The sequence below is a fragment of the Aythya fuligula genome, chromosome 2 (assembly GCF_009819795.1).
Source record: "Aythya fuligula isolate bAytFul2 chromosome 2, bAytFul2.pri, whole genome shotgun sequence".
NCBI lineage: Eukaryota > Metazoa > Chordata > Aves > Anseriformes > Anatidae > Aythya > Aythya fuligula.
This window is the reverse complement of record NC_045560.1, coordinates 127468091-127540179: the sequence shown is the minus strand read 5'-3', so window position 1 is coordinate 127540179 and position 72089 is coordinate 127468091.

Sequence of the window (72089 nt, the reverse complement as noted above, 5' to 3'; positions counted from 1 at the left end):
AACCTCTGGATGAAATTAATCATGTCTTACCTTACAATTCACTCAAGCCCCTAAATTTTTTCAGTGTTACTCTTCTGTGCCTATCCACCTGTCCCGTATCCTTTTCAATATTACTAGGATTATATTTTCCTATGTTAATGCACATAGATTTTTACCACTCACTTTGGTAAATTCATCAGTGAAACTATTGCTGGTCAGAGACGTAAAAGTGAATGGTACTACTTGTCGCACGGGTGTTATTAGATTACTGCCTTCTCAAGCCACTCTTCTTGATTTTCCAACATACCTGTATTAAGCTAAACAAATATTTTCACTCAATAAACTTCCAACAACTAACTGAACACAGTCATAAAATATACCAATCAGTAACCAAATCCACACACAAAATGAGCAAATTATTACAAAGCAGCACTACATCTGCAACAATAGCAACATGCAGTATCTTCTAGAAGGTACTGAAGGACAAAGGATGCAAACCTTATCAGTATCACAAAAAAAAATATACCATTTGGGATACTACTTTCAAAAAAAGCCTGTGAGGAAAGCTAGCTAAAACTGTTAGCAATAAGTACATTTAGAAAGTACATTCGAGTTTAGAAATAGAAGTAGATCTAGAACTAGGATGATCTTCAGATAATGGCTTGATGGCAAGTCTGACCAAAGATGGTCAAATTTTATATAGAAAAATTTTGCACTTTTTAATGGGACAGAAAGAAAACTCTCCCATTGTTTTGTGCCATAAGAATACTTATTAATATGTTAATAGGCTGACATTGATTTTAGCTGAAACACTCTATTAAGTATTGGAAGACATGGTATAGAAAATGTGCAAAGCAGTATCTAGTCTACAGGAAATTAAACAAAATTAAGTGAGATGAGATGAAATGAAAATATATAAAAAAGTGTGATATACTAAAATGGTTCAAAATTCTAAAGAAGCAGCCAAGAACAGAGACCTTAGACCTGCTGAGAACTCATATTCTCAGCAAAGTAAAGTATCAGTGAGCAAACTGAAATGAGAAGTATATACAATCCACAGATCATGTACCCCCATAAAAAAAAGATCCAGAGATTTTTCAAAAACATTCAGGCACCTTCTTTTGCACTGCAAAAGAACCTATGGCTCTTAAAATAATGGCTAGCCTCATCCTATTGGGAAACAGAAAGGTGAAATGCATAACTTTTAACTGAAAGACTTAAAGGACGGGATCACTAACATTAAGAAGGTGAAAAGGAGCAAGTATCTTGTGCCACACAAGACACTTCTCCACACATGCACACAGCTGCAGTATTCACTGTAACATGAAAGAGAACTACGACCCATAATTATTTATGATGGTTTCGATCATCCTGTTCCTTTTTGCTGGCAGACTAGAAGCTGAGTTTACATACAAATAATATAGATATTATCTGCTTAAGATATGGAAGCTGTATTTCACTAGATATCTATTTATACAAATCAAAAGATTCATATATATTCTAGTGCATGAGCCCCTGTGAAAATCTGATCCCAGTCCTAAGTATATTCCTTTGAGAAGTATGCTGATAAGGGCTTGTCTTCGCTAAACCATTTGTGTCTTGAGCTCATCAGTTGTCAGTTAACTGTAAATGATTAAGGCAATCATAAATGTTTGTAGGCAAGTCTTAGAGCTCAATTCCAGGTGAAAATGAGACATATTTTCAGAAACATGTTCTTGGAAAGTACAAACACCAACTGATTAACTTGAAAATGTAGTTTTTTTTGGTAAATATATCCTGAAAAAAAAAAAAAAAAAAAAAAAAGAGCTCAAGGTCTTTTCCTTGTTTTTCTTCTGCATGGATATGAATTTCATGAGCAATGTATACTACTAAATCTAAAATAAATACAGGATAAATTTTAATGTAAATGCCTCTTCATTAATTAAAATAACTGAAAAAAAAAATCTGCAATTATTAACTAAACCCCTTTTTTAAAAAATTGGTTTCCAGCAGTCCAACCGCATGGCACTGTGTATCAGTCACATTCTGCTATACTAAGACAACACAGCCAGTAGCAATTGAGAAAACACATTATACATAGCACTTAGTTCACCATGACATTCTAGATGAGCTAATGACAGATAATGGCCTACAATTCATGTGTAACTTATTTTATAGAAAATCTCACTGATACAACAATTCAAGCACATGGAATCAAGGCTGTGCTAAGTATAATCAACTGGACTTGCAGAAAAGTTGGCAAAAATCACAAAACAATAAAAAAGAAAGTGACACACTTAGAAGTTCTATGATCTTTATGTTGTCTGACTATCTTAACACTTCTGTTTTATTAGGATTTCCAGTGCAGACTTTGTGGAGAACAGATCTATGGTGTCATGCTCCTGAGTATGCTGCTCTTTACCAAAAGCTTTTCAAGTAGTTACAAAAACCTGCCCAGTATCACTGTGATGGCTGCCATAGTGACTGACACCAAAATGACATGTAGAGGGTATCTTTGCAAATCCTCTTACATCTTTTTAAGTGGGTTACCAGATCCACATCCAGTATTCAAGATTTTGGTGCAATCTGGATGCAACAGGTTTGCAGCACAAGCAACCTTTACTACATCATGAATCAACCCCTTTCAAGAAGCTCTGATGAATATATTGAATAGCAGAAATCCCAGAAGTATCTATTTATCTAGAAATAGATAAATATGATAAATATGATAAATATGATAAATAAATAAATAGATAAAATGTTAGCAATCCTTTCATTACAAAAGCCAACCATAAGCCTAATCCTAGCCCTACCCTTTGTTTTCCATCTATTAAACAATCATTAATCCAGGAAAAATCTTTCGGTTTAACCCATGATATCTTATTTTCTTTCAATGCTTTCTGGAGGAAATTTGCCAAAGACTTTTTGGAAAACTGGCTATGCTGTGATAGTGTCTAAAGTCCCAATCAGGAAGCACTTCAAAATTTCCAAGTCTTAGCCATGAATTATATTGGGATAAGGGCAGCAGACTTGTTGTTTCCCTCTCAGCATTCTTGATGATGGGACAGGAGCTATGGCATTTGCTTGCTTTCTCAGGACAGGATAGTCAGGGACCAGGAGACAGGGAACACATAGCACCAGGAGTTCCATCAAGGCACACCAAGATCAGTAATATCTTTTCCCTGTATTTACTAACTTATTGAAAGACGTAAAATCTTATGAAGTGGGTGATCCTGCTGGAAATATGCTTTCTGTTATAACTTAAACACTTTGTTTTCTATACAGAGCTTACGCTATATTTCATTGGATTTCATCTACAGACCTTTATATAGGGGGGAAAAAAAAATGTGTGGCATTTACCATTTTCCATGACATTCTGGTACTTTGATACAAAGGTATATAGTGACATAGACATGGGCTAGTGAGACAGATTAGTAATTATGGATCATGCTGTAGCAAGATAGATGAAATAATAATACCTTCAAATATCTTCCTACTTGCAAACAGCATGCTAGAATGACCATTCTTTTTACCAGGATGATGTGTAACAACTTCCTGTGGAAAGGACAAGAATGGTGGTTCTCATGCTCCTACCTTTGTTCTTCTGCATGGACAAAGAAGCACCTCACCGTTGGTAGCATAAAAGGCAGTGCTGTCAGCTTGGACTCTAGATGGCAGCTCTCTCTCTGCAACCAATGCCAACCAGATCAATGATAATGAATTTATTTAAAAATGAGAAGTCCACTCTGCAACCAGAAGTCATTGATGTTCACCCACAATAGGTGTCAAAGCGTGGTCAGTAAAAACTGGAAACATGTCTGATCCTTAACAAATGGCTGTGTTCATTTGTGGGGAAGTCCATTTTTATATGGCATGTGTTATTTCATTTTGCTGTTTTGAAAAACACTAAAAAAAAAAAGTGAAAAAAGCACATATGGAACACATTTTGCTATAAAAAAATACAAATAATCAGGAAGTACATGATCAGGCTGAAGAGACATTGGAGTAAAATTTGTCTCAATAATATTGGCAAAACTAGCCTATTTCCACAATAAAATATAGCCTGAATCATTTACTTTGTCATTATTTATTTTTCTCATCTATAATTATTTACCTAATATCAATACAAACTTGTGTAACTGTGTAGATATAAAGATCTCCTCTGTAATCATATTGTTGCCTCAATACCCAAGTATGTATTTTTAATTAATCAACTGAAGACATAATAATTATCTAAAGCTGAATTACTGGTTTTCCTTGATATTACCTGTCCATTCTCTTCAACAAAAAATAAGAAGAACAGAAATATCACTGCTCTTCTGCTACTGATTCAGTGGACATCTACAGGTTCAGAAATTTTTAGATTCACTTCTTATAATTTATATGGGGCTTGACATAATTTAGTTAATTCATAAAAAGATAGGCCCTCTTCAGCAGAAATGTCAGCTCTGGTAGCAGTGTTCACTTATGACTAGGAAGAATGTACTTTGTCCATATAAAGAGACTAAAACACAGTTCAAACTGCCTTTTTAACAACAGCTCCCCTAAGAAAATCAATACTAATACACCATTTCTTCCAAGACCAGAAATTACTCACCCCCCACCCCCAAATAAATAAATAAATAAATAATTAAAAACATAATCTCTAAGAATATGTGTAACAGTGCCCTCTGGTGAGTATGTGCCCAAGAAATATGTTTTCACTCTAAGGACAAAGACAATGATTCTGTGGCATGGTTGGTAAGTAATTTGAACAATTTTGTGAACTGCATTATGGTATCAATTCTCAAAACCAGCAGTGAAGAAATTAGGTATTTTGAGATTACAACTATTTCATACAATTGGTTTATGCCCATGTTTTTAACTGCAAACTTGCATGAAGAAAGAGACAGTAGCCTTGACTAGCTGAAGATTTATGAGTGCTATATACAGCATAGCTACTTTTATGGCTGAGAATGTAATATATCCTAAGCAAACACTGATAAGTCCTCTTTATTCTTCTAAGAAGTAACCACCCACCAAGTGTCCTGACATTGGAAAGCCCCATAGTTTTGATAAGAGTAAAGACAAGCTAGCTGTAGAAAACAACTTCATTTCTTAAGTCTAAGATCTTCATCAAATGTTTTGTGAGCAAGAGCTGTGTCTTCCTCCATTATTGGACAGTGATCACTGCATTTTCAATCCTACTGCAAGGTGTGCACATGTAAAATACATGTATATACACACATAAAATATGCATTCTATATATGTGTGTGTGTATCATAGAATTGTTAAGGTTGGAAAAGACCTCTAAGATCATCTTGTCCAACCACTTCCCTACCCACTAAACCATGTCTCTAAGGACAAGCCTTTTCTTAAACACCGCAAGGTATGGTGACTCCATAGCTTCCCTGGTCTCCGTTGGAACGCCTAACCACTCTGTCTGAGAAGAAATGTCTCCTAATTTCCAACCTAAACCTCCCCTGGCACAATTTGAGGCAATTCCCTCTTGTCTTATCACTAGTTATCTGTGAGAAGAGGCCGACCCCCAGTTCCCCACTACTTCCTTTCAGGCAGTTGTAGAGCAATAAGGTCTCTCCTGAGCTTCCTCTTCCCCAGACGAAAAAAAAAAACAGTTCCCTCAGCTGCTCCTCATAGGACTTGTATTCCAGACCCTTCACCATAGCCTTTCTCTGGACATGCTCCAGGGCCTCAATGTCCTTCTTTTAGTGAGGGGGCCGTATTTCTGAGAGTACAGGGGGAACGTCACTTCCCTATATATACATATATATATATACACACTGAAAAAAATAAGATATTGGAGAGATTTTTTTTACTGAATCAAGGAGTAAAATTCTACTTTCAAAAGTTTTAATTGTCAAATACAAGAAAAGGCACTTTAAAAAAAAAAAAAAAAAAAAAAGCTGATATTAAATTGCAGTGTTTGAAGCCTTAAAATACCATTCTGTTCTAGTTTATTACCTAGGGGTGAAAGTTTATTTCTCTAGGGGTGAAAACAAGGGTAGATTCACTGAGTGTCATAATACTTCATTAGTACCTCCCTGTAATCACATATGCTCCAGCTCTCAAGGTACTACAGCAGTAACTTCTAACCTCTATAACATAAACTAAACTGTTGCAGTGCTCCTCTAAGGGCAGGAAAAATTAGAGAAGTTATCAGAACTGTTTGTTTCTATGATGTTTGTACAGCAAAAGAATGAAAAGGGAACTTAATTAAAATATTACACTAATAAAGTTATCTCTCTCCTTTGACGACCACTTTTCTCACTCATATTAAATATGCCTCATCAGTCTCTTGCTCTGATCATGGTGACTAATTAACTTCATGTTTTTTAAGAAAGGAACTTGGCAGTCTCGCTGCTCTGTTTAACAAATAACTAGCTATCCTCAGAGGATTCAAAAGAATCACTTCCAGCCAAGTTCCTTTTGGCCAGGTACAAATATCAGCAGGTGGCAGCAAGAAGTAAGGGGGATTGTAAAATTAGATAAAAAAAAAAAAAAGACTTTTACATTATTTTGCAATGTTCAGTCAATTTATTATAGTTACTGTGATGGTTACATTGGACATTGTAGGTCTTGATTATACCATATGGCTCTTCAAAGTTATGCATTTGTCTCCCCTAACGATACCTCCAGAACATCCAGACATCAGTTTTCCCAAAACAGAGGTATTGGTACTTTTCAAAAAGGACAAGTTCATTCATTTTACACCAAATAAATGAGTGTGCTATGTTGCAAACAACAACTATAAAAGGTAGTTTCAAAGAGTTAAAAGTTCTCCCTCTTTGGCAGTGTGTCATCCTGAAAGAAAAACAAATGGAGTGAGTAAACTCTGCTTTTCCACAGGTCAAAAATGAAGCCAATTTGTTTTGGCAAATAAAGAAGGGAAGGGGCTGTGAAAGTCAAATCTGCAGTAGAAATATTAACTTTGCTGATAATACTTTTAAAAGCACTAACGGTCCTAGAGCAAAGGCTACCTTTTTATTATGCCAGCAAACAGCATTCAGTCTCTTGAGGCTAGCAAGCATTACTGCAATATATGAAAAACCTAGTGATGGTTCAGACCAGTCTGGGGTCTCCTTTGAACCTCAGGTGCATGGAAAGTTAGGAGTCAGCAGTCAATTTAAATTACTGACTTTTAAACTTTCCCATCATATATTTTTGTACAGTTCCATAAATAATTCTAAATTTAGGCAGCCATCGACAGCAGCCAACAGCAAAATGGAAGAGTGAAACTACAGTGTAAGATGTCACCACTTGCTTATGCAAGGAAGAGGAATAAGAGCAGAAGAGGAAAAAGAAAGACACTTTATGTTTAGTGTTCCTCACTGGTGATGGAACTGATAGCTCAAAGTGTTGGGATGAGAATGTAGTTATCTGGTGCCAGATTAACAATTTTGGTGAAAAAATATGATCCAGGATAGTAGTAAATAATACTGCGTGGGAATTTAGTAGATGCAATACAGAAAGTTTACATACAATACATACAAAAAAATCAAAAAGCAAATATGAAAAAACTACACTTCTGGAAAAAAAAAAAAAAAAAAAAAAAAAAAAAAAAAACTTAGCAAATTGACAAAAAGTGACAAATTTGTTACAGTTGTCCTACATTCAAAATTGATGTGATCTTACCGTAACGGACATTTGTTCCGGTGCTAAAAACAAGAGCACTAAAAAATCAGAAATACTGTCCTGCTTGGGGTTCAGTCCAGGCTTGTTCTGCTTGTTGCAAAGCTCTGCATTCCCTAAGGCATGCTCCCTTCTGTACCACCAAAAGTGGTGCTGACTTTTTCTCCCTGAGCATTTGTAGAAGAGTTAAAAGAAGCTTTACTGAAATTAAATCCTTATTAATCAAAGGCAAAATAATTCTCTCTCTTTCGGTCACATCACAGGGGGACAGTTATTTGGGACCTGGAGAACCCTGGCAGCCCTCCTGGTTCTTTTAGCTCAAAACAGTATATCTCTGCCAGCGCTGTGGCATGATTATACTGAACTGACTTTATTCTTCTGTTCACAAAAGGGTACTTCACATATCTTAGATCAGTCACATCTTGCCCGAATGATTTGAAAGAAAGAAAAGATAAAATAAAATAAAATAAAATAAAATAAAATAAAATAAAATAAAATAAAATAAAATAAAATAAATATACTATTATTCTAGATTAAAAAAAAAAAAAACACTGATTTTGTTGAGTACTACTCATTTTCCTGTGCATTTCTACATCACAAGCTGCTCAGACAGTAATGCTGCATAGTAAATAAAGTAAAAAGAAATACACTCTGATCAGATATACTTATGATTCATTTAGCTGTGTTACCTTGACAAAAATGGACTCTAGTTTGTTTCCTTTGGGCCGTGGTATCACACCATTACAGACCCTTCAATATAAAGTTACAAGAAAAAGAGGGACAAATACGTTTTTTTTCCTATTTTTATCAAGTTTTTATAATGTCTAGGTTTTCCATCTCAACTGCTCTTGTTCAAACTAAATCTAGTTCAGGAAAATATCCCCACCTCATTTCCCTGAGAACCTAGTTATTTTATCTACCTCAACAACCAAGCTACTCTACCTTGTCATTTCAATTTTCACATATTTTCTTTTTGTGTATTAGTTCTATGATTCAGTGAAATCTCATCTCTTCAGCCCACTGCCATAAACTATTGTCCGGAACAAAGCCCTCTCTCAAATTCAATCTCAAACAAAATGAAAAAGAGAAAATCACAAATGAGAAACTGGACCACGATCAATCCTATGGGTCCCGTTCTCTCAAGGTCTGCAAGTCTGCTTCATCAAGTAAACCTGAACTATGGTAAGGTGCTATCACCTCTCTCATTACCAAATGAGAATGTGTTAATAAAAACAAGACCTCCTTACAGTAACATAGGAGTGTCAATGTTAATCACTGATTTTGCTGAAATACACTTCTTGATCTTGAAAGTGATTTCCAGATGAAAGGATTGAGCAAAGACATTTATTAAGGTTCTCTATGGTGAGAAAACACTTTGTTATATAATGATGCCTCTAAGTAATTTTTGCAATCAAGAACAAGTAGTTGTCTGTATCCAAAATGTGCCATGGTTGAGGTACAAGTCATACAATTGCTTCAATGGAATTACTTGCAAAGAAGGGTATCACTGAATTCAAAAATGTTTCATACAAGGATTGTGAATTATAATAAAAACAAAATAATTCATTTTTCCTTCTGTTGCCATTATTTTAAACTGGTGTAACTCAACTAATTAAAGTATGATAAGCAGAGAAATCATCAACAGTGTGCAGAATTAGTTCTAATGATTCCCATGTGCCACATCATATCCGTATCACTGTTATGATGTGGCACATGAAACAGTAATAGCATAATCTAGCTTGATGCAGATGTTCCTAGAGCCCCCATGACAATTGAAACAGTTTCACTTTGAAAAGCAATACTTGGAATTCTTTATTCAGCATGAAATAGGAAGTGTTAATAATAATAATAATAATAATAATAATAATAAATTTTTAAAAATATTTATTTATTTATATGTTTTATTTTAATTATATATAAACATATTTATATATTTATAATATATAAAAACATTATTATCATTATTTTATTTCAGCTGAGCTTTTAAAAATCTAGGCTTCAGCTGAAAATTGCTAGCATTTCTCCATGACTCTTCAGGGAATTACATTATTCTTATCAGGTTTACTGCAGTATGATTCCGTAAGTGTGCATACGGTACAGAATAAGACCCTAATGAACTTGGGAACCTGCAACATATTAAAAGTAACCCTCTAACATGCATATGTACACACACCTTGTAATGCACACATATTTCTCTAATGCCTACAACTTTCCCATTGCTGGATGGGAATATACATCTCTTCTTACTGCTTTATCTGTGAAAAACTTGTTTTACATGCTTCAACATTTTCTTCTAAGCAGAGAATCCTTCTTTTACGTAGTCCTGCAAGGCTCAATTTTGAGCCCTCTGTTCTGTTCTCTCCCAGGTTATCACCTTACTACCTCCTAAGCATCAGACCTAAGGTCATCAGTCACCTAAATGCTAACCACTACACCATCTTCAGTGATGTTTATCTGTAGACACTTGTTATCATTCATATCTTATTCAACATTGTCCCTGCTGTTCAAGTTCTAGGCTTCCTCTTGGCTTCCTATACCAAAGCTTTAAATGAGCCCAAACAAATAATCTGCCCTTTTTCTCTGTTCTTTTTGAACTTTTTGCCTATTTCATAATCTCAGCATCAAATCGGGTCTTCTCTTACATCTTCAAATTGCTTGATGATTCCTGAAACATTCTCTTTATACAAAGATTTCCTTGGCGTGCAGATGCAGTGTTTTTCTTACCCACAAACCATGAGGCAACAGTTTACTCAGAAACCAAGACCTTGTAATGTAAAGTTTTGCAGCCTTTGTCTCTTTTCAAAGATGCCTCCAACTAGAAGTTGGAGCCTGGTTCAGTAGCTGCTAGAACTGATACCTGAACTATGGTCTTCCTGGCCATAACCACTTCAGGTGCTAGAGGCAAGCCACCTCACTTCATCCCTTCCAAACATAAGGTGGGAGGGTAGAGCCTTTGAAAATGCACTCTACATGCATCTTCACCACATTCCTCATCTTGACACTCATCTGTTTTCAATCCAGTTACACCTTCTTCTGTCCTCGAGACAAGCTCTCTAGTCCTACAGATGTACAGACTATAATCCATCCTCTAACACACAGAATGGTGCTCCTGCTCCTTCCCCACGAATAAGTTACGAAAAATAAAAAATAATACTAATAAAAAAGTCCTCCAGCATTCACCCTTTCCCTCACCAAAACATTTGCTTGGAAGAAATCTACGGCAATGGAAGCAGATCATGGTATGCCACATTTTTTTTTATGCTGCAACTACCAGCCAACCAGCTACATTTAATATGTAGCCAGCTGTTCAACTTGTGTCTTTAGCAAAAGTTGATGGGTTACTCAAAGGACAAACAAAAGAAAAAAGAAAAAGTTCAAACTCTCAAACACACACACACAAAGCATACATATATGATCAGCCTTTATACACAGAAAAAAAAAAATAATAAAAAAACACTTTTTATTAGTACTAACACTTATAAATAACACGCAAGTTTATCTTAATTCACCTAAAGGTGAATTGGCAATTCTGAAGGAAACAGACAACTACACTAAAAATAGGAGAAAGACATATAATGGTAATACAAAGTTCATATAAATAAATTATTTTGCTTAAATAAAAATGTGTGTATGTTTATTCCTTGTTTAGAGGCATCCATAGAAAAATTAAAGTTAACTCTTTGAACATAGGTATTAACACAGAATATATAAAAAGTCTTACCTCTCAATGTTGAGCACAAAGTCAACAGGATGAATGAAACACAAAGAAATACTCAGAAAACTGAAAATGTGTGGTATTTTTTTCCTTCAAGAGACACAACTCTGTTTTTTAATAGAACTTAATAAACCTTCACTTTCTATTTAAAAATAGTTTACCAGAAGATTCATGTCATGCAAAATACATGTAAGATATTATTCCAACGTGTTTTAAGTCAAATTCCTAGAAATTAAAGAATTTGATATAAGTTGCCAAAACCTGTTCAATCACTTCTTCCAATATTTTTTTTTTATTTTTATTTTTTTTACATATTATGTTAAGGATCTATTTCCTAAATAAATAATTAAATAAGCAAATCTTTGAAATATTGAGATTATTTTTTAGAATAAAATTTAGAAGAGCAAACAGCTTGCTTAATATATTCAAATAAAATTTCTAAACATTGACTGCTTGTCATAAATAAATATAAACATACATACAGTAAAAATAACTATAAAAAGTAAGAATTGTTTAATAGAGGAGCTGTCAAAAGCTTTTTTTTTTTTTTTTTTTTTCCTTCTTATAACTGTCTAATATAGCTGCATCTGTTTTGGTTTGCTACACATTTTACTACATGAAAAAGTAGGTGTTGCTGTACTTATAAGTGTAGCAAATCTTATTTCTTCAAACATGCATTACATATGACAGTTTATATTTTTATAACTCAAATAATGCCTAGCTTCAGTTTTTCTGTAGGTCATTATCACCTCCATCTCATTTATTTCATTTGGTTTGATTCCCACAGGGTTACTGCATGGAATTTCAAAGGTTCACTATAATTAAAAGTTGACAACTGTACATAAAAGTACATGACCCTTTCTCTCACCATAATCTGATCAATCAACTTCCAAAACACTCACTTAAAAGTCAACAATATTATTCTACATTGTACAGTGTCTTTCCTTTCAGAAGCTCGGTACATTTTCCTTTAAATGCCAACTGTGCTTAAGTATTGGGCCTACTTTTTAAAAAATAAAATGCCCATATCTGTTCACATTCACCACCCACCTTCTAACAGGCAGTTGCACAGAATCCTCAAGAATGCATTCAGTATCTGTTTAGTTCCTATGTAAGTAAGCCACATAGCTGACAAAAGAAGGAAGGTAGCAGTGGTTTCAAACTTCCTACAGCACACTGGGAATCATTACTACATGTTTGATGGGACTCAGTTTGAGAACCACTGTCCTGTTCAATTCTAAACAGAGGTACTTATAGACTAACAGATATATTTAGTGTCATAAACATTCCCTTTGGTTGGAAAATGTAAATGAGGCACGCCGTTTAACAGTAGGTGGCTGGCTTGTTTTCTCTTTCTTTTGTTCTTTCTTAAATTGCAAGGCTAATGAGGCATACAAAATGATTCTAAATGGGTTTAGGAAAGAATGTAAGGGTTGTTTTAAGGGAAGGTTATTGATTTTCAACAGGAATCTAACTATGTCACATACTAATAACAGCATTATTTTTGTTGTTTCAGGGCAAAAAAAAAGCAAGTAAGTTGCAGACTTGTATGACTCCCAACCACAGAAAATGTACATTCATCTAAGTGATGTATCTAAAGCATGAGATACACCATAAGTAACGCCCAGTGTTCCTAACTGGAACCCTTGTACTTACCTTTGTACGTACAAAAGCTTTTCTCACAGTTCTACTATATCTACGCTGACTGTAAGGTCAGGGTCATTTCAAACAGCCAATACTGAGTGTGACACAAAATTAGCTAGGATTTTGAATTCACTGGTATTAGGACTAGGACACCTGGATGCCTGTATGTTCTGTTCCACAACAAATACAAACTCTATAAGGAAAGAGTCTTAGCTGAAATAAAAGGATTCCTGAAAGCAGCAGCCACTAGAAAGTGGCAGATTTTCTTGCTATCTGAAAAAATATATCTTGTCTCATCCTGGATTACAGGACATGTTGGATTCTTTATCTAGCTAAGAGCAATGGAGAATCTTTAATCTTCTAGGATCACAAGCTACAGTTGTGGTGGGCATATACCCTTTGTGGTGAAGTATACCACGCTAGCCATTTTTGACATTTCTAAACTATTACTGATGCCTGTACTCCCCACAGTTTCTACCATCAGTTGTACTTGTCTGAGGTAGAAAGTGCTCTTAAACTGAGAAATAGAAATCTATTACTTTGATCACCTAAAATTACCAGACAAGGCAGACAAAGAAGCTGTTTTCATAGTGACCTCTCAGAGCACATTGTCTTTCTAGGTTTGATAATGTGTTTCATTCTAAACTGCAGCTTCCCTACAACTAACTGTGCTATTTTGCCCAACTAATGAAATACTTCTGTATCAGGATTTTTTTTTTTCCTTCATAACCTTCTTCACACAGCGGAGGTTTAACAAGCACCTTGTTGGCTTGAGCTGCTTTACAACATTGCTTTCGTTCCTGTTGTGGAAAGCAAGAGGCCAGCCTTATAAATTCAAAGCTGCTAGATGCAAAAGAACATCATAAAGGGTTAAAATGTTTTCTGCAGTCTTTTAGATATGTTCTTCAAGCCAGTAAAAGCTGTGCTCATTTTCTACCTGCCAAGGTTTTTCCTATTCATACATGTATCTTAATTTCAAAATGCTCATTTACACTTTATGATACCATAGAAACTTGGGAATGATCATTGGGAGTGTTTTTCATTTTCTACCTTCTTTCAGCCTCAAATACATATTGAGAAATAAATTACTTGGCCTAGTGGATTAAAATGAGATAAAAACTCTATTAAGTTAGATAGCAAAATTAATGATGAAATTTTTGCTAAAATTTGAATTTCTTTCTCAGCTAAAGCCTGTAAATAGTTTAGCATTTCCTTGTCCTTGAAATGTAAGCCTATTTATTTAAAGTTTCCCATATTTTATCTGTTATTAAAAAGGTCTTTACAGACTTTCTATTATAAAGATTTCTATAGCAAAGTTGCTTGTTCTCTTATTTTACACTGATCAACATGATGTTAAAAACGACAGATGAAGTGCTTTCAATCAATTTTCAAGCACGCAAATATCCCCACCATTACACATCCACCAGTACAGCTCACTCTTGGGAGCAAGAAAAGGCATAGATAATATTTCTGACATAACAATTTATGGTTATGATCTGGTTGCAGTACTCTACAACTTCAGCCTCGTCTCTTCTTAGAACCAACCATTCCACTCTATGGATAAAGCAGAGGCAAGCATGCACCCACACCTGGACACTGATGTTCATAATCCACTACATTAATGTAAGTGGCTCTGCATTCAGCAACTTAAACTACTACCTCTGTTGGAAACAAGAATATGCATTCTGTTGCCTCTGTTATGGGGACAAAGACCTTCAAGTGAGGTGGAAGATGAAGCATATAAGCAAATGGTGCTAATGCCATAAACTGCCTCAGTTATTTCAGTCAGGCCTGACTGAACTGTGTGAAATGCATCAGGAAGTATGTAGAGTTTCTTCTCTGCTTTTATTTACCTGCAAACAAATGCATTTTAATAAAGCCTGAGAAATCTGGCTGGGAAAATGGACTCCAAATCAACCCAAAGGCTCAAAGCAAACGTGCTCGTGAAGTACAGAATGCACCTCCATTTTTTAATGTAATACATATTGTTCATTCCTGGAAGCTGAAGCTCTACTACATCCCATTCATGTTTTATTCTCAATGAAAAATAACAATAGCAAAGGAGATAAATAATCTGAAAAGCACTTGTTTTTATTTATTTTCTTTTTATCTTGACTAACATTAAACCAAAATAGCCCTAAACCAATCAATCAATAAACAAATAAACAAAAAAAAATTACCTTAATCCTGTGTTTAATTTTTTTCTTTGGGGAAATTCATTTTTGCTGATGGTGTTTCATCTTTGATCTAACGTTTAGGTTTTTCAAGTAAGCTTGGGTGTCAAGCCAAACTCTTAAAGGGGATACTGTGAATCCCTGTAATTTATCTAGAAGATTCTGAAATGAAACACAGAAAGATTCTCAAGATTCTCACAATAAAACTGAGTGCCTTCCTTTGTTTGTTTTGCCTTTTTTTTTTTCCTTACTATCACAGCTAAAGTTGTTCATGTTACAGTAATTAAATCAAAAGTTCTTCTTTAAATGTCAGACCATGTTCTGGCACTTCAAAACTGAAGTGAATGAAAAAGTCACTGATGCTGAAAGAAAGAGCCACATGATAAGGGGAAAAATTAAATAAATAAATAAATAATAATAACAATAATAAACTGTTTAATACTGTTAAACATGAATGGAGACAATAAGCTCAGAAGACATTAAAGCTTCTTTAAAAATGTAAGTCCTTTAAAAATATTTTGGATTTGGACACTGGAGATGGGAATACCATTTTTCTCCCAAAAGTTAAGAAGGGTATTAAGTAATGCTTATACATACCTATTATGTAGATAGCAACTACCAACAAAGTCAGACCTAGCAGTAAAACCTATGTTTTGTTTTCAGAGTTCGTAAGAAAAAGTCAACCTCCATTTCTGTGATGACAGAAGAAGAAATATAGATCGAAGGTTAACTGCTCAGAAATCATATGAAACCACAGATGTAGCCAGCACTGTATAAGGTCTCTATCCAAACTGCCAGCGTCACTGCATGGCTACTAAATGGTCCATCAGAAAAGACTGTTTTTACCTTGTTTGGCAGTTGGGAGAAGAAAAGTAATAAACAGGTGAAGTATTTAGCAATAAGGTAAATGAAATCCTGTCAGTTCACAAAATCATAATTACTCCTGCAACTGTAGCAGCAGACAAAAACCAACACATGACTACAGCTACTGAGGACAGTGGGTGGGTATCAATGTATAATCACAGTGTAGGCACCATTTCATTTCTCTGAGTCATCTCTAGACCTCTACTGAAGGAATTTCATCTGCTAATGTAATGTCAGTCTGACATTTCCTTGCACAAGGAATAAATACTATTATCTTGAAGGGCATATCAAAAGATGCTGTCTGCAAAACACTTTGGAGCATGACTCTGAGACAAGTAATATGAACAAAAGTAATCTTTCTCATCACAGTCATCAATTAAAAAAAAAAAAAAAAAGGAAAAGGAAAAGGAAAAAGGAAAAAGGAAAAAGGAAAAAGGAAAAAGGAAAAAGGAAAAAGGAAAAGGAAAAGGAAAAAATCTCTATCTGCAAGAGACACAAAATGTGCCTGAGGCATATGAAGAAACATGGTGGTTTCAATTAAGAGTCTAAGTATGTGAGAAAGCTCTGAGAGCATTAACAGGTTCCATTCTGTGCCTGGTGCTGATACTTCAAAATAAAGTAATTAATGAACAAATGTCTTGTTCAACAAAGAAAAGGGGAAATTCTAAGGTATGCTTACCTTACTGCTAGTGAGGCCTATTTTGGTAAAGAAGTAGCTGGTAAGCATTGCTACTTTTTTTTTTTTTTTTCCAGACAAGTACAAACTAGGCTGGTACAGCAGAGCAACCCCGTACAAAAGATAGGGGGATTCTCGTTGCAACATTGCCATTGCCATAGATGCACTACAGCTGCAAGCTGAATCATATTTACCATTTCACAGAGATAGAACTTAACTTTGGGAACAGTTCAGAGTATTAATTAGTACTTCTTGAATCCCCTCTCCCATCAGAACCTGTGTTTTAACAGGTACTTTTGTACATATGCGCCAAAAAATTCCTCTTCTATCAGAGAATTAAATATAATTAAAAACAGAAGTCTTGGGGCAAAGTTTGCCATGTTAGGAATAGAGACTGTAAACAGCAATATTTATATACATCTGTTGTGTTTGGATTCCCAGATAAGCTGGAGGCAAAGAAAATTCACAGTGTCTTTTATATAGCTTACTGTAATGTATATCCTTGTAGATTGGATACTTCTAGTGAATTACCAAATAAGGGTGCTAGTCTCTTTCCTAGTTAGTATTAAAGAAAAAAATCCCAACCTACCACTCCATTATGGGTAGAAGATGAACATGGAGGCTTCATGCACCTTTGCCAGCCAAGCGTCATAAAGTGACAGATCGAGCTGTGAGAATTTTAAATCTTGTGGGTTGCCGTACCATGTTATGAACTAGATCTCATACAATTCATCACCCAAGTTGCAGAAAAATAGTTCAAGAACTCAAAATAATGAATTCTGTCATTTCCAATAGAAGTGTGAAGGGAGAATTATGAATGAACCTTTTAAAACACGTATGTGGAAGGAGATTGCCCTTCTACAAAATGAAAGCAGCAGGCTTCTATTTAAATGGCCCAATCCTGAAACCAAGACCTTTCATTTTCAATTAACTTAAATTGACAATTGAGAAAGGTTTGAAAATGTTGTTGGAGCCTTTCAGTTTGATATATCTCAGCTCTGACATTGCACACAGCATTCTGACCTGATTTTTAGGGTGTGCTATTTTAAAATTGAAAATTTGAAATGAAAAATATTTGATTCAATCAAAGCTGTTTCAAGACACTCAAACATCTTAATCTGTTAGAAATGAATTTTCCTTGTTTTCTCATCATGTTACATAATGCTTCATTCATTAAAAGACATTAAAACCTAAGAGCCGTGCCTTTCTGTAATGTTAAGTTACCTTATGCTGCAGCAATATTTTTCTTGTGAAATTAAATTCTATCACAGAACATATTACCATATACAACAGGTAACTATTTACTACAGAAATAAAATCTTTCTTTATATTCTAAAGCAGTCTATATTACCAGGCTTGAGTACCAGAACAATGCAATTACTGATGGTATATACCTCATATCAACATGGCACAGGATATTCAAATCATGCTAATTTTCAGGCTTAGCTTCAAACAGTGTGAATTGTTTCAGTCACTTTTAAACACACATAGGAATCAAGAGAGACTTCCAAACAGCCAAACCACTTCATTTAAATTAAAAAAAAAATAAAAAATAAAATAAAATAAAAATAAACAGAGAATATTTCAAAGCTTACAAGATGAAGATGGAACTTTAAAATCACTGAGATGTGAGGTAGCTAAATTCCCACACTGAAAGAGTCTGTTTGTCAGTTAATAAATGGAGTAACTTGCCCCTGCTATCTGAGAGACATAAAAGTGCAGCTGCTCAACTCAGAACCACATTATAGCAATGACTCAGTCTTAAATCAAGTTGAGAACTATTATTGTTGTTTTGTTTAAAAATCCAATTCCCAAATAAGCAAGCATAAAATTTGATGGATTTTCCAAAACCTCTGTAGCTTTAACGGTTACCAGAATCTTTTTGATATAGACCATACAAAAGTAGAATGGGTTGCTGCATTGGTACCTTTGAATTTTCTCATGAAGTCTATACTAACAATCTAGTAAAAAAGAATGAATAGTGTTTAAAGTAGTGTTTTGTTTCTTGTAGGTGACAAAAAGTCAGTGGAAACTGATCTATGTGATGAAGATTTGCAAGTAACTTTGGTGATATGTTCTGGACCTCATTTCTCCACACCAGCCCTAAAGAGCTTGAAGAGACAACAGGAACAACCTCTTGCATTAGAGTCAATCTGTTATAAATTCTGCAGCATGGTTCAAAACAGAATCCATGTGGATCAGAAGAACCAAGTTCTGTTCTTGCACTAGTGCAGTTTATAGTAAACTCAGAGGGATCAAACAGGATTTGGTTCAGAAATTCAAATGTGGCAAAGCTATACTAGGCCTTCACCTCTGGAGGAATAGGAGTAGCAAAGGTGTGTTTATACTAGAATACCTTTGTTAAGGAGCTGGCCTGAAGCTGTTTTAGTGATGCGCGCAAATTAGCAGTAAATATCACTTGACCATCCAAGGAACTAGATACTGCCAGGCCACAGGAATTCTGTTTTCCTCTCTGTATCTCCTCTGCTCTTCATTGGTTGGAGGTGGGATAGACGACAGTGTTAGCTCAATGCCAACAGACACTTTTCCCAGTATATTTTACATCGGTACTTACAAAAGCCGTCTTGAAAATCCAAACTGGATCTCTGCATTGCCTTGTTTTTACATTAATGCCACTTAATACAACGTTATGGAATATAGGTATTCCTCTAATTATATAAGTCACAGAGAAAGTGGTAAAGAATTAGTTCTGGGAAATCAGTTTTAGGCTCCAAATGCTTGAGCTAATAAAATGAAAGGCAACTTCATAAAGTTCTTTTCCAGCCTAAGTGATTCTTTGATTCCATGAGCAAGATGATGGCATCCTGATCTTGTCCTACACCTGACTGCATTCTTTTTCATATGTATGAAGTGACCCTCAGTCAGTCTGGTATGCTTTGGTAAGCAAAACAGGGACAGAGAGCTGAGCACTGGCTGATGGAAAATATAATTTAAATTATTTTTTTTTCCTCTCATTGATTCACAGACCAAGGGACAATTTGCCCAGGGAAGTGGTGGTGTCACTGTTCCTGGGGGTGTTGAAGGAAAGGTTGGACCTGGCACTTAGGGACATGGTTTAGAGGGTGACATTGGTAGTAGGGTGATGGTTGGACCAGATGATCTTGAAGGTCTCTTCCAACCTTAATGATTCAATGATTCTGTGATAATGGGAAGCATGAACTGAGTTTCAACACAGCATTGTCTTCCTTTTTCCCTTATCATATGACTAGAAAAAGGAAAGAAGAATGAAATGGCTGATTCAATTCCTAACAGTTGAAAAGCACCTGCACATATATAAATATTTAATATGCCTTGTATATAAGTTGTGAGAACTGCTATTCTTAAGGAATATGAAGAATTACATAGCACTTTGCAGTTTTCTCCAGCACATAAAAGACTCGGGGACTTGCAAATATGTGCAGCATAATCACTCTTATTCACTAACTCAGTTTTAACAAACTCAGCAGCAATAACAAAGATGTCACTTTAAACTAGACTACTGTCTTTGTAATATCGATGAGAAATCACAATAAAGTATGTGCTGCATTGTACAAGAAATGGCCTACAAAAAGGAAGGTCTGATATAACCATACATCACTATGGGATATTGCTCATTACTACAAATGTGAAAAGTTGTTTTAAAATAGTGTTATCGTTGCAATCTACTGTTTACTTCAGAAAACGTTTGACTACATCTCTTATTTCAGTGTACAGGAACAGATTAAGTGTTAACATCTGAAAGTTTGCCTTCAGCAAAGTTAAGGTAGCCCATTTCAATGCACCTGCAGCACTGTTAAAGCACTGGCACCACCGTTCTATCTCCCTGCAATACTTTTTCTTGGCTTGCTTTGCCCTTTTAATGTTTTGATTTTCTTTTTTTGTCATTATTTTTCCCCTAGAAGTATTCCGGGATTCCTTACCAAGGTGTATTGCAGCAGCCAAGAAGTTCTACTAGGAGCAGCACCACCATAACAAATCCACCTGCTGCACAGGTGACCACGAGGGCGGGGACGGAGAAAAAAAGAAGGGGGGAGGGGAAAGGGGGGGAGGCAAACAGAAAATCTTCCTAAACGCAGTCCAAAAATGTAACTTGGACTGCGAAGGCGTCCCAAATGCCTGCACAGCCCCGGGCAGTGGTAGCAGCGCTCCCGGCCGGTGGCGCCGGGACCGCAGGAGCGTGCAGCGGGGCCGCGCATCGCCGCGCTCCCACGGCCTCGGCCGGCGACCGGGCAGGACAGCACACCCCGCCCCGGGGGCCCGAGGCTGTGCCCAGCTCTGCGCGTTTCTCCGGTGCGCCCCGGGGCGCCGACAACAGAGACACGTGACCAGACGTATTTATAAAAAAAAAAAAAAAAAAGTCGTATGTATGAAACACAGAACAGCCCCCCCCCCCGGTCCTCCCCCAAAACCGGCTGCCGGGCGGTCTCACGCCAGCCGGGCCAACTTTCCCCGCTCCGCACGTTTGCCTCCTGCGGCGGGGCTGGGTCAGTGGGCGGCCGCCAGCCCCGGTGACTTACCGGCGGGGCCGCGCCGTCCTTCGGGCTCCGGCGGCGCGGTCGCAGCTCAGGGCGGCGGCGGCAGCATCCCCCGGGCCGCCTGCCTCCCCGCACCCCCCGGCTCCCCGCGGGCGTCCCGGCGCTGGGCTGCGTGACTTGTTGGGTGCCGCTGGCACCGTCTTTACCATATGCTGTAGCGGGAGGGAAGGAGGCGGAGGAGAGCGTGTGTGTGGAAAGGGGGGGGGAATTAACTTTGCTCAATGGCGACAGGGCAGCAGCCTCAGTACAAGCATCAGATCGATTTACTAAACAAACTGAAACGTGGGTGGGGATGTTAAACAGTAACCAGCAGGCTCAATGAAAACTGAAAGCTGCTGCCGACAGAGGCTGGGCCCTGCGGGCACCCTCCTGCCCCGCCCGCGGCCGCGCAAGGCGCTCCCGGCCCGGCCCGGCCCGGCCCGGCTCGGCCCGCTGGGGTTCGGGCGGGCCGCACCTGGGCTTTCCTGCGCCCTCCCTGCGGGCTGGGCTCGTTCGCCGCGGTGTTGCGGCGGGGCTTTGGCTTCATTCCCCCCACCCCCTGCAACCCCTCCCGCTGTGTGGGAACGTGAGTGGGTGCCCCTTAGTGGGGACCCTCCTGCCGTGGCACGGCAAGGGCCGGGGTCTCCTCCAAGCCCCGCGGGGCGAAGGGCACAGCACCCTGGCTTGAGGGCTCAGCCAGCGGCCGCTACGGGCCCGGTGCTCAGGGCAGAGAAAGTGCCGGAAGCAGCGGCACCAGCCCGGGCTGCAGGCGGCCCTGGGCTGGGGACACGCAAGAACAGCCCGGCACGGCTGGGCACGGCACGGCCCGCGGCGGGGGAGCCAAACCGCAGCCCTCGGGGCTCCACGGTGTTTGAAAGCTAGGGGTTTGGGGAGCAGAAATCTCAAAGGTTCCTCCCCGTGCGACGCTCCCTTTGCTCCTCTGAAGCCGTCAGGGGGAGGAAAGCAAAAATAAAGCCTCCCCTTTTTAGTTAGGCGCCTGATTGTACAAAGGAACGGGGCTAAACAGGAGGATCCACCGCAAACTCGCTGTTCACAGCACTGCAGGCACTTCGTCGGCCTCTTAGGGAGGAGGTCATGACACAAGGAAGTATTTATAAAATAATAATTGTCATTGTCCTCCGACATTGCACATTCACAGACTCGAAACAATAATTAACGCCTTGACCACGATATCACCCGCTCACGCCCTCAGAGGTATCAGGAAGAAAGAAAGTAATTCAAGGCGGTGAAGGTGTCGTCTTGTACCTCCAAACATCGTGCGGGGTGGGGGACGCGGGATACACGACGGGTGGCAGTGCAAGAGGAGGAAGAAGGTCCCATGCGAGAATGGGAAGTCCCCGCAGAAAGGGTCTGCTTTGATGCGTGAGCATGTCTGGCTCCCGTAGCCGCACACCCGTGTCAGTGATTTAACGGCACTCTCGGAGGAGAGGCACTACGCGGGCTCTGCACAGGAAGGAGATTGGAAAAAAAAATATGAAAAATGTTCTTTTCTTCTAGCCTCTGTAAGCGGCCGGTGATTGATTGGTTTCCCCAGTGAGGAGATCAGCAAGGTTGCTTTACTTTCTTACCGGTGGTACCTTGCCATGCTGTTGTATCTCGTTAAGATGGCCAATTCTTCATTTCCAGAGTTTCCCCGTGGAAACTCTGGAGCCAATTTCTAGAGGCTTTCGATTGTCACTTGGAGGGAACAAAGGGAATTTCGCTTGACAATTCCCTCCCATTACGAAACATTAATAATCACTGGAAATAATCGCCCAGATAGCCACAAGAAAGGTGTAAATACATCCAAAGTCCTCCGGTGTTATTTCAGAGGTGGTTTTTAAAAGGCCAATAAAAGTCGCCGAGGAAGACTTGTTCCTGAGGAGTTCTTGCCCATCGCCTGCCACAGATAAAATACTGCAGGCGAGGGCAGTACTGACAGTGAAATAAACGTTACTGCTGCTGGCTACAGCGCGCCTCGGAGCGATCCGCAGGAGCAAATAGCCGGTTTAAAAAGTGACTGTCACTTACATGGGGGTCGCTTTTTACCTTTCTTTTGAGAATCTCAGCTGTGTGCCGTGAGCTAATAAACAGTTTGCTTACGTGAATAAAAAGGATGGGTCCTCATCTCTTTGCTGTCTTAATTAAAATAAAATTAACATACTAAAGCCAAGTGGTCATCTGTAGCAACTGTATTTCCACACTTGAATCTGGATCGTAAACTGAGATGTGAACAGATTTTACGGGGTGAAGGGGCGGGAAGGTGGGAGGGGGGGGCTGGACGTTTTGATTCCAGTCACCTCAGCGTGTACAAACGTTATTATTATTCTTTCTGCGGAAAAGGTGCTGCTTTGTACCAAAAGCAAATAGCCTAAAGAATAGTAAATAGAATTTCTTTCCTGTGCGGGGAATATTTGTGTGTATATCTCATCACATAAGGCCACGTTTGATTTAACCTTAATCTAACTAGTGGCTTTCATTTCGACTTCAGCGTTTTCTTAAATGTTTTTTTTTTTATGATGTGGTTGCCTCTTTTAGTTATCAACAACGTTTTTGAGGAAGAGTGGGGGGCAGCATAGAGTCCCTTGACGGTCACCTCGCCGCCAGTGTTACCTCCGAAGCAGCATTTTCACGTGGCACCTCCACGACGAAATCATGAGACCGCCCTAAGAGCCGCAGTGGCTCTAAATTTCACCGGCGTCACCCCCCGGCTTCCCCCCAGCGGCAGGGGCTCCCCCAAACTTCAGTCCTGCCCCCCTCATCTGAGGAGGGAGCACCAAGCAAGCCACGGCGGCAGCGTGGATCCTCTGCCTGGGATCTCTGAAAGCACCGTCTGGGCCAGCAGGGGCAGGTGATGCCCCTTCGCTCACCACTTCTCACCCCCAACTACATCCCGGGAGGCAAGGCAGGGAGACGCTACTGAGGTTAGGGCGGCGAGCAAATACACATAGCCTTTTGCGGCGCAGTTAACGAATATTTCCAGGCGCTGACCTCGAGGGGGAAGCCCCGAACAGTAGAGTTTCCGTGGCAATTTGGACAAACCTCTCTAAGCACTCGGCCGCCGCTGGCCGTGGCTGCAGACCCCCGCTAAGCGGCTGCCCGCTGGCTCAGCCCCCTCGTCCCCCGCGGGGCGCCCGGGGCGCGCAGCCGGGCTCGCTCCCGCAGAGCAGCCACCGGCGGCCGCTGCCCTTCCCCGATCTCGCCGTCCCTCTCCGGGCACTTTATTTGGGGAGAAAACAAGGGAATCCGCTGGGGCTGTTGCCGCGGCCGGCAGGGCAGGGCAGGGCAGGGCGGCGGTGGCAGGCAGGCGGCACCCCATCGCGGCAGCTTGGCCTCCCTCCCCTCGCCTCATCCTGGTATCATTAACCTGCGGGTGAAGCAACTGTTTGTGTGCCCTCACTCCCTTTCCCGAGCTGCTTTTTCCCTGTTACTTATCTATTGCTTGTAAATCATTTATAGGGAACAGGGCACTTCTGTCCTTGCAGGAGCTTCCCTTGAAAAACTTTCCTATCTTCAGGCAAGAGCCTTTTTTCTTTGTTAACACGAATAATTGATAAAGGACCCCAACGTGCCTTCAAAAACCATCTAAACGGCTGCCGGGAACTATAGTCGCTTAGGGTCAAGGGGAGCTCCTGGCTTTACAAACGCAATACAGGAAACGATCAGGACCAAACCGGTTTAAAGAAACAGCTAGTTTTATGTGGTTACCTGAAACCATAAATGGGAAACCTGATCTAATTTTACAGGTTCTGGTTTGGGGCGTTCAAGCTGACTTCTGCAGAGCCCTACCCCCCTCACCCCTCATCAGAGAGCACCTGGTATTCTGGTACTACCTCATGTTTTTGCGTTTTCTTGCCTCGAAAAACAGAGTGTGAGAGAAAGTGCATTGTTCAAAAGAAAAAGAAAAGCTGTAAACCTCTTAAAACTGAATCGTGAGATTACGCCGGCACCACGCGGCTATGAACCGATTTCAAGGGCTGCATTAGAGGCTCTGTTTTCTTTAAAGGTTCCCTGGCTAAACTATTAATTGCCAGGGTTTCATGAAAGATTTGCAGACTTTACAATCATTTATGATCCGTGCAATAAAACCTCGGAGATATGAGCAGACTGGTTCAAGGTGTAATGCAAAGATGTATTAGGTGCCCTTGGCAACTATCTGTGGGTGCTGTTTGTATTCCCCGAACACGCCCTTCGCTGCAATGAACATTTCTGCAAACCGCGGGTTGGGTTGTTCATTTCCAGAGCTCTGAAGGCTCACACAAAAGAGCTATAGATTTCAAGCAGGGGAATCAAATGATTGGAAACTTATTCTAGTCCCCCGAAGAGTTCAAATGCAAGTGAGATAATTACCCTTGACGAAAAGTAAACTTCGAGGGAAAAATATGTGCCTTCCTCTCGTCCCCCTCCCCCCCCCCCCCCCCCCCCCCCCCCCCCCCGTAAATTAAAAGCCCTCGAGAGAGAGCAGATCCGAGCATTCAGACCCGCAATGCTCTCCTGACCCCCATCAGGGCGGAGACCACGTTATTGTCTGCCACAACAGAAGGCGGAGAGGAACCCCTCGAACCCGAAGAAAGACACCTCAAAGCGTATTGACGCTCCTCCAATGATATGGTATTTAGGAGCCTCACCAGCGAGTACCCTAGGCAGTTTAAAGATTATCCCCCTCAAGATCTTTGAAGATTATGCTAATGACTGCAGATTACAAGAGTTTATTGCAAGAGGGGAGAAACAAAACCGGCCTCGTGGCGGTTTCCCATGGTAATTTTCCGCCTCTCTTTTAACATGATTTGTGCCCCGCTCCCTCCGGCCGTTCCCCTCATTAGCCGGGAGGTGAGGAGGGGGCTCCCGGGGACGGGGGAAACGCGGGGAGCTGCAGCCCCGGGGGGGCGCACCCGGCAGCGCCGCAGGTAGCACGGGTGGAAGAGCCGGCGGCGGCGGGGCGCGGTGCGAGACCCAGCCGTGCCACCTAGCGGGCGACACGCCGAGCCGAGCCGAGCTGAGCCGAGCCGATCTGGAACGCGCTGCCGGCTGCAGTGAGCGAGGGGGGACTTGCTCTTCCACCTCATAGCAGCCGACTTGGAGTGGGAAAATCCTGCAGCGATGACAGGATCCATCTCCCCAATCTTCACTGCTTGCCGTCTCCCCCCCCCACCCCCCCCCTCCCCCATTTTCACCCTTTCGCCCATTGTGTAGAGATACATTGCTAAATGGAGTCTGAGAGCCGGGGTCTCCTGGCCTGTTTATTGCACCTGACCCATGTCAGTGATCCTATCAATTCCCTCCCTGGAGAAAGCACACCCTCTGATCATGCAAATGAAGGGTGTGGGATACCTCATCTCAGACGCTGTTATTAGCATAACGGTAGAGAATATGTGGAAGAGCAAATTGTGTTCACAGTGTTTGTTTTTCCGATCAAAAATCTTGCTAGACTAGAGCAGAAATAAGGGTTTGGGATCACAAATGCAGTTTTACTGATGTGATGTGAACAAATACAGTGAAATCAATTCCCCAAATACAATATCTGTATATTTGGAGATATTCTTTTGATCTTGTTGCTTATTCCAGGCCATGTTCAGAGTATTCTTAATGCAAATTGTGATTCTTTTTTTTTTTCCTCCCAAAATACAGTCAAGAGATACATGTATGAACAAAATATAAAATTAAGAACATTCCATAATTGTTGCAAGTAATTCAACATACCACATGTAAAAGCACTGGCCACATCTGATCATCATTCTAATGGTTTCTTGCTTCATTTACACTTGGGAAGTGTATTGCTCCATCACTATATGATGCTTTTAATATCATTTAGAATATACCTCATGCTTATCTATAAAAATGATTGAAAGGTTAATATACGTGACAGTTTCAGCATATATATGTATCTGTCAGTCTGAAAGGCTCCTTCCTCAAAGTGGAAACGTCAGTGTTTGAATATTTAGTGGTTGCCTTAGACAGCCTACCAGGAGATACAGGTCTTGGGTGATATTTTGGAAACTCTGGGATAGGTAAGTAGAGGATATTTTTGCTGAAAGAGATTAAAACAATATCAATGTGAGAACACAGCAAAACTGAAAAAGGCTAGAACAGAGATCTGAAACAGTCTAGAACAGAGATAAAGAGGATGGAAAGTGAGTATGATATAAAATTTTTACAAAAAGTAGTTCCACCTCATTGATTCAGTTAGGGATGGTTGGATTCAAAATGTAGGCAGGGCAAAAGAAAATGTTTTGCCAATAAGTGAGTGTAACTCACACTGTGTTTACTGATAAACAGTGTATATACATTGATATTGACAGTGTAGATATGGCAGATGAAAATGAATTTTTGCTGAGAATCGTGAATTATTCAATCTCCATGACATCAACTGATGAAAACTTCTGCAATGTTTTCAGTTGGGCTTCACAGGAAAAAATAGCACTCAAGAAGTCTAATGAACCATTTAAACAAATCCCTTCTGTCTGGGTTAATAATGATAGTTAAACTAATTGGTCTGTCTGGGCTTTTTTACACTCACATAGAGGCAACGATGAGATAATTCAACTTTCCACAAATTTTTAATTTACCAGTTATTTTTCATAGAATCACAGAATGTGTTGTGCTTGGTACTGTATTTACAGAAGTTTAGATAGGTTTTGAAGCCTATTTTTGGAGGTTGAATTGTTTAATAGAATGCTTTCTAATTTATTCCATTTGTAGATTCCCACCTTTTCAGCACAGGTACAGACCTACAGTGAAACACTACCTACATTCCTCCCCTTGTTCCAAGCACATCTTCCTAAACTTCCTGCCTTCTCAGATGAAAGCTACCAGTACCTGAGATCTGCCACCAACCACTCCTGACATAACCAGGTCAAAATGAACCAGTGTAACTTAAGTATATATTTATGTTAATTTGATTGCTTTTTAATTGGATGATTTTGAGAGATCTGGACTTGCATGCAGTTATGATAGCAAATCTGAGGAGGGAAAGAGCATGGCAACATTCAGAAGATATGATCAAACTCCTCTACGTTCATATTTATGTTAACAGTACAGAGCAATTTTAAATTCTAATGTCATATAAAAGTGGAGAAGAATGGCATTTTAATAAGTTTGTATTAACACTAATATTTAACACAGCTATAAATCTAAAGTCATCTTGACATTTACATTTCCAGTAAGAAACATGTGACATAACAGTCTCTCTTAAGTCTAGCTAAAGCATGCTTACAGCATAGGCATTCTGGTATTATAGATGATTAAACTTACATTGTCATTTATTTATATAATTTGCATAAAACTAATAGCTTAATAAAATGTGTAAAAGCAAACATCACTTATGATCGCTAAGAGACAATATATTTACCTATTAAATCATAAGTAAAATTCAGTCACTATACCCAGGAAATATATCAAGGTCACCATAAAATTAAGCACATTCAATAAATCATATCACACAATGTAAATTAATACTTGTTAGTTTCTCTTGTATTTTTCTCATATTGATTTGTACAAACAACTGCTTTCATTCAAGGGATAAGAAAGATTGATGCATGTTTTTGCCAGCCTGAGAGTAGGATGTTTTACTTAAGTACTCATATTTATTTATTTATTTATTTATGTATTTTCTAGGGAATTTCTGTGTGTAGCTTGATAGCATTCTAACATGAATGAATTCGAAAGCATCCACCTTTTTCTGAGAAATAACCAACAAAACAAACCAACCAACCAAACAGCAATAACAACAGCAAAACCAACAAAAAGACTTCTTAAGTTGGGTGATTTGGAGGCAGTTGGAAGAAATGGAGATGCATCAAACCCATCACAAAACAGCTGAGCTTCATTGCCTTACCAGTGTAATAAAAGTATAAAGTTAGAAAACAAAATAAACATACTGGGAAAGAGTACCTTAAAAGGAAATTTTCTTACTTATGATACATTGGAGGCTCCAAGACTGATGTCCTCGGGAAAAGTTGCTTGCCTATTTTCTATGCTACCATCATTATGGAACAGCTGATTTATATATATGTATATATACAGCTGATATATATATATAATCCTTCAGATACAAATATATATATAATTATACATTTTTATAGATGTGCTACTTCTCCTGCTTTCTTAGACTTACTGTGTGATGTTTTGCCAAGTTTCTTAGGCTCTCTTTGTTCCAGTTCCTTATTCACATACCTGGTAAAATGGTATGTTCCTGATGTTGGGAGAAACAGAAGGTCCTGGGAGAAGGCCAGACTCATACAATAAAGAGGCTCCAGGCTTCCCAGGGACAAAGCTGAATACTTGACAGCTCTAGCCTAGGAATTCAGAGTGCAGAACATGTATGCAAGTAGACCCAAGATATATTTTTTCAGGGGCTTGATTTGAACTGTGTGCATTGGAACCTACTTTTTCTGGACCTGTGTTGCATCTGAACTATCAGTGCATATCAGATTCATCTTCCGTTATCTTGTTTGGGTCTCAGGGCTGGAGATTTGTACTATGACTTGAAATTCAGACTTATTTCTCCACCAGAGCATTGATTCCTTATACAGTGTTTTCCAAAACAGGGAAGGAGGTTCAGAAATGTGAATTTTAAACAATCCCTATTACTGAAGCAAATTTTGTATGAGCCTTCTTGAGAAGTCTTGGTTTCATAAAGTCTCATATACTGATTTGTGAATGAACAAAAGAGGTCAAACCAAGTTACTAGACTGAACAGACTTGACAAAATAATCTCTTTCAAGTCTTTTAAGCTATTTATGTGTTTTAGTAAGAGTTATTGTCAGAGTACAAACAAGCATATTTGTACTAATGCATTTATATTCATGTCACCTTGTTTTTGACACATAAATATATGTAAAGTAACATGTATGCCTAATATGTATTTATGCAACCCTCTTGTGGGCCTTAATTATGACAATCATGCTAGACAGAGAGGCAGAACATTTCTGTATGTACATACCTATTAGAAGAGTAAACTGTTTCAGTAGACAAATCCCCTTTCCCTGCTTTCATTCAAAACCCCTAATTATAGTTTTAATGCTTCATGGAATCATAAACTTCAGGTCAGAGAAGACTTTTAAGATCATCAAGTACAACCATCACCCTGAACTACCAAGTCCCACCACTAAACCATTTATTTCCCTTAGTGCTTTACAAAAGGAAATTTAGAGAAGAAATTGTCTTTTCTTAATTTCATTCCTTTGCATAAAACTATTTTAACAATAGGAAGTCCAACTATCTACAGTAGTTTCTGTAGCTAATATTTTGTGAGTGTGTGTTTGTAAACTCTATCTTATTTCTCTGTAAATGTCAAGAGAGTATAAATCAATAATAGAATGGTAACTGGGCAATTAACTCATGTCACCCCTGTACCTTCACATTAGCATCACTGAGAATGGTATTACCCTTTCAGTGACCTCAGTAAAAGCAATAACATCCTTTTCTGCTAAAGTTAATTTTTTTAAGTGAACTTAATGCTCCTGAAGGGTGATATATTGACAATCCTGTAAAGTGAAGTTCCTTATTTGGTCATTGACTAGCCACTATACGGGCAGTATGTAATTCCATGAATTATCTTGTGATCCAATCCTGTCCCAGAAAGACAAAAATGGAGTCCAGTACTTTTTGTTTAACCCATTTCATTGAGTCATCACAACCTAGATATCAGTTGTCAGGGTAGTTTCTGATAGAGTTATTGTCAGTTATCAGGCAGAGCTGGAATTCCAATTCATTTTCTGCAAGCAACTACACATTACTGTAATCGGTATTGGCAGAAGGTAGATGACAACCATAGACCAGCAAGTGAATGCTATGTATCATGTTACCAATCCCCTAAGTCATTTCATTTGCAAAATGGTATCAAGTAGCAGTTCAAAAGGTATCAGGAAATCCTTGAATCAACTAAGGAAGTTAAATGCTGTATAATAATCTGTCAAACTAGTAGTAAAGTTATGAAAGCTTTATGCTTACTTGTGAAAATGGAGAAGATTCAGTAAATAAGAAAGTGGAAGATAATTTCATTAACTAAATACTTTAATTTCTCCTTCAAGTATATTTTCATCTATGTGTTTTATACCATACAACAGTCATCAAGTGTGAACATATTTACCAGTAGCTTGAAAGATACTGCTACTCTGAAACGTGTGACTGAAAAGATTTTTGTTCAGTTGTCCTCTCTGCCATGGATCTCAGCCCATACCTCTCTCTTTCATCTACAAGAAAAATCTGCAAATATTTCCATATTTCAGACTGTTACAGAGTACTGATGAATACAGAGAGATTATGAACTGTTCTGATAGAGTGGCAATAAGGGACTCAGATATGAATTTGAGGTAAGACTGTAACAGGATTCACCCTTTAATTGTTGCAGGGTCTTTTTTCCTCAAATACAATTACAGCGAGACATTTGGAAAGCTTAAATTACTTAATATCTCATTGATTTCTTTATGTATGATATGTATTTAAATATTTCTATGTGAAAATAGAGATATTTTCACTGAAGTCCAGAGAAGGAGAATAGAACCAGAGTTGTTCTATAATCATGTGTCAGTGTTCTTGTTTGAGTGAGAACTTGCTTTCATGTGGTATACACATGCTGCCTGTAGTGTAGCAAGGACAATCTCAAAGTAGTTTCTATGCTTTCTCTGCCATCCCGCATCTATATACCGAAGTGACAAGAGCTAGAGTGTATACTGAACATATTGCACATAATCAGAAGTGCTTGTAGTATTCCCATAATATTCCTACTTATAGTCCTACAATTTTCTTTACAGCAAACTGGACTTTGTAGCTCTCTTAGGACTGAATCTGGTCTTTTAAAATGTGATAGGAATAAATTTTTGCATGATGGGATGATATTTTTCAATATGTGGAAGGGATTTAGATAAATCCTTCACTAAATCTATTAGAAGATGTGTCTAACCCCTGAGATGGTTTTTAAGATATATATAAATATATATATATTTTTTTTTTGTCTCAGTTTACTGTGCTTTCATTTCATGTAGGGTATATCCAGTTACCTAGGTTGCATAATGTTGTGCTACTTTACACTAATGTTTGTCCTGTGGAATGGCTGTCTGAGCTTCCTCTCGGACATTTGCATATATGGCATCTCTTCTTACATTTAAATCCAACCAGTCCTCTGTGTGCCATCTCATTAATTGTACACTGGAAAAAAGAAAAGGAGAACAATATGACCTGTGTATATGTAGTACTTAGTGAGAACCTGGGGAATTATTTAATGAATTAAATCACCTCAGATATTTCTTCTACATTCTTGAATAGCCCACCAGATCCCATAAGCTGGTAGAAATTGTTATAGGGCTCAGGTGGTCCCTCATTAACTACAACGTCATTTAATTTCTTTTATCTTTATGCTGGAAGTACCTTCAAATAAAGCTTGATGGCATAATTCTCAGTGGCTATAATTAACAAATGAGGCAGAGGTAGGACAAGAACCCACATTTATAAGCACAGAAGAGATCTATGTCAGTGGCAGACATCACTGTGTTTACCCAGTGTCAGCAAGCTAGTGAACTCAGTTGTCATTGGCAGCACACCCTGCAGCAACAAAGGTAGAGCTAATTAAAACTCACTAAGCTCAAAAGGGCCATTGCTAATGAACATGTACTGATGAGACAGTTAACTGTGTCTCTTGCATCTTCAGAAGCACTAAAAGTTGCATTCGTGAAAGATTTCTCATACCAGGATGGGTAGTCTATTTTTCCAAATGATTTCAGACAGTACCTTTGCTTTCTCTGTGGAACCAAGTAGTGACAGGCATAGCATGCTGAAGTAGGGAGTGTGTATTGAAAATATTGTCAGTTTGCAAAAAGGATTCAGCCTGAGTTTTTGAGTGATGCCAGGAAGTGTTCTGATGGCAGGAGAAGGGGTTCTTTCTTTACAGCTCATTGAGTGAGGCAACATTTGGAAGTCCCTTCCAACCTAACTCATTTTGTGAATCTATTTCTACACTTCTGTGAAGGACAACTAATACAATAAATCTATATAAGCACAAATGAATTAATTTCATTAGAAATGTAATGCAGCCAAAGTCAATAGTAAAATTTCTATTGCCTTCAAAGGAAACAAAACATTGCACTGAATATATTATAAAATGCACAGGCAAACATTGCCATACAGCTGTAACAATTGTTTGTCATAACTCCACCCTGACATGTACTGACAGATACAAGCATGCTTTGACTTATAAATCTGCAAATAGTTGCTCTGGTTCAGCACCAGGTCAAATTGAAGCCAAAGAATCCTATTATGGCTGTCTTTATCTTTTATGCTATCAGTTTGAATCTGTCCACAAAGCAAGACCAGACGTGAGACTTGCAGCATGTTCTTGGATGTCATATGCAAGGGTATGCCTCACCAGGCATATTGTATGGCAGAGAGCTGCCAGGTTTCTGGGCATAACCCTGTCTCAGAGCAGTGTGTGCTCAAGTCATCAGCAAACCTGCTATAATGTAAAAAGGCGAGAAATCTTTATTTTGTTTTGAACAATAATTTGGGGTATCAGCTTATATTATTTACATAACCACAGTTAGGCACCTAACTACTGCTGAAATTCACTCTATTCACTCAAGTCCTGAGAGAGCCTCTGAAAATCTGTGGTGCATGTGCCAGTATCTCTGCTCCTTACTGATGAGTGTGCTGTGAAAGTCTAGAAACAACAATACAGTTAACGGGCATAACTGAAACTGCAAAATAAGCCCATTTACTGCGATTTTCTTTGTTACAGAAAACATTTACTGCGATTTTCTTTGTTGCATCGGTAAACACTGAGTGTTTTAACTGTTAAGGGAGATCTGTAAAGTTGCAAATAGAGAATAATGTTCTGAAGTTGATCGCTTGCATTTCTCACAGTAAGCACTAGATGGCCATGTGGCCTTTTTCTTCTTTCCATGTTTAAACATCACGAAAAAGCCTTGCGGGGATGACCATAAATAACATCACATTAGGAGGTTTCTCTACGAAAATTTTAGCCCATGTTAGGCCGATTGCAGCAAGGTCAGAATTGCACAATTGTATATTTTACCTGATAACTACACACTCTGTCCTACAAGACAAGCAGTAAAATAAATAAATAAATAAAATAAATCTTTAAAATATCTCTTTTATAGAGAAGAACAAAGTCTGATAAGAAAGTAACTTTGTGTCCTGGTGTTGTAACATAATTTATTTTTATGAAGGCAAATTGCTTCATGGTATGTGTGAATACTCACATATCAATATGTCGCTAAACCCCAAATTAAGATGAATTTTATAGTTATCAGTTTTTAAGAAAATCTGTATAATAGCAATGATCTGCATTCCTAAAGGATAGGAATCTATGATAACAAAAGTTATACTAAAAAAATAAAAATAAAATAAAAAATAAATAAAGCATATGTTGCTTTAGGATATGAGCTTATTTATTCTTTTTACGATGTATATATATATATATATATTTTTTTTTTTTTTCAGCTTTAACTTCTTAAGCTTTATTTGTAAACTTTGAATCCTTAAAAAGGTTTGATGGAAGTTATTATCCTCATTATATTTCTGTAGAATCATTAAAGTCTGTCATTGAAAAAGCTGTATTGTTCCATAAATCCTCATAATGAAAAGAATGCTAGTCTTTCTGTTTCTAACTTTTTAATAGAGACTTTGACTTCCACAGGTGTAACACAGTTCTTACACCGTCCTTTTTCTTTCTCTCATTTCATGACTTCTGGTGGAAAGGATAGAAGATATTCTATCTTTTGGTTCATTCTAGGGTAAAAAGGAACCTTTATGTAAATGGTAGATCCATTGCCTACACAACTCCTAGCTCTTAAATGAAAAAAAAAACAAAGCCTTATATATATCGGAAATGACTCAATAGCTGATCAAATAACACTTATATATGTAATTATGTACGAAAAAATCTCATTCTCCGATATAATAGGCATTCAAAAATGTAACACACTATATATTTTCAGGAAAGCTAATGCATACTCTGGAGCAGCCTGAAGAATTTCTTTGGTGTTTCTTACATTGCTACACATTCCACAGTTTAATAATGTGGATGTTGATCTGAAGATCTCTTCAAAAAGTTACCTCTGCTTATGCATAAGATGTGTACACCTTCTGTGACTTCTTTGGCTGCAGATGAGTTTAGTCCAGTATAACTGAAGTAAGGTAAATCCTGGCATTAGTTTTGTAGGATTAAAAATGCATTTCTTACTTAGGATACTACTGGCTACCTATACTAAATGCCATTAAGATGTGAGATCTTTATGTTCTGCCCAAGGATTTGAGGCGTATGTTTGAAGCAGTTTTCTGGATTTTAGGCAGATGGCTTGCTTTTCATTTATGTTAGCCTCGAGTGGCAGATCTTTATTGACCATAAATTTCTGGCACTCTTATAGTGCAGCAGCTGCACATTTAATATTTGGATGGCAGAATGCTCAATAGTATTGAAAGCCAAGGAATTGGATTTGAGTTTAATGCACTGCTTATTACTCTCAAAGAGCTATTTATTTCAGGGGGGATCAACTATGTATGAAGGCTGTTATATTAAACAGATGAGCAATCCTTTGCTGTAGATAGGACAAATGCTTGTTTTAAAATCTTCAGGGTGCATACATTGCTTCCACAGGTATTTCCTATTCCCTTCTATTGGGTAAATCTGGGCTTTTGTCTTTTGCCTGGTGTTATCACAATACATCTGGCAGCTGTGACTGCCTCTCAAAGAGATTCCAATACACTTCATAAGACAACCTTAGCATGGTCCATGTTCTTTGCTGACCTCACTTTGAGCAAGAGGCTGCTCTAGATGGCCTCATGAATTCCCCTCAAATCTGAATTATTCTTTGATTCCAGAATTTAGATTATGATCCTGGATAAAGCTTTTGATTGTTTTTATGACTTTCTACCAGTTGTTACATTTTTAAACTATAATTTTCTGTCTATTCTAAGAGAAGGAAAGAAAGTCATAGTAGTTTTATTTTCCAAACAATGAAGTTGGTCTCTAAGCCTATATTTATACTGTGAAATAAAATGGGTCTGAAGCATGGAGTTGAACACCAGATTACAGATGTCCTTCCTATTTAATTTTTAATATACTCATTGGCATAACTTACTCTCTGCCATCCAGCTGACAGACAAATGCCTGGTTATTCTTGCATAGGCAGCTATTCCCATTAGGCCATTCCCTATGGGAAGTGTAGATGTATCCCATCCTTGTTCTGCAGGGAAAGAGATTTTTTCCATAGAGAAGTGAGCTCATCCACATGATTTCTCTTCAGGACTAAAATACCCCTGGTCTACTTTTTCCATTAGGATAAATACTGAGGATCATTGTGATATGTTTGCTGACCTCAGCTCAGGAACCAGACAATTGGAAATGTAAAGCCATTTGTAGACATAAATTTTTAGGATTTACTAGGTAAAGTAGCACTGATTACAAAGTAGCAGGTCTTGGGGGAGCCCTTCATTCAGAAATTTGATTACTGAATTAATCATGCAGATTTAGTATGGAAGCTTTGGTGAACATTGTGAAAGTTGCGTGGAAGGTAAGGATGTTTGATAATACAGGTGAAATAATCTTAACTGACAGGCTTATCTTCCTGCAAGTGTCACCAGTCAAACAAAACTATTCCTTAAATTTATTTCAGTAGCTGACTTCAGTGAAAGTGGGCTATGCTAGAATTTTACCAGAACTATTGTCACTAAATTTCATCTCTGCTTGTTCTATCAGGACACCTGTTTCCAAGACTGGTTTATGTTGCTTGAGGAGGAAGCCCTCTAACAAGGTATAATGAGCACTGTATAGTAAAAATATTAATCACTAGATGGTAGAATTGACAGTTTGCTTACAATATCATAACTTCTCCAAAATGGTATTCTTTAGGTAGCTGGCCATAGAAACGTGTATTTGGAAATACAATAGCCAAATCCTTCCTCTTAGTCCAAAGTTCTTAAGGACATTTGTAAAAGAACCATGATGTCCAGCAGCATTCCACAGTGTAATATCATAAAGTCCATGATTTATCTCCTGTACAGGAAAGGGTACTGAAAATATAAAAGATGTTTGACAGTTTGACATGTTTTAATAAGTTGTTTATAGACTTGTCTTTGATTGGAATTATTTACTAGAACCCTCACATTTGTGGTGTTTATAGGATTTGGATTTACTTTCAGCAGCTTGTGAGCTTCTTGAATTGGAGGATCAACAGGTGGATAGTAGGTGACCTTTGCAATGTCTTGCTACCATGTTTACCAGCAAGTTGAGTTATGATCAGTTTTCTATTTGGCTCTGACTCATCATTTTGGTGACCAACAGGAAGGAAATGATCCTCTGATCATCTCAGGAATGATGGACTCTGGACATCCTTTGAGAGGTTCAGAAACCTCTCAAGTTTTACCACAAGTCTTCAGAAAAAATAAGATTCAAAATATGCTTGTTTGGTGATATCTTTAAAATGTTCTGAATCTTAATTTTCCACTTAACTGGGAATCAGAACATGTAAATTCACAAAAGGCTCAGCATTTGGTATTGGCTTTGTGGTACATTGATTAGTAGAGTCTATTTTAAGAATAATCTCAGCCTCAGTAAGAATGAAATTCTAGAAACTGGATGAGGAAAAAGAGAAAACAGATTGTGTATAGATCAACACAAAACATGAAGTAAAATTTTAGCACACTTTCCATGTGCCAACCTGAAACATTGCTTGGTTAACATCAAAGGAACCAGTTATTGTTTTTCTGAAGGTACATGTAAACATTTTCTTCTGCATTGCTAATATTTTCTGGTTTCAATGGTGGTTATTCAAATCATTGATATTGTAGTAGAATGGTTTAGTAAATTCACAGGGTTCTAGCCATTGATTCCACATGGAAGGCCTTGCAGATGCTTCTTGCATGAATGTCACAGGTTATAATCACATTCATATTTAATTCCTTAAAATAACTTAACCTAAGCAGGTTTCTTGTGCTTGTAATTTACTTGTGTAACTTCTCTTTAGTGCAGGTAGCACCTGGTGATAGTAGAATGTATATGTGAATACATCATGAAATGACAGCCTTCTATCCCAGTTGAGTTTTCTGAAACATCCAGAAATCAATGTTTTTATGATGCCTGATAATCAACATTAGCTATTTTTTGAATTTTTTATTATCTTACCATATGGCCCATATTCTACTTCAGGATCCATTGTGAGAGATTTATTATCCTACAATACATATCCTACAATAATTATCCTACAATAATATCCTACAATCCTATCTCCCCAAAAAAATAGCAACTCTTAACAATATCTTTGGCAAACTCATGAACTGCTGACAAATGGACTAAAGAAAACACGGGTCATACACCTGTCCCATCCACTGTATCCCACCATGATGTTTTATAGGAAATAAACCTTTCATAGCACTTTCATCTTGACAGACCATTCCCTAGATTTTTCTGCTATGACCTTCAGCTGTAAAGGGAAACATCATTTATTATTTATACTGAATTTATATTTAGAAACTATTATACCAAATTAAGGACTATTCCTAACAGTATTAATTCTATCTACACTTTTTTGCTGCTTTCTTGCTTTGGGATCCTCAGAGCTGCAGAACTTCCTTGTGAATCATCCATGGGCCAAGACATCTATTACTGAGTTCCAATGAAATCATCTTTTGGAGTAGGCAGAGAGAGGATTGCAGTATCACTGCATTCTGTATGTCTTGTCTATCAGTAGTTTTGCTGTTTACCCCTTCATTAACTTTTCCATTCTTTACCCTTCTGGAAACCACCTACCATTGAAAAAATCATTAAGCCATTCAGTCATTTTGAATTATGCCCAACAAGCAATATACTATCTTTGTGTATTTAGACTGGTCTTAAATAGCATGTACTTCCAGCCTTTATTACATTTATATATTATGAATGTGGACTGAATTCATGAGAATGTCAAATCAAATGTAGAATCATAGGAAACCTCAGTCTGGAAGGGACCTCAGAAGATCTCTAGTACAGTCTACCAGATCAAAGCAGAGTCAGATTGTAAAATCTGACTTAGATTGCCCAGGTTTTTAACCAGTCTGGTCTTGAAAACTCTCACAAATGAAGACTGCACAATCTCGTTGGGCAAGCTGCTTCACAGCTTGACTGTCTACACAATGATTTATTCATTTGCCTTGTGCCCAGTCTGAGACTCTTCTGTTTCAGCTTGTGCCCATTATCTCCAGATGCAACACTGCCAAGAGTCTGGCTCCATTTTGTTGATGACCTCCCTGTATGTGCTGGAGGATACTATTAGATTCCCAGAAGAGGAACGCTCTTCTCCCAGCACATGTTTTCCATCCCCTGACCATGCTATATTCTCTTGTTAAAGCAAGTACTTGGCAAAGAAGCTCTGTCATAGGGCATATTAGGCCAAGACAGTAAAGATGAGTGAGCATGTACTATTGTGTCAGCTCACCAGAAGGGAAAAAGCTAAAAGCATATGGAATGCTGAGAAGGTGGCTGGGCACTGGAACAGGCTTCCCAAGGAAGTGTTCATGGCACCAGGCCTTCTGGAGTTAAAGAAACATTTGAACAACATCCTCAAATGTATGGCTTGATTTTTGCGTGGTTCTGTGTGGAGCTAGGAGCCGGACTCAATGATTCTGGTGGGTCTCAACTCAGGGTGTTCTATAATTCTATGATTCTACGGTTTGAGGTAGATGGAGACCTTGAATTCTGCTGTAGAGAAGAGATTTTTACATGGCTAATTTTAAGCATGGCTAATATGAGCATTTATGAAAGTGTCACAATCCTCATAACACCAGGTGGGAATAAAGCAAGTGGGAAAGATTTTATGTTTCAGTGTACGATCCCTCATATCACTGACTGTCACACTTTGCAGGAATGCATCCATGATGAGTAGCAGGATATGACTGCATTTCTTTTGCCTTGGATCCTCATACATACATTCAGCATATCTAACTTTGTAAGAGTGTGCGCTATTTGAGCATTTGATATTGCCACACAGTATCCTGATTTTATTTTTATGACCTCAGCTGTCCTGTTTTTTTCATGTGCTGATTCTTCAGTCTTTCTAAAACGGTCTTTCACTTCATTGTCTCTCAGCTCCTGGCAGTCGGTAGTTAAAAGATATCTAATGTCAGAGGGTGGGCATAGACCATCATGTTAAATAATTAAAAATGCACCTATGCAACAACTTTCTTCATGAAAGTTGTCTCGTCCTTCTCTGAAACCATTTTGGCCTCCACAATATCATGTGGTATTAAGTTCCACAGATTAATTTTCTCCTTTATGCAAGCATTTCCTTTTGTTTGTAAAATAATTTCTTTGCATGTTACTTCCTCTTTTCCTGTAAAAGTTTATTCAACATTCATTTTTATAGGCTTCTACCAGAACCTTCTTCAACTGACTTTTCCCAGATAAATCCTAGTTTACATAATTTCTGTTCTACTAATCCATAGTACTGATTATCCTTGTTGGTTTTCATTCTGTTTTCTGCTGGAACATATTCACAGTGCATGTACTATTCAAGATGTTAATCCTCTGCAGACCTAAACAGTTGTACAAGATTATTTATTTATTTATTTATTTTGTTAGATTTCTGGTTTCAAGTGTTGATGAAGAATTCAGTGAAACATCTTTCTTGATAAGAGATCCTTTAAACTCTCATCAGCTGGGGAACATGTAGATCTGTTTTTCCCTTTAGGTAGTGTTTCAGGTTCAATCCTGTGCAAACTGCCTTGATTAATTCTATTATCTCTGCTCACATGGACCTTTTGGAGCCTCCAAAATTCATTTTCAGTTGGATGAGCCAAACTGCTTAGGCATGGTAGATGATCATGTGGGAAATTTTTAATCCATATTATTGTTTTCAAGCCCTCCTTTAAATGTAGTTCTATTTCACAGTTCTACAAAACAGGAATGGCAGGTTTTTCATAGGATTTTGTGTATTTTTTGTTGTTTTCCCATGACACCCAAAATGAATTTCAAGCAACTTCTGTGTTTTTCTCATACTGGAAAACAATTTCACTTTCAGTAGCTTTACAGTATTTTATTCCTGAAATGCCCAGAGCTAGAGATACCTCTTATAAAGCTGGTAAATCTAAAGCTGAGATAAAGGCTCTTTTGCCACTGTATGAAGGCCTTCTAACTCTCTGACATACTCCTTCCAGACAAGCAAATCTTTCCTTAGCAGCCCAGCCTACAGTATTTTACAGTAGTTTTTAGATTGACGTGGTTCTCACAAACATTGGAACATTACAACTGAACCTCTTGTACATGGTTTGCAAGATGTTACTCTTTCAGGCATGAAGGATTTTTAAAGCAGAATTTTTGTGACACTCTAAAACTAAACAGTCTGGACAACTACCGTTGCATCTAATCCCACTCCAAGAGACCAAACTCCAAGATACAGAGCTCTGGAGAAGGTAACAAGCCCCTCTGACCTCCTCACAAAAATTATAATCCATGAAGACAGGCAATATTGACCTTGCACTCATTAAAAACTGCTGCAGATGCACACTGTAGTCATTTTATTTAATGAGCTTATTGGGCCTTATCCTATGCAATAACAGATAGAATGTAATTTGTTGCATCCAAAGTCTGCACTTTATAGTTTGCACCTCTTTTTTATTATTATTATTTTATTTTTTTTAAGAAAGTATATCTGGTTTAATCTAGTATTTATTCAAATACATGAACTATTTAATGTAATTATTTATTATTTTGGAGAGATTTTGATACATCTTTCAGTGAGTCAACTATATTTTAATTTGTTTTACATGAAGATTTGCAATCACTCAGCACAATATCCGGATGGGAGAAACAAGACTTATTAGAAATATGCAACAAAATAGAAGCTCCCATTTTTTCAAGGAGAGAGAAAAAAGATACCTAAGCTGTCATCTGATCCACTCACACTTATCTAATAAAATTAAATGCAGAAATACTCAAAATAAAAATGGAGTTACAAATTAGGATATACATCTATAAGAAAATGAAATTAATTAAATGTATTTTAAATGTATTTATGAAGGTAAACAAAGTAAAAACACAGGAGCTAAGCTCCTGCTCCACAGGGTTTAAATAAGTCCTCAAGAGTTAAGAAAGCATACTCAGTGTTACTGATTCTGGTTTGTTTTTTCATAGTGTAACTGACCTATAGGGAATTCCCAGGGGACGAAATATATTCTGCGGCACTTGTTGTTTCTTTTATAATCAGGAAAAGAAGCATCACAAAATGTCATAACTCAGAAGTTTGTGTCTCTAATTAAAAAGTGAATGTTCCCAATATTTTGCCAAATAAAGCTCTTTTATAACAAATAACCTTTTGATGGGGAAACCACACTGTTTGGACACCAGCAAGTAATTTTAAGGCTTATCTTGAGCCTGTGCCATGGTAAATACAGGCTTGAGCTTCTTGCCTTTCCTCTCTTTACTAAGGAATCAAAACAGATGTATTTCAGCAACCAGCTTGTACAAATATTCTGCTGTAAATGTAACTACAGTTAGGAGTGACAAATTATCTTCTAATAATATTTTTAGAAGGATTACACACACTCTTACATTAAGGCAGTGGTTCTGTAGGATAAGGTTGTGGCACTTTTTCTATTATTAACCTAAACTTCTACTGCCTTTGTTTAACTGCCACCAAAAAGCTCCTTTTGGTCTGACTTTTATGGCTTTATGCTTACGTCATTTTTTCTTTTTTTTTTTTTTTCTTTTTTTTTTTTCAGTTAACTGAGGAGCTCAGAAAACACAGTGACTATAGTATGCTTTGAAGACACATGAAATGTAGGTATTGCTAGCTATGGGCTCACTCCCTCTGTTGCTAACATTAATTCAGCACCCTCCTCTGCTCTTTTCAAGTAAATTCAGCATAAGTCCATAAACAGATCTGTCTTTCTGAGGGCTTCCAGAGGCAACACACTAAAAGGGAGAGAAGGTATATCACTGACTTGCAAATCTTGGTGGGGTATACCTGCAGACAAACAGCAAGTATAGGGCTTTTCTTCACAGATACTTAACTTATTGGCTTAAAAGCCATTCAGTCCTTTCCATCAGCTTTGAAGTACCTGCTACAGTCTAAATCCATGTACATTAAGAGGGTCCTGCTTCTTTCTTGCATGTTAGTATCTTCAAATTCCTTGGTTTGTTTAAGTCCTAAATACTGGCCCAGTTACTAAATTAGATTAATACAAAGTCACCTTGACAAGATGCTAAGGGTGTCTTTGTGGTCACTGGAAACCTCAAACTGACATCACATTGCAAGAGACAGCAGCTTGTAGATTTCACACGAGTTAACAAAGGTAAAGCACAGCTAGGCCACTAATATGAAAACATATCACAACATCAGCTAGGTAACTCCAAATATTGGGGCTGCCAGCAACCTAAAACATTTATTGACTTCTGAGGGGCTATTTTGTGCATGTTTTTGTGATGTCCTTCCAAGCATGTAATGTCATTCCCAGGAACTAGAAAGCAGTAGGCAGCAGCACAAGTGATGTTGATTTGTCAACCTGGTAGATACATGTTTGAAGGGAAGAAGTTGAGGTAGCAAGCATTTTAATATCCACAAATCTTTTTTTCCTATTGTATTTTACAGAGCATATTAAACATTAAACTTCTGATGTCTTATTACCATGACAAGACAAGAACTGAAAACAACACAAACCTGCAGGTAATCCATTTCTATAACAAGATTGCATTGTGGATGAGGAATAGGAAACATAAGCCATTCTGTATTCTCATTGTCTTCTAGATGTCAAACCCAAACAGGGCAATCTGTTCAGTTGGTTTTTGTTTGTTTGTTTGTTCACTTTTCTTTATTTTATTTTATTTTATTTTATTTTATTTTATTTTATTTTATTTTATTTTATTTTATTTTATTTTATTTTATTTTATTTTATTAAAATTAAATTTCATATTATTAGATGTTCTTGAGCAGAAGTAATCTGTGCTGGCCACTTCCAAAAAAGAAATGTAAATTACCCATGATTAGACTATTCTGAAAAAAAAAATAATAATAATATTACAAAAAAAAAAAAATATTTCTGTAAATTATGGTTATTATGATTCTATTTTGATGTATATGCAAATCACTAATTCTGTTATAATACTTTTTTTTTTTTTTTAATGACTTGCTGAATATACATATGAGCCATAATTAGATCTCTTGGGAAAAGAATTACCTAAATCTAATTTACTGACACACCATTGTAAGGTCAAGTAAGTCTTTAAAAAGAAGAAGTCTGGTAACCTGAGATCAGAGACTTCCAGATTATTATTTTTTTTTTCAGCTTTGTACCACTGCATATTCATGCACATTTTCAGCAGAAGCTAACCCTTTTTGATAGCAGTTCACAAGGCTTTAAGTCCTGCTGTTACCATTGGTTGAAACTATTAAGCAGTACATTATATATTAATATTCATTTCTTCTACTGTGAATTTGTTCTTTCTTTGTCTTTGTCCTCCACAGAAAAATCATCTTGAGGATTTCAGGAAGATAAAAAAAAGAAATTCTATAAACTGTTAGGTAATCTTTGTGAGTGCATTTCTTTATTACCATTGTTTTATAAATATATGTTCTTATAGCTCAGTTCATTTATCAACAACCGCCTCATTTTCTTTAACTGTGGTTGCTCCTTTTTTAAATTTGTGTGTTATATTTATAACAATAGATGGCATGTATCAGCTTACAGACAGCTAGTCTGCACCGTGGCAGTGTTTTGGCAGAAATGATTTTTTCTCTTTATTATGAGATCTATAACTTCAGAAAACAAAACAGCGAAATGATTTATTTATTTATTTCCTTATTTCCTTAACAAGTCTCTTGGTAAAGTCTGGGAAATTTTTGTTTGGAAACCATGAAGGAATCTATGTCAAAAGCCCTAAAAAGCATACGGAATTTTCCATAAACAATATCACAGAGGTTTGTAGTTCAGTATAGCAATTGAAAAGTGAGCTTTGAGGCATAGATTGCAATTATACAGATATACTGCATGTTAAAATACCAATCTCACAACTCATAATTACATTGAAAATATGCTGAGGTGGCCAACATTTAAAAATATGGCAATAATAAAAGTTTATGATTTTGGATTAGGAATGATTCCAGACTATGACAGTGAAGAAAAATAATGGATCCTCACTGTGGACTCATTTGCAATACAAGGTATTTTTGGTTCTAATGTCAATGCACAATGTATTTGTTCTGATTTGTCTGGAATACACCAAATAAATATTTGCTATAAATATTTATTATAAATATATAATAATATTTATTATATATATATATATACGCTTACATATAATTATATAACTTAGTGTATATATTTATTATAAATATATATATTTATAAATTTATATTTATATTTATATATTATAAATATATAGATATTAGCAAATAAATATTTGCTATTCACAGAGATAGATGTAACAGAGACAAAAGTAGTCTAGCCTTATTTCACAGAAGGGGAAAGCATGATGGAAGTCCATACTAACTTTTTTATTTGATGCTCCCAACCATGATGTCCTGATTTATTTTTTATTTCTAAACTATAGGCAACAGTTTTCCTTTCCTCAATTGCAAAAAAAAAATAATAATAATTCAAAATAGTAACAAGTGATTAACTCATGTAATATTTGTGAAGCTAGTAATATGAGGAACCAATATTTTCCTTACATTTATAAACACATAAGGAAGAGACTTTTTTTTTTTTTTCATGTTTGAGATTAAAGGAAGACTTTTTTTGAAAAATATATAATTGTCACTTGAGGTATATATATTTTTTTCTTTTTTCCCTTTTATGTTCCAAAGTAATTGGCACTTTATAGGGTTATTATTTTGTGAATTATTGCTTGACAAAATCTTTCATTTTTGGACATCTCTTGTAATTGAAATTCGTACTGCTTGGGCAACCTTTGCTATTCTTTTTTTTTTTTTGCTTTTTTATTTTATTTTATTTTATTTTGTAAAGCATGGAAAAAAATCTCACTCAAGCAACCTTGAGAGAAACTAGTTTTACTACTTTTGTTTTACATGTTCTACATGTTCTACTTGTTCTAAACATCTGAGAAACAAATGCATATTGTAAGCAAAATTGTGATTAAGGTTTTGAATTGTTAGGTTGAATTGTTAGGTTGAATTGTTTGAACTTTCTAAATAGGTTCTCCCTTACATTTCCTTTTTATCTTCATCTCTGTAATCGTCTCTTCCTTTTATGCAAACCACTTTTCTATCAATTATTTTCATTACATCACATGCACATCTTCTCCCCTTAGCAGGCAGTCTACTGGCTCTGCTTCTTCAAGGTATTCTAATTATGCTTTTATCCTTCCTTTCTGCTACTCCCCATTTTTTATTTATTTTTTTTTTTGTTTTCTGTTGCCCCTTTGCACTCTCATTTTGTCTTTGTGTTAGTGTTGCCTTCTACTAATCAGAGGTCATTTTTCTTTTTGGAACTCTTTCAACTTCCTACAATACCAGGTCTCTTCATAAAACTCTTATTTATGAGCTTTTGTCCTGTAGTGACAAGTTCAAGTCTTTAGTCCAGTTTTAACTTTTTCTTGTTGAATATGATTTTTCTTTTTAAAGTAATGTTTTGCAAGTCATGTTCTTCCTAACATAGTGTTCTCCAGTCCTTTTGTTTTATGTGGTCTTTTCTTTCTGCTCTCCCCATTCATTTTCAGTGTCATTTCTCATTATTTCACCTGTCTAGTTCAAGACCTGATCTATCCCATGAGATTTCTATTGAAATTACTAATGCTTTCATAAACAAAATCTTTCAATGCACAAACTGTTTTATTTTCTTTATATAAACCTTGCCTACTCTCATAGTGTTCAGGCACAAGGCAGTACAACTTCAGTTTTAAAGATGTCTATGTAATTTGAGGTGAGACCAATCAGAAGATTGTCCAGTCCAATCTGTAAATGACAGCCCAAATAATTTTACCACTCCCTCTGTTTCAAATTCTTGACTTGGATATCAGAACTCTTGGGTAACTGGTGGTTTTGTTAGAACTTCAGGTAAAAGTTTGAGTAAGCCACTACTTTAAGACATTATTCAGCATTTTAATATAAGAAATTGTAATTAGTTATAATTTCATTTGAGGTAGCAACAACAACAACAACAAAAGGTCTGCTGTGTATGTATTAGTAGTCTGACTTTTGACTTGGCTGTTGGGCCTAATCCAAAATCTACTGGATAACCTTAATATTCATAATCAGATTCTGGCATTGGAATTTATTGGAAGCAATTAGGAATAGAGGTATACAATTCTGGATATAAATAGAAGAAATGAGCACAGCTTTGCAGTGTTTATTAAACTATTATTAATAGTATTATCTTCTTCCCCATGTGCCATAAGTTGTGCTGGTGGGGAAGAAGACTGGTGTGGCTGAACAAGGAACTTTTGATGAATTTCTGGGAGAAAAGATAGTTTTTTTCAAGTGGAAAAAGGGGCAGGAAACTCAGGAAGCATACAAGGAAGTTGCTAGCATATGCAGGAAAAAAATCAGAGAGAATCAAGGAGAACCTCCATCCTGGGAAACATGGCAACTAAGTATAAGGAAAAGGCTAAGATTCTCAATGCCTTCTTTATATCTGTCTTTACTAGTCAGACCAGTTATCTTCAGGATACTCAGCCTCCCAGCCTGGAAGTCTAGGACAAGGAGCAGAATAAACCTCTCATGATTCAGATGGAATTCACCTGAAGGTTCTGAGAGAGCTGGTGGATGTGATTGCTGACATAATTTGCATCATCTATCAGTGATCATAGTCAACTGGAGAGGTTCCAGATGGCTGGAGACTTGAGAATTTGATGTTCACCTATAAGAAGGGTCATAAGGAGGACACAGGGAACTACAGGACTGTCAGCCTGACCTTGGTGCTAGGAAAGGTGATAGAACAGGTCATCTTGAATGAAATCACACAGCATGTGCTAGACAACCGGGGGATCAGGCCTAGCCAGCAGTTCATGAAAGGCAAGTACTTCTTGACCAACCTCATCCTAGCACTGGTTACCACCAGGTAACCCAGCTGGTGGATGAGAGAAAGGTTGTTCATGTAGTCTACCTAGACTTCAAGGTCTTTCACACAGTCTCCCACAGTGTTCTCTCAGAGAAACTGGCAGCCCATGTCTTGGACAAGTACACTCTTTGTTGCATTAAAAACTACCTGGATGGCTGGGCCCAGAGAGTGGTAGTAAACAGAGTGAAATCCAGCTGGTGACCAGTCACCAGTGGTGTTCCCTAGGGATCAGTGTTGGGTCCCATCTTCTTTAAGACCTTTATTGATGATTTGTAAAACGGAATTGAGTGCACCTTCAGTAAGTTTGCAGACGACACCAAGTGGGGGGAAGTGTCAATCTACTGGAGGGTAGTATGGCCCTGCAGAGGGACCTGGCCAGGATGGGTTGATGGGCAGAGGCCAATGAGATGAGGATCAACATGGCTAAGTGGTGGGTCCACAATAGCCCCATGCAGAGCTACAGGCTTGGGGAAGGGTGGCTTGGGAAAGCTGTGCAGAGGAATAGGATGTGGGAGTGTTAGTCAACACTCACCTGAACATGAGCTGGTAGTGTGCTCAGGTGGCCAAGAAGGCCAAAGGCATCCTGGCTTCTATCAAGAATAGTGTGACCAGCAGGACCATGGAGGTGATTGTACCTCTGTACTCTGGTGTTTTATTTAATAATTCTTAGCTTGTATAAAATGTGTTCCTTCTCCTGTGTAGAGAAATATTTCTTGGGTTATGTTTGAAGTATATACCATATACATATATAAATGCATATTTATGGAAGCTAAAATACATACATATAACTATATGTGTAAAAAAATAAATCCTTCCATGATCAAGAAATAATAGTTCATATGTGTATTGGATTAATTACCTGAAAATATGTGTCTGGCCAACGTTTTTCTTAAAAAGTATTTCTGATTGGCTTTATTTAATTAAATCAGTCATTGTGAAACTAGCTTAAATACTGAGATATAATAATGGTGGTTGATAGCTATAGGCTTTCTATGATTATTACTATCATCTCATGCAATAATATAAAATATTTAGAAAGGGATTTTTAACACGCTGTTTCACTGACACAGCCATTTTTAAAATGCAAAAATAATACTGTTATTTGTCCTGACAGTCCCCATGTTTTTATTCTAAAAGTATTTATTTGAATACCAATCTTCTATGTGCAGAAGTTGTGTACAAAAGAAGATATTGAGATGTCAATATTTGGCTACAAAGAGTACAAATGCTGCTGCATCTGATATGAATATTGACAAAATCTTTGGTAAAACAGTCAAAGCAGTGTTTGAGTTTTCCCCTGCTTTTGGTATCAGCTGTATAACCTCTTCCAGCAAATGGTATTATACATGTGAGAAGTGTCCCAGCACACATCCCATGGCATGGATTCTCTGCTTTTCAGATTTTGGACTGCCATGGAGGAGCTTGAGACCTATCAGAGGAAAACAGCAAAATTTCACTCAATTATAAAGCAAGAATGCTGGACAAGCAGACCTTCCTCAGGTATTGTGTGTCTATGGAATATGGAATATTTTTCAGAGCAAGCTTTAAAAGGTTTCTGTTATACCAAATATTAATACTGAAATAGGGAAAAGAATTAACGTTTTTTAACATTCACATACACGCAGAGATTTTGGGCACTGGGGAGAAAAAAGTTTAAGGATGTTGCGAGGCTGTGCAGGGACAAAATTAGAAAGGCGAAAGCTTATCTGGAGCTTATCTGGCTACTGCTGTTAAAGATAACAAAAAATGTTTTTACAAATACATCAACACAAAACAGAGGACTAAGGAGAATATCCGTCCTTTACTGGATGTAGGGGGAAACTTAGTTACAAAAGACGAGGAAAAGGCTGAGGTGCTTAATGCCTTCTTTGCCTCAGCCTTTAGCGGCAAGAGCAGTTGTTCTCTGGATACACCGTACCCTGAGGAAAGGGATGGGGAGCAAAATGTGTCCCTCACTACCCATGAGGAAATGGTTGGTGACCTGCTACAACACTTGGATGTACGCAAGTCGATGGGGCCAGATGGGATCCACCTGAGGATACTGAGAGAACTGGCAGAGGAGCTGGGCAAGCCGCTTTCCATCATTTATTCTGGCTATCGGGGGAGGTCCCAGTTGACTGGTGGCTAGCAAACGTGATGCCCATCTACAAGAAGGGCTGGAGGGTAGACCCGGGGAACTATAGGCCTGTTAGCTTGACCTCAGTGCCAGGGAAGCTCATGGAGCAGATTATCTTGAGTGTCATCATGTGGCACTTGCAGGGCAACCAGGTGATCAGGCCCAGTCAGCATGGGTTTATGAAAGGCAGGTCCTGCTTGACAAACCTGATCTCCTTCTATGACAAACTGACGTGCTTAGTGAATGAGGGAAAAGCTGTGGATGTGGTCTGCCTTGACTTCAGTAAGGCTTTTGACATTTTTTACCCACAACATTCTCCTCAAGAAACTGGCTGCTCGTAGCTTGGACTGGCATATGCTTTGTTGGGTTAAAAACTGGCTGGGTAGCCGGGCCCAAAGAGTTGTGGTGAATGGAGTCAAATCCAGTTGGAGGCTGGTCACTAGTGGCATCCCCCAGGGCTCAGTACTGGGGCCAGTCCTCTTTAATATCTTTATCAATGATCTGGATGAGGGGATCGAGTGCACCCTCAGTAAGTTTGCAGGTGACACCAAGTTAGGTGCATGTGTCAATCTTCTCAAAGGTAGGAAGGCTCTGCAGGAGGATCTGGATAGGCTAGACCAATAGGCTGAGGTCAGCTGTATGAAGTTCAACAAGGCCAAGTGCTGGGTCCTGCACCTGGGGTGCTACAACCCCAAGCAGAGCTACAGGCTGAGAGATAAGTGGTCGGAAAGCTGCCTGGCGGAGAAGGACCTGGGAGTATTGGTTGATAGTCGGCTGAATATGAGCCAGCAGTGTGCTCAGGTGGCCAAGAAGGCCAACAGCATCCTGGCTCATATAAGAAGCAGAGTGGCCAGCAGGTCTATGGAAGTGATTGTCCCCCTATACTCGGCTCTGGTGAGGCTGCACCTTGAGTACTGTGTTCTGTTTTGGGCCCCTTGCTACAAGAAGGACATGGAGGTGCTCGAGAGTACAGAGAACTTCCCTTCCAATTTCAGCAACACTCCATGTGAGATTTTTCTGGAAAACTTTGAAGTCATAGATTTGAGACTGGCTTCCTTGCCAGTTACTTGAAGTGAAATCAGATCAGCTGTACTGTACAAACAGCTTTAGTGTGAAAAAGAAGAGTTTGGTTAAAGAAAAAGAATTTGGTTAAACAAAACAAAAACAAACAAGATATTTTTTAACATTTATAATGTGAATATTCCTGAGTAGCCATTCTAATTCAAGAAAAAAGTACCTTGTCTCATACTTGCTACATAACCTTAAAAAAGAAAACATTAGATCATGCCTGGCAAAACATGGTTTATTATTCTAATTACAATTCACCTGCTAGGTGCCAGCATTATGCTGCTTTACAGAATCAGGAAGGGAAGTAGACATAACTCCTGCCACGAAAATTTTATAGTCTAAATATGCAGATGAGATAAGTCCATCCCCAAATGCATAGGAAGATCCACATCAGAAACCTACAGAAGTATGTTGCAGTTTTTTTATTTGTGTAGATAACATCTTTATTGAAATGAATTAACATTAGTGGAAATAAGTTAATTTAAAGTTATTTTAATTAACATCAATAGCACACAGAACTGATCACCAAACAAACAAAGAAGCTACACAAAAGTGACTCAAATGCTGAGACAGGCTATAATGGGATGACAAAGAAGAATAAGTTGAAAATCAAGGACAGAAGTTCAGGCTTGATGTGAAAGACAAAAAGCCAAGGCACATAATCAGAGGGGAGACGTGCAGATCTTGTGCAACTAAAAGTTCTGCTTAGACTGTCAGGGAGATATAATGTTTTAAATTAAGTGCTAGCAAAACTTCCTGTACTTTTTGATTGTCTCTTGAAAATACTAAGTTACCTATGGAAGCAGGACAGCATAACAGGATGTAGTTATGGATAAGTTAGTAGGTGAAATGTGCTTTCAACAAAGTAGAAATATATCTGCAGAATGTATCTGAGGGAAAATGCCAGGTATTCCAGCTGCCAACCACAATATTTCTTAAACAATACAAAAAAAAAAAAAAAAAAAAAAGGAAAATTTGTCTTGTTTTGTTTATTTCTTCTTATGTGCTCCCATTATATATTGTTGCCCTGGTTGATGGTGTGTTCTGTCCCCAGGTGCCTTGAAGGGTTGTGACTTAATCTAGTTTAAGTTCATTTCTCACTTAGACATACGGGATAAAACTACTCCTCCAATTAAAACAACAACAACAACAAAAACTATTCCACTGCTTTATACTAATAAGAAGCAGTTGTTATTAGATATCTCAGGTTTAAGTCTAGTCTTTGAAAGACTGTGGAAAGACTGTCAAATAAAGCCAAATAAATTAAGAGAATTAATGATCAATAACATTCACTATTAAAAGCTATATGGCTCAATTCTGTAACAACTGACGTATTAAATTTCCATGGTATAACTAAAGCATATGTTTTAGAAAGCAGAATATTCCCTGGCTATTAATAAAACTGCAGCCACTTTAATTGTTTTTGAATGTCAGCATCGTGTTATCCAATGCCTGCTGTGTTACAGTCAATTCCATTTTTAGGAGTAAGATCACAAAAAACAATTTCAGTGAAACCCACAGGGAAATTGGATGCTCAAGTCAAACCATTGTCCTTTAAGCTATAATGTTTTCATCTTTAAAATTCAATCTCCAGAAAATAAAAATAAATAAATAATTAAATAAATTATTATTATTATTAATAATAATAATAATGTGAAATAACGAATCTCTCAGTGGTTGCTTGGGATCACATGGAATAAGTAATACCACCACACATGCTCCCAAGCTTAATCCTAAGATCATTTTACTGATTTTAAAAACCTAAACCATTTCATCTTCAGTATATTAAAGAATCTTAATTTTGGTTGTGTTTTGTAATTCTAATTCAAATCTTATTTGTATGAAAACATAACAGAGAGCAACATTAATTATAAAATTTCCATCTATACACAACATTTGTAAATCCAGTTTTAGAGGCTACTCTGAGGCTTGAATAAGGTGGTTAATTCTGCTTTGATAGCTCTGAGGAAACAATCCAAAAGTCTACTCCTACTTTTGGAGTCAGGATGTTCATATCATACATCTTTGATGCCATAAACCAGGTTGCTTGATGTGATTCATGGTCACTGATCATAGTTGTTAGCTAGAAAGTTGCATTTAGCTATAGGTTGTAGCAAGATATATATATGAGCAGTGTAGTAATGTTCATTAACTACTAGTAAAACCAGAAGCTCTAGCTGGTATTTTTCCTCATAATGTGAAATCTCCTTATGATTATTAATTTGTTGTCTGTTCTGGAGGCAAATATGAAGATATACAAAAGATGTTAATGAAAGGTGGAACTGAAACTTACAAAAGAGAGGACAACATGGGTCAGTTGTATTTATGACTTTCTTTTAGTCATCTAAGGGCAAGGATTTTTCTGAAAGTGTCAGAATTATAGCTTCAAGAGTATAATAGTATTTTATGATTTTGGATCCTATAGAGAACATGCACAACAAACAATGTCTTGTGTTTCTGTTGTTTTAGCTACTTCAACCAGTAAAATTAAAACTTGCTCTATCCAACTGATGTTACATATTATGTTGTCTTTAGGAGTGACCATTGCCCTACATCATACATTCTGAAGGGTTTTTTACATATGGTGAACATCTGAACTCTGTTTTTACACAGTTTAACCTTCTTTAAACCACAGAAACAGAGAGGTATTGTGGTCATGTATGGCAACATGTTATCAGTTGAAATGTAACTGAACAAAAGTTCCTACAATTTCATTCCCTTCTACACATTAATTTATTTGGAAAGAATGATGTCAATTCAGCATGACAGGAGTTCTTTAAAGAAATGCAGATTGATTGAGATACAGTGCACCAGCTGCGCAACTAAAATACTTGCAGAATTAAAGGTGGAATAGTCAAAAATGTGTGACATTTTCCAGTTGATTGTTATTACAGAGGTCATACTGATTTTAATGGAAGCAAATTTAGACCCAGGCTTTGGAAAGTCCTGTTTTATGTACAGTTGCTACATTTACTTGAAATACTTGAAAAATGAAATCCTTTTACATTGCTAGGATTTTATATATGTTTCAGGCAGCACTAGTACCACAATATGATCAGTAAAACACGCTCAGTCTCTCACTGTGGTGTGATAAAGGCTAACCCTGATAAAAGTATTCTATTATTTTCATTCCTTTGCCTTTTGAGATGAAATCTCTAATGCTTGAACTCAACCTAAAGGCGAAAGTTCTCAAAAAATACATTGTCTGTTGTATTATTAGTTATAGCACTGACAGTAATGAATGAAGTACTATGAGGTTATAAAAACATTTTAATGCAGATAGGTAAAACAAGGGTATTAAGACTGGCAAAGCATTTAGAATGAACTCCAATTCTCTCAACTATTTTATGTTCATTTGTATAATCTGCAACATGATATTGATTTGCTGCTATTAAAGCCAACAAAAAAGATTGTTTTTGATATTGTAGGTGGGTATAGCAATCCTGAAGTAAATCTGAAAATTGACTACTTCTTTTTGAAAAGTACCCAAACTGAAATAAAGAGTTCCTTCACAATGTGCAAGCATTGGAATAGGCCGCCACTGAAATTCTAGGTGAAGTATTCCTGTGTATTCCTTGTGGTGAAAAAATATTTAATATGAAAGTATTAATTCAAAAGGATTGTCTTGCTTTTGTCCTGCATAAGTTATGTCAGGTACATCTTCAAAGGCATTCCAAGAACTATACTAGGGAAGACATTAGAAATACATTAGGGGAATCAATACTTTGGGCCTTGGTTACCTAATTTTACCAGAAGTATTCTGGTGGCAAAGGGCACAGATTTGTATAGTTTCCAGGTGAATATTTATCTTCCTCTGATGTACTGGCCTTTTAAAATTCTCATGATATTACAAGATGACTTAGAAACTTAAATATTAGGTGGTGACTTAAACTTTATAGTACACTTTGTGAATTTTGTACTAAGAGTAAATATTTCACATCCATGTTTGTTTTCTCTAAGAATATCATCTATTAAAAGAATTTTATAGATCTTGGGTTAGCAAAGGCTGTAGCCTATTCTGTTCTTGATTATATATTTATGATTATATATAATATATATTTTTTCAATATTGACACTTTGCCTCAACTCAAAACAAAAGATACAGAAAAATTGAATTAGTTATAAATGTATAATTTCCTTGCTATAGTTTTCATATGGATGGAACCTGTTAAAGTAACACTGATATTTAAGGTTTTAAATGTTGTGCATGTCTGCCAATGTTCTATGGCTACTGAGAAAAAACTGTAAGCGAAGTTAAAATTATGCTTTTATTTCATGCCACTGCTATGGAAGGGGTAGGACTTCAGCCATTTCTGCTGGAAGAGAAATTCATTTATAATGGTAATCCACATAGTTCATAATACCTTTAGCAAACTACTTTCCTGCAAATGTGAATATGAATGCTTTGCTTCAAATACATGAGAGATCCCCCAGAAAGCAATAGGGCTACTTGTCTGCTTAAATGTGTGTGTGCTTACAGGACTGGAGCCTAAATTTTCACACAAGAACTCTCTCTGTGTTGGTAAAAAGTACAAGAGAATATAAAATAAAATGGAATAAAAGCACAAAGTTGTTTCAAAGTCAATCACAAAGTCTCTAAAATCATATGCAAGACACTGCATATTCAGGCACATCAAGGAGACAATGGTATACTGCATTCTCCATAATTTACTGCCTTCAGGCATCAACATATATTTTCTCCTATATTTGTGTAAATTTGCCCATAATTCTCAGACTTTGAGAAAAGTGCTAGGTCAGAAAATCTATTGATATTCTTACCCATTAAAAACAAATGAGAAAAACAACAACAACAAAAACCACAAGCCTTCTCATAAAGAAGACCAAGGAAACAAAAATTAATGCAGCCTTGTGATAGGACAGCACAAGCTTCATCTCATGTAATTGAAAAGGGAGTGGAGATGAAAACCTTGTAGGTGCCTGTGTTATATTGTCCACAAGACATTTTTGATAATATAACTGGGACTGGTGCTGTGCATTCCAAAAGCAAAATAAATTACTCTTAGTTGTTTTCATGGCTACCAGGGACCAATCATTTCAAGTGGGGATGTGTTTTTCTAGCCAGAGAATGTAGAAGTTTCATTAGAGGATTTAAAATTATCCTCAATTTCCCTTCAGTTTGGCGACAGAATTTTAACAAGTTGCTTCCAGGAACTCTTGAGAGCTTCCCACAACATCTTATTCCATTTAAACCTTAGATATATCCCTTCAAGTACAATGAAATTTAAAATAAAATTAATAGCATTTTAAAATTGGCCTTGGTACATCACTACTATCAAAATTTCTATTAGTTTTTTATTATATGCAATTCCCTTGTAACAGCATGGAGATGCCTAATAACACATTTGCTCTTCTCTATTATAGGTGGTATGGAATAAAGTTGAGAGCAGCAATATAATATAAAACTCTATTCAATAGTTTGCAACTTTCTCAGCAGTTTTTTGCTGTTATTTTTGCCTAAATTGTAATCCTGGTCTGTATCATATCTAATAGACACATTTTTGCTAAACATCATAGCTCTAATGCCATGGATAACAGAGCTATGAGAAAGTTGCAACTACTTGCTTAACCCCAAAGCATGGAGGTTTCCAACTCAGTGTGTAAATTTTTCCTTTTCAAGCTTGCTGTCTTTCATGAAATTCAGGTAAAACATGGCTTCATCCAAGCTCCAAACAGACGTGTCATTTCTGTTCCAGAGGGAAATGAAGTAGATGTTCTATGTCAGGGGAAATGTGTTATAGATAGCTGTACCTTTATGGTGTTCTGTAGAAGTCTGCAGAAATCTCGTGTTCTTGAGCTGTTTTAGTTTTGCTATCTGAATCATTGGTTTTGCTCAGACTTTTCTAAATTCAAAATTGCACAGAATAATTTTTTTAGTTATAACTAGCACCAGACTCTCTAGTGCTTTATTTCAGTTTAATTCAGGAATAGCACTTAAATTTAATTTATAAAGGCAGAATTATTGTAGCAATCCCTTGTATTAACATATTAAAACTCTAAAAAGTAGTGTGGAAGGAATACCATGATGGCTCTGGTGAGGCTCAATTTGACTAATGAATCCACAGTGTAGATTGGTATATAATTAGAGTAGAAATATAACCAGGAAAAAGAGGCTTTAAGAGCAGGAGTTATATACTGAGCAGAGGCCCTTGATAAATATTTAGAGTCTTGAAAAGAGAAGAGAAGAGAAGAGAAGAGAAGAGAAGAGAAGAGAAGAGAAGAGAAGAGAAGAGAAGAGAAGAGAAGAGAAGAGAAGAGAAGAGAAGAGAAGAGAAGAGAAGAGAAGAGAAGAGAAAACTTACCTTTAAGCTGTAAAATAAAATACAGGTTTATAATGTTGGCATAATAATCATCCTATAGGTAAAGAAATCTTGGATTCTATTAAGCTGTGAAATTAAGGCCAAAATAAAATAAAATAAAATAAAATAAAGAAAGAAAAAGAAAAAATTTTCCACATCTCACAGGTTTCGATGTCATTAAAAATACAGTATTTGTAAAGCAGATATAAAAGATTGGGTATGCAAGTGGATCAAAAGGGAGCTAACAAAGCAGTTACAGTTTGGCTGCAGGATTTGAAGGATGAAGAGAAAGTTCATACTAAAGCTTGAAAGAAAAAAAAAAAGAAAAAAAAAAAAAGAGGAAGTGTAGAAGTGTAGAGGAAATCAGATATTATTTTTTCCTGATCTCTTGCCAAATACCCCATTGAAGAAGCAGACCCTTATTCCAGTAAAGAAAGCTCTTGTGCCAAAAATGTGGAGGTGGCTACTTCATTCCCAGCCAAACTGAGGATGAATTATGAAAATAAAATTTATATCTGCTGGGACCCTAAGTTGTATGATGATCTGTTGTAACATGTTGAAAGTGACTTAATTCAGGAAGATCTGGATTCTAGCTCAGGCTCAGAGGGAACTTGAGGACTTTATGGTTTTCTTTTTTTTTTTTTTTTTTTCTATCAAGTTTTATAGCCCACATTTGTAGTAAAATAATGTTGTTTGAAGTTTGTATGTTTCATGGGAGTGGTTCCTTAAAGATATTTCAGTTAAATGGCACCAGATGGAGTGTTTAGTTTGTGACAGGATTCCAGTGTTTAATTTGAAATTATGTTTTTTATTTGATGGCTTTATGATATCAACAGCTATTCTGCTGGCATATCCTCTTGTTCTGCCCTTTGGAAAAACAGATAAAATGCATCTTGAATCAATTTTGAAAAAAAAAAAATGCTATGCTTAGATATTAACACAGAGGATTTTCTTTACCATATGGTCTCATTACTTTATATCAGAGTATAAATCAGCTTTTTATTTCAATGATATGTCTGGGCTGTTCCTTGATTACAAGACAAACCCCAAAGGTATAGATATAACATAGATATAAAGGTATACAAAGGTATACATAGGTATATATATATGTATATGTATATGTATATGTATATATATATATATATATATATATAAAGGTATTTACAAAGGTATAGATATAGATAGAACATAATAAACCCTCAAAAGCAACAGTAATAATTAATTACTTAGTATGGCAATTACAAAATAAGTAAGTACTAATATTAGGTGTCAGTCCTTAATTTATTTTTCTTTCAGTTTAATATCACCTTTTATTTGGGTGTCATCTATATTTTCGAACCTCTACTTTGCAGCAAATGCAAGAGCTCAAAGAAGACAAGGAGGGGATCATCAGTGATTAGTAGCATTGGTAAGGCAATGTGATTACTACTAATTGCATCATTGACTTCTATGAACCCTTTGCCCAAAAGTGATTGGGGAAAGAAAGAAGAAGGTTGCAGTATGGAAATTACTAGTGATGTAACAAAAATTAAAAAGGTATCACAAATTATGTTAGGAGAGAGAGATATCTCAATAAGGGACCAGACCTTCAGAGTGAGGAGAAGGGGTGGGGGGGAACAGGGGAAACAGCAGTAAAAATGTGAGTGTGAATGATTTTATCTTCATTAAGGAGACTGGGCTCCTCAGCACACTCTTTTAGTAGTGGCATAGAATCTAAAGGGGGAAGATAAAGATGTGGGAAATTTTATCTTCCCTATTAAAAACAAAACAAAACAAAACAAAACAAAAAAACCAATAGACTCCAAGAACTTTTAACAGTAAGAATGGCTGAAAGGAGACTGAAAAAAGCCTCTCATTTTGAGTACATCTGCAAATATATTTTCCAAATAGTTGTACTGTCTGGGATTAGAGTGGTTCTTTTTTTTTAAAAAAAAAAAAAAAAAAAAAAAAAAAAGACAAAGTCATGGAGTAAGTAAATATTTTAAACTTTCAGATTTTCTCCAACAATCACTATAAAAGTAAGCCTAGTCGCAGGTGGGTGAGACTCCATCAGTATGTGCTGGAAAGAATTTGGTAGAAAGAGTTTGACGGAAAAGGTGACAGGAAAGTTTGAGACATCTCACTACTCACTTGAGGAACTATGACAGTGAAATTAGAGTACAGTTCATACTGAGAATAGAATCATACACTAAGAGGCCATCCCACAGAGAGCACTTAGCTTCTTAGACACACTGGAAATCTTTTGGTGAACCTATCTGTCCTTAGGTAGTGTGCCTAAAGCACTGTTAAAACTGAGACTTGACCTTGAAGGCACTTCTACATTCCTCAAAGTTTTGGTGCAAGTCAGTGAAGTCTTTTAAACACAAAAGCAATATCTTGATTTGTAACCAGAAATACTTTGAGGTTAGAAAGAAATTCTGGAATACACATACTCCCCAAAAGCAGAGCTCTTCAGTAAGAAAACCACAATCTTCTGCTGGAGCTCAGCTCAAGTTTCCGAATAATTTGAGGTGTGACACACTACAAAGGGTAAGATTTATAGGAATTCCTTCATACATTTTTAATGTATTACTGAAGTGTAGGAATAGTTAACTCATGTCTTTTTTTCTGGGAATGGAGATATTAAAGATATATTGCAATTCCTTCCTTCCTTCCTTCCTTCCTTCCTTCCTTCCTTCCTTCCTTCCTTCCTTCCTTCCTTCCTTCCTTCCTTCCTTCCTTCCTTCCTTCCTTCCTTCCTTCCTTCCTTCCTTCCTTCCTTCCTTCCTTCCTTCCTTCAAATTTCTGATGAAGGAATACTTTGAAATACTTTCATTGTCATTAGTTGCTTATTTATAACTTTCTCAAGAAGGTAGTAATTTTCACACCTCCTTTAACTGAAAGGAAAAATGTTTACATTGTCTTTAAAAACTTGAATATGAATGATAAGAATTAAAAAAAAAAAAAAAAGACATTCTATTGTCTCTCACAGTTATGACAACACAGATAGAGACCTAGACCTTTCTAATATAACCTACCCAAGCTTTAATGGTTTTAGTGTTCTGTGAAGGTCAAGGTAATCTGTATGCTTGCATTAGTTTTCCCTACAGTTCTGTAACAAAACACACTCAAAAACTGAAAACACAGGAATACAAGCTGATAATAATAATAATAATAATAAAAATAAATTTAAAAAAAGAAAACCTTTGTTTTAATAATCACATCTAGGCAGGCATTTTTCATCTTAAATATATTTGATTCATTTGCTGCTTGTTTTCCAAGTGATATTTTGGCCCTTCATTTGTTTTATTTTCAGAGAGATGGGTCTTGTTAAAGCACACAGGAATCCTTATTCACTGAAATGTTATGACAAAGGATCTCCATGGATATAATGATTCTATTTCAGGAAATATACATTCTCAAATCAGCAGTCACCCTGAGCCTTCATTGCACTGATCAGATTTAACCCCATGACTCTTGCAACATGCCTTTCCTCTGCCATGCCCACTTGTGGATGACATTTGCTCTCCAGCTCATGAATACACAGAAAACTTTCCCTTTCAATCACAATCACATGGTACTTGATTGAGGAATCTAGTGAGCCATAAATCATTCGTAGTCCACACTCTACATCTGGAAGACCATTTGAATCAATCACATCATAATATTTCCACTTATTCCAGGAGAAACAGAAAGAACTTTTCCTAATGTAGATATCTGTGTATGAACATCATATCCTCAAAGGTAGCTTTATTTTTAAATATTGTTGTGAGTTTTGCCACTATTTTTGTTTTGTTTTGTTTTTGTTTTCCTTCCTCTAATTTTGGCAATCCAATCACTTCACATTTCTTAATCTTTTGGCTAGAACTGTATTGATGTGTCCTGTAGTGTTTTGATGTTTCACATTATTGGAATCTTTGTGAAATATTTAAACTTTTCATTTGAGAGATGATTTTTCATTTCTGGTGATGTAATGAAGCCCTCAGAGAAGTTCTTCATAGTTAAGTCTATTACAAGCTTCTATTAGCATTTATGCAATGATACTTTACACAGAACATATATATTTACATAAATAAACATATATATCATGTGCATATAAATGAAAACAGTGGATATGGAACAAATAACATGGCATACTCTTTACTATTTCATCCTTAAATAGCTCAGCTGTTTTCCCTTTTTTCTTATAAGTAATCACCTTTCTCATCTGAAACAAATTAACTCCTGGGGAGGATATGTTCTGAGAGCTTTCATATGGTCCTTGTTACCAGGGAAACTACTTCTTTTGTCAGTATGTGTTCTGAAGCTTACAGACAGTATAGATTGCATTGTAACATCAGATGATAAAAGACAACCAGGGCCAACTAGTTTGCATGTGGTTTCTGAGGAAAATAAATAAATAAATAAATAATAGAAGCTGTTATAACACTGGCCAATAGCCTGGACAGCTCTTCAAAAGAGAGGTGTGCAAAATAGTGTGGTTTATCCACGTATTCAGCTTATGTTATCTTATGTTATGTTATGACAAACTAAATATTGTCTAAAGGGTGTGGGGGGGAATGCAGCTCAGTGCTGGGGAGTCCTCTGTGGGGGATGATGACATGCTGGACATCACAGGGTCCAGTTTAAGAGTGATGGAGTTACTAGTAAAACACTACCCTTTGACCACGTTCTTCCTGGGTAGGTACATTTTGTCTTGAAAGTGATTTGTACCATTTATTTAGCTTTTGCCATTATACTGTGTGTATTTTTCTATGGCATTAAGCCTGGGGCTTCCACTTCTTAATGGAATACAGTGTCCGAGAGCACATCCTTCCAATGAAAAATTGCTTTGTTCTTTTTTTGAATCTATGGTCTGTTTTTTAGCACATATTTTCATCAAACAAAACCAACAGATAAAACAGGGTGGTAAACTGGAGATATAAGTGTACCTAATAATAATTACTCTCATTTCAGTATTGTGTTTGTTTTACATTGCTGATCTGTAACTAGCTGAATGATTACATTAGATTGAGGGAAGTATTTGAATGTAGAATGAGAAGCAAAGACAACGTGGAGCTAAGCCAGTAGTGAGAAACAATGTGCTATGACTGGCTTCTGAACATCTCAGCAAGGTTTCTATTTTCAAAAAGCTAATAATAACAAGACTTAAAATATGTTGTATTACTTCACCAATGTGTTTTTTTTAATCATGATATTGTGTCTAGAATTTTATGCAGAGGAGCTGAGTTGTTTTAGAATTGATGAAGGCCTAGATTAATGAATCTAGAGTTCATTGTTTTCATTAAAATAATAATAAAAATAGTAATTTAAAAATATCTGGATAATCAATTTTCATCCTGTGAAAGACTAAAATAATAAAACCATGAATACTGGCTGCAGAATTGGAAATATCAGCTGAGTTTCAAACATAATTATTGCACCATCATTGAAGTAGTCCTGATGATTTGGAGTTCAGTCTTTCTTGAAAGCCATATATGAATTTAATGGATGTTCCAGTCAGTGACACTTAGTGACATGCACTGATGGGATAACAGATCATGAAAAATACAAGACAGTTTCAATACATCTAAAACAGTAGTTAGAAAGAATTTGTACTATTAACCTGAGCAGATCACCAGAGAGTGGCTATTCAACTAGGCAAATACAATCAAGAATAATAAATAATAGAGAGCAGGTAAAACGAAATAACTGGGATTACAAAAATGGGAGAACAAGTGATTAAAACCATTGTTCTTATGCAGTAGCAGATGCATCAAATACTAACACAAAGGTAAGACTTCTTGACCAGAAGCATACAATCTAAACAGACTAACTCCCATCATGTGTGTAAACACTCTAAGAAAACCAGCATGACTGGATGGCAAATTTATGAATGCACTTGGTATAATGAGGCATAAATTCTTTTATTGTAACTGTTCATGATTTTCAACACATAGCACTTTTCTATACCTGGTTTATGTGTAAAGAAAAAAAAAAAAAAGAATGTGTTTCAGTTCTATAACCAAATATATAACAACAATTTTAGGTAGAGACTTGTTTACATTTGATTTTAATGGGACATAAGCATATGCTTCAGTGTTTTGTGAAAATTTAGATTATCCCACTTTCTGCTAAAATAACAGTTATATGGGGAATAACATACAAAAGTTCCTCTGCTTGGGATTCCAGCCAAAAATCCAAAGAAAAAGAGACTGGAACATATGTGAAGTTCAGGTGAGCTCTTCATTGGATTCTGCAAAAACTACGTTTTTAGGTCAAGTCTTTAGTTTGCATGTCCTGCAGGAGTTCTGCAAAAGCAGAACATTTAGACCCTGAGGGAAGAGAGATTGCTCTTCCCAATCTCTTTCAACAGTGGTCTCCCTTGTCAATTAAAAGGATGCCAGCTACTGTCAGCTAGGAAAGTCTGTCAAGCCCTTAGTGTAAGATGCCTGAAGGGAGGATGCAGATTAAAGCAGTGGAAGAAAAACAGATGTTAGAGCATGAACTAGAGATGTTCTGAAATTCAAAGAGGGTGTTCTGCCTTAATGTGCTTAATTACAGAATTCCTTGTTGCTGTCATTAAAAATGAACCCTGCTGTTAGCTCATTCATCTGTGCTCCAATTTCCATTAAAAAATTTCAGTTCTTTTAGGGGTGGAAGGACCACCTAGACTTGCTGATCCCTGAGATGTTACATCAAGAGGGGAAAAATATTCTCATTACAATTATGAACCATACAGTGGTAAATGTAAAAAGAAAGTCCAGAGCTTAAAGTCCAGGACTAGGGATTTGATGATCTAGATTTTATTACATTAGACAGATTTGTGATGAAAACATAGCTCAATTGAAAACCTTGGAAGTTTTGCTATTAATTTCAAAAGACCCATGATTTCTCCCTTGATGTTCAAGTTGGAGTTAGTAATTCAGGTCAACCTTTTGAAGGGGTCTCAGAACTATAGATCTAAAGAGAATGCATAGCATCCCAAACATGAGTCATCCAGGCAGTGGGGTCCTTTATGCAAATTCTGGAACCTAGCTTTTTCTTCCTTAATGTACCTATATAGAAGAAAGGAGTAATAATTTGAGGTTTTATAGAGAAATTTTATTTATTGATATGAGATTATTAATCAATGAAAATAAAACAGTATTAAAGAAAATAAATGGCATTAAGTAGTGAATGTGACTGTTCTTCTTTCCAAGTTAGGTGGGAACTATATTTTTAGTTTCCTAGGTAATCTTCTAGTTTTGAAATATCTTCATTCTGGGATAGAATGAAAAAGTGAGCATTTTGGTGAAACCCATTCTTTCTAAAACATTTGCAGACTACACTGAAGACTTCCTTTCAGTAAAACTGCAACTACTTTTTGAGGATTTTGAGGATATTTTGAGGGATATATATAAAATAAAATATAAATAATATATATTAATATATAAATAATAAACTATATATTTTAATATATATAAATTATAAAATAAATAATATATATATATATATAATCTCATAAAAACAAAAGTTTTTCTGATTGTCATGAAAATATTTCGCTTCCAGCCAAGTAGTGTATCCAAATAAAATTTTCCCAGCTACCTTGAACCATAAGAGTAAGGGGTGGGGGGGTGGGGAGAAAAAAAAAAGTCAGGGAAAATATAAATCCAGTAGTCCGAATTTTCAGAAAAAAGAGTACAAATATGGCATACAAATTTATGTATGCCATATAAATATTTAAGGCAAACATAGAGATGGAAAGTTTGAGCTTGTGCCTACAGGAAGCCCAGGAAAAAAAAAAATAAGCTTCCTTCTTAGGTTTTGAAAAAAGTTATATAAATATTCCTTTAAATGTGTTTAGGGATGTAAGAGAGAAACACCCATTCCTCTGGAGTCACTCTATGGAAGGAGATTGATGTTCCTGTAAGGCTCTGGGGCAGAGTTCTGCAGGTAATTTGTCTAAACAAAGTAATTTGTCTGAAACAATGTGAGAGAAAAGTCTGGTATATATTTATGTACATTTTATATAAATATCAGCATAAAAATCCTAGCACAACAAAATATTATATCATCAGAGTACATCTACATTGTTGCATTTTTTCATAGACTCAGAAGAATTAACTTTCATTATTTATTTATTTATTTGTTGTTGTCCCATACAGGACACACAAAGTGTTTGAACAATTTTCACACTTAGTCCCTGAACGGTACTTTAAAACTCTTCACTCTCTGGTGGAGTACAAAAGTTGCATTTCTGTATTTTGTAATACATTACCATGTATTACGGTAATAAGTAAATGGCCTGATGTTTGAGCTCTTATTTGTACGTATCAAAGATACATGTATGATCAAATTTTCAAATGTTCTCTACACTTAATATTGGATGATATTAGTAGCAAAAACTAGTGGATATACTAAATATTTCTGAAAATCAGTTAGGAACATCAATGGAAGCAAAGTATTTCTGTGAGTTTGGGTTTCATGTTATGTGAGCTGATTACTTCTGAAAATCAGCCCAGCAGATTTTTTTTTCCTTTTTTAACATTTTCTCAATAATTCAAAATCGGCCTCAGCAGAACATGTAAAGATGTATTGCAAAGGATCTATTTTGGTCAACATTTCTACCAGTAAACCCAAATGCTAAGGTACTGCTTAGTGAGCAGAGTCAGGTTAGGAAAGGAGTCCAAGCAGTATCATTGGAAAATTCAAATATTCAAAGAAATATACATGTATAAGGGACTGTTTGCACAACTTCTTGTCATAAGCAATTACAAACTTCAGAAAGTGCTTTTCAGCTTTAGTAACTGGGTTGCCAAAAGAAAATTCAAAACGTTTATTCTTTATTTGAAGTATAAATTAAAAGCATTTTGTCATCTACTATCTGCAGAAATAAGATGTATTTGGATGCTGGTGCCCACTGCACAATAGCAAGAGGATTTTTTTCTTGAGAAAAATATGCAGAACCCAACAGGAAGCTAACTGAGTGCTGGTTAATGGCAGCCTGAGACAGATATTCACAGGTTTTCACAAGTAGCAGAGAAAATGGAAAGAAAATGAGGAGCCTCCATACCATCACAAATATTTTTCTAACAGATCACTGAGTATCATTGCTAGTTTATGTACACATAATACATTCACCAATAAATTCACCAAAGTTCCAAGTCATTGGTTAAATATATATATATATATATATAAGGAAAAATGATATTAAAACAAACAAACAAACCCCCCTAAACTAGCACCACAGTGATTGACCCTTGGTATATTTGTTTGAAATCAGAACAGAGTCTGAACTGTACCATGTCCATAGAAGAATGTCCTCCAGCTCTGGCCTTTGGTCTGTTTGTCCAAACTAATTATCCCAGTTTTCAGATATACTACACCAGGAGGGTTATTAGTAGAGCTTCATGCTGCATCCTTAAAATGACATTAGCTAGGAAAGAGGAAAAAAAAAATAAAAGTGTATTTGGAGTGACATTAGGGTCTTCGTGATTGCTATTTTGCATGTAATCTGAAAGTGTTTTCAGTAGTGAAATATCCTAGGACAGTATATCAGAGCATTATTCCAGAGCTGACCTTGATATGAACAATGAAATATCACAGGGAGGTGCACATCTCAGAAAAATCTGTGAGTGTATCTGTCCTGTTAGGTATAATGCTGAGTTTTTCAACTGATCTCAGTGAGCCTTTGGTTGGTATTGTACATGAACAAAGCAACACATTTGCTTCTCTGGTCTTTTAGAAGACTTTGCAAAGGTTAGTGAAAAGAAGACGGAAGAAGGTGAGTCACCTCATGCACATCTAAAAAGACCAATAACAAAAGAGAAATTATCAAAAGAATAACATGGCTACTTTTAATTGTTCCTTCTCTGGTTAAGTGACAGCTGAAACTTCTAATTAACAGTGCTAAATTTACCTTGAAAAAAATGGAAGAGTAAAGTAACATTTGTAAAAATGGCTGTTATTCATATAGAAGGTCACAGAATCATTCGGGTTGAAAAGGACCTTCAGGATCATCAAGTCTTACAATCAGAAATTTAGTTATTGAATTATAAAAAATATATTCTATAAGTCTGTAAATTCATTCACGTAGTCAGATGCTATTGACAGTGTTCAAACTGCTAAAACATAGGTGCAAACATTTTCAAAATTGACAAACCAAGTAAGAAATATTTTATTCACTTTTTCTTTTTTTTTCCCTCTATCTTTGGATCTGTCCCAAACACAATGTACAGTTTAGGAAAGGTTCTTACTTTACATAAAAATCTTTCACTTTGTCCCCCGATTTTATTTTTTTATAAGATGTGACCTCTGTGAGTTCTAAAATATATTTTTCCTGTTATTTATTTTAATCCTTTTCAACACTTAGACACCATTTATTATAATCTTTATTGCTAGAAGTGATTTTTCTCCTAAAATAATATCTTTATTTTAAAGGAAAAAACAAAACACTTTATACAGGATTTCATATTTTAAAGATACTCCAATAAGTACTGTACTTTTATCCATTTAAATCAGCAATGTTGAAGTACATTTGAAGAGTTTGCCTTATTACAGAGATTTATTTCTCAGTGAATAAATGTAAAATGCCTACCATTTTGCAAAAGCCATGTAAGCATGGAACTTAATATAGTGTACTTTCAACCTATGAAGTTTTCCTCTGCAAGGGCATGATCCCAAGAATTAACATCTATGGTTGTTTTACAGTTAGAGCAAGAACAAGCTAAGTATCTGTCCCAACCTATTCTCCTATCAGGTGCTCAGCTTCTTTTCCTTTAATCCATGAGAAATAAACTGTTTTGGTCATTGTAATTTCCACTGTTGTCATTTATAAAAACTTGCAGGTGTCACAGTGTGAGTCAAAATCTTTTATTTTTTCTTTTCTTTTAGAGGTTCAAAAAGTCTGTAGCCAAAGATACAAACAGACAGAAAGTTTATCCAGAAACAAACATAACAGATAAAATTTGAAGGTACAAACCAAAAGATCTTTAAACTCTCCTGCAACTGTCTCCAACCTGGTTCACCTCTAAAAACAAAGATTCTTTCTGCTCTTTATACAGCCTCCACCACTCCTTACATGCCAGTTTATCTCAGCTTTGCTGTGTGGTGGCTTTTTGCAGACTCCCACCATTTCTTAGGCTGGCTCAAGCAGGGCAGGATTGTGCTACCATCTCTCTTGGAAGGAGGCAGGTTGGAACACCAAAAATTTCTGATTTTCAGAAATCTTATTTGAAATTGATATTTTGGGCAAATCTGTCTTTCTATAAGATAGGCTGAAACTACTGAATGTGTTCAGAAGTTCTCACAAGGGCATGGCATATATCCACTCTGTCTTGATGCAGAAATACAATGTTCATGAAAGTCCCCTTCCTTCCTCAGCTTGCCTAATAGTACCACAGACTTACCCTACACATGGACTGCCAAGTGGAGTCCACCTAAAAAACGTCTCACCTGAATAAGAGCTGTGTGATGAATTTATATAGTGTTCTGGATAACATACAGGAAATGCAGAAAGGAATGCTACTATAACTGTAGGAGTTGCATAAAGATGTAGGTCTAAAAGCAATGATGACATTTAAATGACTTTCTTCAAACCTAATATTCTAACTAGATCATATTTCCTTTGATTACTCTTATCAAGTAAAACAATAGAATTTATTCTGATCTCACCTGCTCTGGAATGTATAATGCTGTACCTCCATGCAATTCAATGAATGTGTAATAAAAAGAAGAGAATCAGATCTTGTGTGTTTTTCATGGAAGTATCTGAGATAGCATCATTAAATTGCTTCTGTCAGGTAACCAGATTAAAGCTCAGGCTTGACCCTCTTTAACTCAAAGGCAAAATAACCTTTGAATTCACTGGGTCCCTGGATTTTATCCATAATCCATACTTATCAATTTCACCAAATGTTTTTCATTCAGGAAATCATGTCAGAAAATGCCATGTAAAGTAATTGAGGCCTTAGACAAAATCTAATGGGAAGGAGAAAACAGGTTAGAAGATTTTTTTTCAATATTTGAAACTGATTAAAGGTTGACGCTATTAAACTTTTTATATATTGAAATCCAGATTGTAATGCACTTGTCACTAAAGCCTCCAGATTTAAACCTCCTCCTATGAAGCAGGGCTGAGAGAGCTGGAGATATACAGCCTGAAGAAGAGAAGGCCTCATTGTGGGCTTTCATTACCTAAGGGGGGGCTTATAAAAAAGATAGAGAGCAACTTTTTTGCTTGGTCAGATAGTGATAGGACAAGGGGGAATGGTTTAAAACTAAAAGAGGGCAGATTTAGATTAGATGTTAGGGGAGAAGTCTTTACTCAGAGGGTGGTGAGGCGCTGGAACAAGTTGCCCAGAGAAGCTATAGATGCCCCATCCCTGGGGGTGTTCAAGGGCAGGCTGGATGGGGCTTTGAACTACCTGGTCTAGTGGGAGGTGTTCCTGCCCATGGCAAGGGGTGTTGGAACTAGGTGATCTTTATGATCCTTTCCAACCCAAGCCATTCTATGATTTCAGGTGCTTGAAGTTCTGCAGACTTGTAAGACTGAAGAGTTATAATTTATTCACATCAACCACAATGAAGTATTTGAGAGTTGCCTCAAACTAAATGGGATATATACAGATTGGTTCAGCATTTTTTCCCTTATTCTCATTAGATGTAATGTTGCACTATGGTATAGCAACCATAAGAAGATGCTGAATTTTGTTTCAGGGTGATAAATAAATGTTGTTTCTCTGACTGCATAAGTATGTGCACATCTGAAAGAGACCATTTTGCATGATACTTGGACTTCCTTGTTGTCTGGTAGTCTCTTCTGTACTGCTGCAGTTCTGCAAGTGACCTTTCTAATCCTCTCTTCCAGTTCCATGTGTATTGTCCTCAGTATGAAAAGGTGTTATTATCTTCACTAGGAAATACGGCAGGTGATGACTACAGATGGTGAGCACAGCCATCCCAAGATTCTTCCGTATAGCTTTTGAAGAAGATTCCTCAAAAATTTATAGCCACTGGCTTCTTAGGGATGTAACCAGCACCTGACTTTCCACCCAAGGGTATCTTGCAGGCCGGCGAGCACCACTAGGTGTCACCGTAGTGCCATAAATAGAAGTTATTAAGTGACGCAGTGATGACTGTGTAATTAGCAAAAAATGTTGTATAAAGCTCTTTTCTTTTTAGTGCCTTTGAACCCACACCTTTTTAATATATATATGCATATATATATATATTTATTACTGTTCTTCTGTTTCCTCGCTTTTTAATTTTCAGACCTTGGTAGTCAAACAACCTAGCAACAATGGCTTTTTCTTTATGCCAGCTATGATGTCAGAGCAAATGTCATGTTAATACAGCTCAGACTTTCCTTTCACTCAAATTATACTTTTTTCCATAAAACTTTCAGCATCAAGCACAAAATAAGAAGACATAGCAATCCTACTTGAACATAGTTCCTGAAAAATATAGATATACATTATTCTTTTTTATTTGGTGCATTAATCTGTTATCTTTTGTCATGCATGTTAGAATGATTTCATGCATGAGTGGAAAGGATGGATGATTTATTAGGAGAGCTCCATTCATCCTGCAGAGCAGTCTTGAGTTTGAAATTGATATGTATTTAAAGAAACACAATATCTCAGGTCACAGTTATGAAAATATATTCCAGGTTGCAGCTTCATTACAGGTTTTCTTTTAATAAAATATGTGCAAAAGAAAACTTAGCTGTTGCTCATTTTTGTATTCTACATAAAAGATTATACTAATGAATGATTTAAAACTAGGATCATTTTCTACTGTTCCTGGTTGTGTATTGATTTTCATTATTCATCCATAATTACAATACAGAGGGATATAAAATGAGATTTTATTTTGAAATATTGCCTGTAACTGTCTACTTTTCAAAGTTTTTAAAACTGAAGCATCAGTGTAATTACATCATTCTGTCACCAAGCATCTTTTTGGAAATATTTTTGTTAGTAGGTCTTAGAACACATTAAAATGTGATTATATTGTGAGTTCTATAGTTCTGCTCTAATTAACATCTCCTCGCAGTAATGACATATCACTGCTCAATAGTGGTGAGGATATTTCTAAACTGTAAACCCTGAGTAATCTGAGTTTTGTTGCCAAGATACAGCTGCCACATTAAAGGAAAGCTGATTAATGACTCTTGCTCTGAACAGAGTAGAGAAAGTACGAGCAAAACCTCTGTGAGTTAATGCAATGACCTATCTTCCTTCAAAAAGCCTTGTGGTGCCAAAGACAGAGATTTTCATTAGAGGTTGGTGGTTAACTTGTAAAGAGCAGGTCAGTAGATGCTAAGAGTTAAAATACTAAAATTTTATTTCTACTTCTACTTATTTTTTATAATGTAGACTTCACTATGAACAGTGAGCTGACATGGAAATGATGGTTAGCTGTTGTCGCTCAGCCAGCCTAAGCACTAGTTTTCTCTGTGGGTGGTTGGAAAT